At 45.5% G+C, this 62,970-nt stretch overlaps 2 protein-coding genes across 2 annotated transcripts; both read left to right on the forward strand.

Moving 5' to 3' along the window:
* Nucleotides 1–3,011: 3,011 nt before the first annotated feature.
* Nucleotides 3,012–24,261, forward strand: LOC132775591 (Golgi-associated RAB2 interactor protein 1A-like). The gene is made up of 6 exons (XM_067469424.1): nt 3,012–3,919; nt 4,129–4,301; nt 5,553–5,796; nt 12,606–12,694; nt 13,454–13,512; nt 22,558–24,261. Exons 1-6 carry the CDS (start codon nt 3,779–3,781, stop codon nt 22,821–22,823), a joined length of 972 nt encoding a protein of 323 aa, XP_067325525.1. The 5' UTR covers nt 3,012–3,778; the 3' UTR covers nt 22,824–24,261.
* Nucleotides 24,262–40,308: 16,047 nt separating this feature from the next.
* LOC132777311 (uncharacterized) lies at nt 40,309–53,043 on the forward strand. Its single transcript, XM_060779665.2, has 7 exons — nt 40,309–40,445; nt 41,658–41,743; nt 42,444–42,672; nt 46,097–46,250; nt 46,359–46,490; nt 47,874–48,000; nt 52,795–53,043. The coding sequence occupies exons 1-7, from the start codon at nt 40,309–40,311 to the stop codon at nt 52,887–52,889; spliced, it is 960 nt and encodes a 319-aa protein (XP_060635648.2). The 3' UTR covers nt 52,890–53,043.
* Nucleotides 53,044–62,970: the final 9,927 nt, after the last annotated feature.

The following is a 62,970-nucleotide window of genomic DNA, read 5'->3' on the forward strand; positions in this document are numbered from 1 at the left end:
GATACTCAGAGGCTATTTAACATTCCAGCTTTTTCATGAGGGTATTCTGGCCACCAGGGGAGCTCTCCCTTCACCGACCATTTGTGACACTGATGAAGTACTTCCTCATTCTTTGCATGCTTGCTGGAGATTTTTATGGCGTCGTAAATTAGTTAAATTAGCCTCCCTGCATAAACGGTACCTAAATTTCCTACTTGACAGATGCAACTGTCTTTCGGGCTGCAAAAGTGGTGTCACGTTGCCAGGGCTCTACCTTGTTTAGGTAGAATCATAGAATCATAGAATCAAAGAGTTGGAAGAGACCTCATGGGCCATCCAGTCCAACCCCATTCTGCCAAGAAGCAGGAATATTGCATTCAAATCACCCCTGACAGATGGCCATCCAGCCTCTGCTTCAAAGCTTCCAAAGAAGGAGCCTCCACCACACTCCGGGGCAGAGAGTTCCACTGCTGAACGGCTCTCACAGTCAGCAAGTTCTTCCTAATGTTCAGATGGAATCTCCTCTCTTGTAGTTTGAAGCCATGGCTCCATTGCGTCCTAGTCTCCAAGGAAGCAGAAAACAAGCTTGCTCCCTCCTCCCTGTGGCTTCCTCTCACATATTTATACATGGCTATCATGTCTCCTCTCAGCCTTCTCTTCTTCAGGCTAAACATGCCCAGTTCCCTAAGCCGCTCCTCATAGGGCTTGTTCTCTAGACCCTTGATCATTTTAGTCGCCCTCCTCTGGACACATTCCAGCTTGTCAATATCTCTCTTGAATTGTGGTGCCCAGAATTGGACACAATATTCCAGGTAAAGCGGTCTAACCAAAGCAGAATAGAGGGGTAGCATGACTTCCCTAGATCTAGACACTATGCTCCTATTGATGCCTGAGGCCAAAATCCCATTGGCTTTTTTTGCCGCCACATCACATTCCTGGCTCATGTTCCCCTTCCTCCCCACGAGGACTCCAAGATCTTTTTCACACGTACTGCTCTCGAGCCAGGCGTCCCCCATTCTGTATCTTTGCATTTCATTTTTTCTGCCAAAGTGGAGTATCTTGCATTTCCCCCTGTTGAACTTCATTGTGTTAGTTTTGGCCCATCATCTCTCTAATCTGTCAAGATCCCTTTGAGTCCTGCTCCTGTCCTCTGGACTATTGGCTCTCCCTCCCAATTTGGTGTCATCTGCAAACTTGATGATCCTGCCTTCTAGCCCTTCATCTAAGTCGTTAATAAAGATGTTGATCAGGACCGGGCCCAGGACGGAACCCTGCGGCACTCCACTCGTCACTTCTTTCCAGGATGAAGAGGAAGCATTAGTGAGCACTCTCTGTGTTCGTCCACTTAACCAATTCCAGATCCACCTCACCGTAGTTTTGCCTAGCCCACATTGGACTAGTTTCCTTACTGTTGATTCAACAGTAGAGATGAATCAAAACTCCCTGTTCTGTCGCTCGTTGGGCCTGTAAAGAATTTCCTTTAGAACAGGACGTGCAACCTTTGCCCAGTGGGAAGCCAGGGAGCCCAAAGAGAAGTTCTCAGAGGTTTTCCACCACAAATAGTCTTTAGATGGCTTGGGAAGTACAACAAAGTCTTTTATTAATGAACAATCAAACAGAAACTTCTCTTGTCTTCAGAAAGTTAAACAAATGATTCCAGGCTTTTATGCAACTGGTAGCTTCCTAAACTTGCCCACGAAGGACAGGCAACCGTCTTCAATAACTAATTCTTTACTTTAAAGGAAAGTCCCCTTTTTAACTTCTCCCAGGCTGACTGTAATCTAACCCTTACTGATGTGGGCTCTGCTACCGGGTCGAACTGCTTCTCAAACGCTGAGTGGACCTACCAGTAAAGGCTTAGATGTTCTCCAGCTGGAGTTCTTTGGTCTTTAGGGCTGTTTCCCTGGAAATCTTTGGAGACTCTTAAGACTGATCTCCCCCAGAAAGTCTTGGATGCTCTTAAGACTGTTTCCCCCCGGAAAGTCTTAAGGGTTGAAGCTTTTGTACAGGGGAAGCTTGCATATGTCCTGTATATTAGTTTTCCTTGCTGAGACTAACTAAAAATGGCTCCCTTCCCTTCTCAATTGCCCTGAGCAAGGGGCGGAACCAAAACTTAATGATGATGGACAGGTGACTTGCCCTATGACTGCAACCAAAGGAAGCCACCCTTCTGCAGAGTCCCCAAAACCTTAGACTGCAAGCAAACATTTAATACAAAGCAAATAAAATAGGAGCTCCTGGTACAGCCGTACCAGAACACTCCCAGTTTTATCAAACAGTTTAAAACAGCACTTACTTGCTGGCTGTTTATATAGTCCAAAATATAAAACACAAAGACGCAGCTACAGAATAAACAAAAACTGATAGCAAAAATAACTTCATAGTCAAAAGGGTCCAGTCCAGTGGTCAAATGCTGAGAGTTCAATAAACAGAGTCCAGGGATCAAGAGTCTTTACCATAGTCAAAAGCCAGTCCAAAGGTTCAAGGTTCCAGGATTCCAAGACTTCAGGAGACAGGTCAGGACACTGAGAATCCACAAACCTGGGGAAAAACCAGCAGCATCCACCACCAAAATGCAACAAATACTTTTCTCCCAAAGATCAGTCCCAAGGCTAGCTCCTTATATCCAGAAACACCCAGCGGCAACCCATCTCCTGCACACCTCCACCCTTAATTGCTTTCACTAGGCCTGGGTAACAGCGGAAAAATTTGTTTCTAAAATCGATTCGTTTTTTGGGGTTTTTTGCGTTTTGGTATTTAAAAGAATTCCGAAATTTTTTTTAAAAAAAGTTCGATATTTACGAAATTTCGTAAATGGTAAAAAAATTACAAAACAATAACGAATTGATTCGTTAATGGCGGACACGACCGCGCAATACGCTAAAAAACCTCCAAATGGGACAGGGGGAACTTCTGAAGCTTCCCTCTCCCTCTGTTGTTGACTGTTGGTGTGATATTATAATTTTTTTTCACTAATTAAACAAAAAACAACTATAAAACTTGCCCCAGACATGCGGAAATAATAACAAAACGACCTCAAACCAATAACGAAACGAATACATAACGAAATACGAAGCATTTACGAAATGAATTTAAAAATTCGTTTTGTTTTTAAGCTGCTCCAGAATGGTTTGTTATCGCTTTGTTAACAAAAAAATAACGAATTTTTAACGAATTAACGAAAGAAACCGCCCAGCCCTAGCTTTCACCCATGAAGTCTTACAGATTACTCAACTCTTTAGAACTTAGCATTAACCCTTCCATCACCAACTGCTAGGCCTACCACCACCAACCACCATCAACTGCAGAACAGGATACATGACACTCAGCCAATTATAGATCCATCTAATTGTAGCTTTGCCCAGCCCACATTGGACTAGTTTGCTTGTAAGAAGGTCATGGGGGACTTTGTCAAAGGAAGGCCTTCCTGAAATCAAGATATACTACATCCACAGCGTTCCCTGTGTCTACTAAGCTTGTAACTCTATTGAAGAGATCAGATGAGCCTGGCAGGACTTGTTTTTGAGAGATCCATGCTGACTTTGAGTGATCCCAGCCTCCTTCATGATCTGCTCCAGAATCTTTCCTGGTCAACTTGTTGTCCACCAGTGCTCTCATGACCTTTGCCCCCTCCCTGAGGAAGCTGCTGAGCTGAGTGTGACATCACAGCCCTGGCAGCTGGCCCCTGCCCCCAGGGATGTCTCTGTGATGCGTGCCGCAGCATCACCTGTGGGGCTCCAGCCAGAGAAGTGGGCTGCTTGCCTCCCTTGGTGGTCTCATATATCCTGGGGAGAAGCCAATGGCGAAAGGGGTCCTGAGCAGCATCTACGACGTGGGTGAGATGCTGGGCCTGGAGAAGGGCCCTCTGTGCCGCTTGATCCACTCCTCGGTCTACAACCTTTTCCCCAAATCAGCCGTCTTTGAGAGCAACTTTCTCCAGGTAAGGAAGCAACAGGTATGCATGGATGGTGGGGACCTATTCGTGCCCATTCCCTGCGGCCAGGTGGAAATGGAAGCTGGCCATCACTCCCTGTTTGTGGTGGTAATGCAAGGAGAGAGGGCTCCGCTTGGTCCAGGCCATGAACTGGCCGCAGTGCTCAGTGGCCATTTTGCAAAATGGAGCGAAAGGAGCCTGTTGTGTCCACACAGGTGACCAAGAAGGGGAGGTGGGTCAGCATCACCAACCTGCCCACCGTGGTGACCATGGGGCTGACCTCCACAGACCCCTCCCTCCCGCTGCCCAATGTCCTGGTGATGGCCAAGCACCGGCGGACCCCCGGCAGAAGGGAGGACCTCCGGCAGCCCACCTTGGAACTGACCAGGTAAGACTGGGGGAGGGGCAATGCAAGCGAGGGGGAGTCCATGGGGCTTCCCATCATCCTGGAAAGACGGGACTATTTGGGTGCCATGAAGGGGGTTCTGTTCTGGGCCCAGTGCTGCTCAACATCTTTATTAGTGACTTGGATGAAGGCTGAGAGGGTGTGCTGGTCAAGTTTGCAGGTGGGACCAAATTAGGAAGGAGAGCAAATGCTCCAGAGGACAGGATCAGGACCCAAAAACCACCTCAACAGACGAGAGAGCTGATGGGCCAAAACTAGCAACATAAGGATCAGGATTCACTTTCCTCTTTCCTTCCTCGCTCCCTCCTCTTCTTCCTTCCTTCATTCTCTCCTCCCTTCCTCTCTTTCCTTCCTTCCTCCGTCTTCTTCCTTCCTCCATCACTCCCTGCCTTCTTCCTTCCTTCCTTCCTTCCTTCCTTTCCTCTCCTCCCTCCCTCCCTCCCTCCCTCCCTTCCTTTCTTCCTCTTTCTTTCCTTGCTCAATTTCTTCCTTCCTTCCTTCCTTCCTTCTTTCCTTCTTTCCTTCCTTCCTTCCTTCCTTTCCTCTCCTCCCTCCCTCCCTTCCTTTCCTCCTCTTTCTTTCCCTGCTCAATTTCTTCCTTCCTTCTTTCTTTCCTTCCTTCCTTCCTTCCTTCCTTCCTTCTTTCTTTCTTTCTTTCTTTCTTTCTTTCATTCCTTCCTTTCATCCCTCCTTCCTTCTCTCTTTTCTTCTTTCCCTCCTTAATCCCTCCCTTCTGCTTCTCCTTCCTGCCTTTCCTCCTTCCCCACTCTCCTCCCTCCCTTCTCTTTTTCCTTCTTTCCCTCTTTCCTTCTCTCAATTCTTCCTTTCTTCTTTCCTCCCTTCTTCCCTTCTGCTTCTCCTTCCTTCCTTTCCTCCCTCTCCTCCCTCCTTCTCTCTTCTCCATCCCTTTTTTCTCTTCTCCTTCCCTTCCTTCTTTCCTTCCTTCCTTCCTTCCTTCCTTCCTTCCTTCCTTCCTCCCTCTTCCTTCTTTCTTATATCCTTCATTTCCTTCCTCTCCTCCCTCCCTCTCCTTCCTTCCACTTTCCTTCCTTGCTCAATTCCTTCTTTCCTTCCTTCCCTCCTTGGCTCATTTCTTCCTTCTTTCCTTCCTTACTCCCTCTCTTCTGCTTCTCCTTCCTTCCTTTCCTCCCTCCCTTCTCTTCTTTGTTCCCCTTCCTTCCTTCCTTTCTCTCTTGTTTCTTTCTTCTTCTCCTTCTTTCCTTCCTTCCTTAGGATGCTTCCCTTGCGCTACCTGCGGCTGTCTGTCCGGAATGCCCGTCAGCGCATCCTGCGCCTGCAGATGGTTTCCCGGAGCGACTTCTTCCTGCAGCTGCACCCGGACCACCCTGCCGTGGTCTTTGCCTTCTGGGCCCGGCTGGCCGACATCCTGGAGCGCGGACTCTCCATCCGCCATGGACTCATGCCCAGGCGGCCACGCAGCCGAAGCAGCAGCAGCAGCAGCTCCTCTTCCGACGAGGTACATCTCCGGGGTAAAGCAGCAGATCAGAAGCTTCTAGTATTTGGACTCCAACTCCCACCATTCTTAGCATCCTACCAGGTGTTAGGAATTGTTGGAGTTGATGTCCAAAACACCTGGAGGGAGGGCTGAAGTTTCCCCAGCAGTCGAGCCATTGAGCTTTGTTAAGCTTCCAGCAAGAGATGCGAAAAGTGGTGCCGAACTGCATTCATTCTACGCTGTCGATATGGGCTTCGTCTCTCCCCACTCCATAGGTGCGTCAGTTCTGGAACAGCTCTTCCAGGAGCTCCAATTTTGTGCTTTGCACTGAGTGTTTGTTTATAGTTGTTGTGGTTCAACAGCAACAGCATGATGGGACTGAGAGTGCAGATGAGCATGATGGAAATGAGAGTACAGATGCAGGTGTGGGCTTTCAGTTTTCTCAGTCACAATCTGTAGCTAGAGACAAGCCGCTGTTCTCACAGGAACGGGATGTAGCTGATAAGGCAGTTGGTGGGGATCAAGGTCAGGCTGCCCAGCAGGTGTTGAGACGGAGTTTATGAATTGCGGCCAAGTCTTGAGCTCATCCGTTGGTGGGAAAACTGCTTGTTAGCTGCCTGTTGGATGTTCAATGTTTTGATGTTTTACCTATAAGTAAACTGCCTTGGAGCTGGTTCTGTGTCAGTTCCAACGTTGCGAAATGGCTTGCTTGTCTTCGGCTCTGGGGCTTGGGGAAAGCCTGCTTCACGTTACCTCATGCTATTTCCTGGACTTTTACTCTGCTTCTATGCTTCAAGTCTCCTGCTTTGACTCAAAGGGATTATATTGAATTTTTACCCTGTATTACTGATCTTTCCACTGCTGATGAACTGCTTTGTTTGAAAACCTCACAATAAACTTTCTACCTCACAATTTTGGCTGGTTTATCAGAGATAGCAAGGTGAATCTTAGCCTGAGATACAACAATAGTTCTAAGTTTCAGGGACTCTGCAGATAGGTGGCTTCATTTGGCTGCATTCATAGGGCAAGCCACCTGTCAATTATCATTGGGTTCCCTGATTCCACCCCTTTTCTAGGCTTTGGAGGGAAGGGAGCCTTTTCCAGTCAGTCACAGCAAGGTTAGCCAATGTATAGGATGTGTTTACTTCCCCTGTACAAAGGCTTCAACCTTTAAGAGCTCCAGGGAAAGAACGCCAGGGAAGCATTCCCACAGCTTTAAGGGTCTCCTAAGAACTCCAGGGATTCCTTCCTTGGGAGTTTCCAGGAAGACAGCCAACTCTAAAGAACATCCATCGCCTGTCTGGTAGGTCCTTTCAGCGCTCGAGAAGCAGTTCGGCCTGGCAGAGGAGCCCACACCAGGGAGGGTTGGATTTTAGTTAGCCTTGGGAGAAGTTAAAAACGGGAATTTTCCTTTGAAGAAAGTTATTGAAGATAGTGCCTGTTCCCTGTGGACAAGTCTGAGAGAACTGATACTTCACCAAGAAAGCTTTACAATTCCTGTTGAATTCATTAATAAAAGACTTTGTTGTACCTTTTCATAGAATCATAGAATCAAAGAGTTGGAAGAGACCTCATGGGCCATCCAGTCCAATCCCATTCTGCCAAGAAGCAGGGATATTGCATTCAAATCACCCCTGACAGATGGCCATCCAGCCTCTGCTTAAAAGCTTCCAAAGAAGGAGCCTCCACCAAACTCCGGGGCAGAGAGTTCCACTGCTGAACGGCTCTCACAGTCAGGAAGTTCTTCCTCATGTTCAGATGGAATCTCCTCTCTTGTAGTTTGAAGCCATTGTTCTGCGTCCTAGTCTCCAAGAAAGCAGAAAACAAGCTTGCTCCCTCCTCCTCCCTGTGGCTTCCTCTCACATATTTATACATGGCTATCATATCTCCTCTCAGCCTTCTCTTCTTCAGGCTAAACATGCCCAGCTCCTTAAGCCGCTCCTCATAGGGCTTGTTCTCCAGACCCTTGATCATTTGAGTCGCCCTCCTCTGGACACATTCCAGCTTGTCAATATCTCTCTTGAATTGTGGTGCCCAGAATTGGACACAATATTCCAGATGTGGTCTAACCAAAGCAGAATAGAGGGGTAGCATTACTTCCTTAGATCTAGACACTCTGCTCCTCTTGATGCAGGCCAAAATCCCATTGGCTTTTTTGCCGCCACATCACATTCCTGGCTCATGTTTAACTTGTTGTCCACGAGGACTCCAAGATCTTTTTCACACGTACTGCTCTCGAGCCAGGCATTGTCCCCCATTCTGTATCTTTGCATTTCATTTTTTCTGCCAAAGTGGAGTATCTTGCATTTGTCACTGTTGAACTTCATTTTGTGAGGTTTGGCCCATCATCTCTCTAATCTGTCAAGATCGTTTTGAATTCTGCTCCTGTCCTCTGGACTATTGGCTCTCCCTCCCCATTTGGTCCCGTCTGCAAACTTGATGATCCTGCCTTCTAGCCCTTCATCTAAGTCATTAATGAAGATCCTGAACAGGACTGGGCCCAGGACAGAACCCTGCGGCACTCCACTTGTCACTTCTTTCCAAGATGAAGAGGAAGCATTAGTGAGCACTCTCTGTGTTCGTCCACTTAACCAATTACAGATCCACCTCACCGTAGTTTTGCCTCGCCCACATTGGACTAGTTTCCTTGCCAGAAGGTCATGGGGGACCTTGTCGAAGCCATCTGAAGATTCCTTCTGTAAAGGAAGCCTCTGAGAACTTTTCCTAGGGCTTTTCCTGGCTTCCCGCTGGGTAAAGGTTACACATCCTATATCTAAAGTCAACTAGCTATAGGCCCAGCGGCGACAGAACAGCGTCCACACTGTAGAACTAATGCAGCTTGATGCCACTATTATTGCTCTTGTTGGGGATCCATGGGCTGATTTGACATTATTATATCATAACCAGGACTCTCAAGCTACTGGCCAAAAGAACAAAAAGATAATAATACGTAAAGAAATTAAAATCAATTTTAATAGCCATTGAACTAAAATGGCATGCTGCATTCGCAAAGTAAATTTATAAGACAGTAAACTCTGTTGCATTAAGTTAAATTTAATGATTGTATTTTGATATGAGTATCAAATCAAGGCAGAGTTTATGAGATGGTATAAGATAGTATGAGATTCTTTTTATTATTAAATTTGCATTTAATTGATATTTCTATATGAATGTCAAGTCATGGCAGAATTTATGGGATGGTATAGTATTCAATATATAGCAACAACAACAACAACAACATAAAATTGGGTTGTTGTAGGTTTTTCCGGGTTATATGGCCATGTTCTAGAGGCATTCTCTCCTGACGTTTCGCCTGCATCTATGGCAAGCATCCTCAGAGGTATTGACTTGATATTCATATTGAAATATCCATTAAAAACAATGTTTATGTTGTCGAAAGTTTTCATGGCCGGAATCACTGGGTTGTTGTAGGTTTTTCCGGGTTATATGGCCATGTTCTAGAGGCATTTTCCCTGACATTTCGCCTGCATCTGGCAAGCATCCTCAGAGGTAGTGAGGTCTGTTGGAAGAAAATGGGTTTATATATCTGTGGAATGACCAGGGTGGGACAAAGGACTCTTGTCTGATGGAGCTAGGTGGGAATGTTTCAACTGACCACCTTAATTAGCATTTGATGGTCTGGCAGTGCCTGGGGGAATCTTTTGTTGAGAGGTGATTAGTTGTGCCTGAGGAACCAACCTGGGCACAGAATATTATTTGAGAACACAGAAATGCTGGACCACTCTCACAACCACCATGTCAGACTACACAGAGAAGCCATTGAAATACACAAGCATGTGGATAATTTCAACAAAAAGGAGGAAACCATGAAAATGAACAAAATCTGGCGACCAGTATTTAAAAAACTCTAAAATTACAACAGTAAAACAACAGAGAGTAAACAATCAGGCACATCTAATCACCTCTCAACAAAAGATTCCCCCAGGCACTGCCAAGCCATCAAATGCTAATCCAGGCGGTCAGTTGAAACATTCACCCCCAGCTCCAGCAGACAAGAGTCCTTTGTCCCATCCTGGTCATTCCACAGATATATAAACCCCCTTTCCTAGTTCCAACAGACCTCACTCCCTCTGAGGATGCTTGCCAAAGATGCAGGCGAAATGTCAGGAGAGAATGCCTCTAGAACATGGCCATATAACCCAGAAAAACCTACAACAACCCAATGATTCCGGCCATGAAAGCCTTCGACAACATAAAAATTGCTTTTAATTGATATTTCAATATGAATATCAAGTAAAGGCAGAGTTTATCGGATGGTATAGGACAGTATGGAGTATCATCATCATCATCATCTTAGTAATACTACTACTACTAATAATAATAAATTCTTATCCGCTTCTAATCAAAGTATTCGTTAGATCTGATTTGAATACTTACTCTCAAGCAACCAAAAAGTACACTTATCTGGCATCTCCCAAACCCATCAGTGCCGGTTAACTAAGAATTTACCGTATTTTGGGGTTTTGGCATTCAGGCAAGGGATTCCCAACCTGTACTTCCAAATGCATCTTTCTATGCATCCAGTTTGAACATTGGGCTTCACTGGGGCGGACTGGGGCATTTAGGGAATGGGTATAAATACGTGAGAGGAAGCCACAGGGAGGAGGAGGGAGCAAGCTTGTTTTCTGCTTCCTTGGAGACTAGGACGCAATGGAACAATGGCTTCAAACTACAAGAGAGGAGATTCCACCTGAACATGAGGAAGGACTTCCTGACTGGGAGAGCCGTTCAGCAGTGGAACTCTCTGCCCCGGAGGGAGTGTGGTGGAGGCTCCTTCTTTGGAAGCTTTTAAACAGAGGCTGGGTGGCCATCTGTCAGGGGTGATTTGAATGCAATATTCCTGCTTCTTGGCAGAATGGGGTTGGACTGGATGATGGCCCACGAGGTCTCTTCCAACTCTACATTCTATGATTCTATGCTTTTGGGACCTAGCAGTTTTCCCCAAACCTAATTTATTCAAATTTCAGTAAAAAAATAAAGAGTTTCGGCATAAACATTAGGAAGAGCTTCCTGCAAGTAAGTGCTCTTTGGCAGCGGAATAGTCTCCTTCCTGAAGGTTTCTCAGTAGAGGCTGGGTGGCTATCTGTTGGGAGGGATCGCATTGTGCCTTCCATCCTTCCTGGGAGCAAGGGATGGACTGGGTGGCCCTTGGAAGGGTTCCTTCTATTAGTGCAATTTGCTGGCCAACTTGCTTCTTATCATCCAATTAACTGTCTTCAGACACAGTTGTTTCTACTTCGGTAGCGGCTCTTATCTTTATTTACATTTCATTCATTGCAATCACACTTACTCGTTAGCGCAGTTAGATGCAAGGGAGAAGAGCCAAGCGAAAGGACAAAATGGTGTTTGCTCTAGAATCATAGAATCATAGAATCCAAGAGTTGGAAGAGACCTCCTGGGCCATCCAGTCCAACCCCATTCTGCCAAGAAGCAGGAATATTGCATTCCGATCACCCCTGACAGATGGCCATCCAGCCTCTGCTTAAAAGCCTCCAAAGAAGGAGCCTCCACCACACTCCCTCTGGGGCAGAGAGTTCCACTGCTGAACGGCTCTCACAGTCAGGAAGTTCTTCCTCATGTTCAGATGGAATCTCCTCTCTTGTAGTTTGAAGCCATTGTTCCCTTGCATCCTAGTCTCCAGGGAAGCAGAAAGGAAGCTTGCTCCCTCCTCCTCCTCCCTGTGACTTCCTCTCACATATTTACACATGGCTATCATATCTCCTCTCAGCCTTCTCTTCTTCAGGCTAAACATGCTCAGCTCCTTAAGCCGCTCCTCATAGGGCTTGTTCTCCAGACCCTTGATCTGCTCCCTCCTCCTCCCTGTGGCTTCCTCTCACATATTTACACATGGTTATCATGTCTCCTCTCAGCCTTCTCTTCTTCAGGCTAAACATGCCCAGTTCCCTAAGCCGCTCCTCATAGGGCTTGTTCTCCAGACCCTTGATCATTTGAGTCGCCCTCCTCTGGACACATTCCAGCTTGTCAATATCTCTCTTGAATTGTGGTGCCCAGAATTGGACACAATATTTCAGATGTGGTCTAACCAGAGCGGAATAGAGCATGGGGAGCATGACTTCCTTAGATCTAGACACTAGGCTCCTCTTGATGCAGGCCAAAATCCCATTGGCTTTTTTTGCCGCCACATCACATTCCTGGCTCATGTTTAACTTCCTCCCCACGAGGACTCCAAGATCTTTTTCACACGTACTGCTCTCAAGCCAGGCTTTGTCCCCCATTCTGTCTCTTTGCATTTCATTTTCCTGCCAAAGTGGAGTATCTTGCATTTGTCCCTGTTGAACTTCATTGTGTGAGTTTTGGCCCATCATCTCTCTAATCTGTCAAGATCCCTTTGAATCCTGCTCCTGTCCTCTGGACTGTTGGCTCTCCCTCCCAATTTGGTGTTGTCTGCAAACCTGATGATCCTGCCTTCTAGCCCTTCATCTAAGTCGTTAATAAAGATGTTGAACAGGACCGGGCCCAGGACGGAACCCTGCGGCACTCCACTCGTCACTTCTTTCCAAGATGAAGAGGAAGCATTGGTGAGCACTCTCTGTGTTCGTCCACTTAACCAATTACAGATCCACCATGCTCTATTGAAACCCCTCTGTTATCAGCTCATTAATTCAATGTCCAGCCTCCTAGTCCATTGCAACATTGTCCTTGTCCGTTCCACACATGTTTCATAATGCTCCACAATTTTAACTCTTTCACAGCTAGCAGCATGGACCTTTTAAACTTGTACAATATATATATATACATTGATACCTTCCAAGTCTCGGGTGCTCATGACTCCCCGCTTCCTCTCTTAGGGACTGGTGAAGAGCGTCAGCAAGAAGGTGTCGGGCCTCGTCTCCCAGATTTCGGGGAAAACGGCAAAGAAAAAGGAAATGCAGAGAAGGTAATATGAAGGAGATTGTGGTTCCATAGTCTTTTGCATCCCTATCAAGATCTTATTAATTCTATGATTCAAGGTGGGGGGGGGGGGAACCCAAAATAAAAGACACAAGGGGAACCTTTAGATACATAAAACTGACATTGTACTGGAAGTACCTAATGTTGCAAATGCAGATGGATACACAAACACAGCTCCCTATACACATGCATGTGTGCTCTCTGTGTGCAAACATTTGCGGCTTTAATTATTCTCAGAATTTCTTAATTTTTACTTAATGTTTTATTAATTTTTCCAAAAAAATATTTTTTTCTTTAATTTTATTTATTTTTTAGTATTTTCTTGTTTTTTCTCAATATGTTTGTAATATTTTTCTTACATTTTCTTATTTTCCTATTTTGGTTTCTTAATATTTTGTTTTCCTCAAAATACGTTTCTTAACTTTCTGTTAATATTTCCTTCTTCTCGTTTTTATTTTTTTCCTTAATTTTTTTCCTTTTTCTTTATATCTTTTTTATTTTGTCTTAACATTTTATTTCTTACTTTTTTGTATTTTAAAAAGTTTTTATTACATTTTCACAAAATGTAACTTCAATCCAACCAATTGAAAACATTATGTATGTGCTTGTTTGTGTTGCTTCGTTTAACCCAAATACAGACTTGTTGAAGCGAGGCCTTTCCCCTCATAGACGGCCCATGATTGCTATTAATTTGCCCCAATTAATTACTAATTAGCCCTGATTTCGTGCCCCTTTTATGTTGCAGGGCTTCCTTCCTGAAGGAGGAGAAGGAGGCAATGCGTGCTTTGTCCAGTGACCTGAGAGGTAAGTCAGCTTCTCCCTACTAGTTATTGTTCCAACTGCACTGCATCCTGTCAGATCCCCAAAATCTGGAGGAAAGTAAGAGTCATCGCCATCTTGAAGCCAGGCAAAGACCGCAATGACCCAAAAGGCTATAGACTAATCTCCCTGTTGTGGCATTTTTACAAAGTCCTGGAGAGACTTATTTTGCATAGAATTATGGAAAAAATAGACCCCTGTCTGATCCCACAGCAAGCTGGCTTCAGAAAAGGCAAAAGCTGCACATCACAAGTGCTGAACCTGACCCAGCACATAGAAGATGGCTTTGAAAAGCAGCAGATCACAGGAGCTGTCTTCATAGACCTGTCAGCAGCCTATGAGACTGTGAACCACCATTGCCTCCTCCTGAGAAAAATGTAGAATATCACCAAGGACGACCACCTCACCCGCCTCATAGGAAACCTGCTACAAAACAGGAGCTTTTTTGTTGAGTTCAAGGGCCAGAGAAGCAGATGGCGGAAACAGAAGAACGGCCTGCCTCAGGGGAGCGTGCTCGCTCCATCCATGTTCAACATCGACACAAATGACCAGCCACTGCCAGAAGGGACAGAGAGCTTCATCTATGCTGATGATCGTGCCATCACCGCTCAAGCAGGGAGCTTTGAGATAGTAGAACAGAAGCTCTCCAAAGCTCTAGGTGCTCTGACTGCCTATTACAGGGAAAAGCAGCTGATCCCTAATCCATCTAAAACACAGACCTTAAGAACAGACAAGCATCCTGAGCTCTGAGGATTGTTACCTGGGAAGGAAGGAATCCCACTGGAGCATTGCAGCACAGCCACATACCTGGGAGTCACTCTGGACCGTGCTCTGACCTACAAGAAGCACTGCCTGAACATCAAGCAAAAAGTGGGTGCCAGAAACAATATCCTACGAAAGCTGACTGGCACAACCTGGGGATCACAACCAGACACAGCGAAGACATCTGCCCTTGTGCTGTGCTACTCTGCTGCTGAGTACGCATGCCCAGTGTGGAACACATCTTACCACGCTAAAACAGTGGATGTGGCTCTTAATGAGACATGCCGCATTATCACGGGGTGCCTGCGCCCTACACCAATGGAGAAATTACACTGCGTAGCCGGTATTGCACCACCTGACATCCGCTGGGAAGGAGCAGCCAATAGTGAAAGGACCAAGGCAGAGACATCTCCAGCTCATCCCCTGTTTGGGTATCAGCCAGCACGTCAACGACTTAAATCAAGACATAGTTTTCTAAGATCTACAGAGACACTCGCTGGAACACCCCAGCAAGTGAGAGTCCAAAAGTGGCAGGCTCAAACCCAGAACTGATACCAAAGGAGAGACTCCCCCCTGGACACACAAAAGACGGGGCAACTTGGAAGGCGCTGAACAGACTGCGCTCTGGCCCCACGAGATGCAGAGCCAACCCCCAGAAATGGGGCCACAAAGTGGAATCCACGACATGCGAGTGTGGAGAGGAGCAAACCACTGACCACCTGCTGCAATGCAACCTGAGCCCTGCCACATGCACAATGGAGGACCTTCTTGAGACAACACCAGAGGCACTCCAAGGGGCCAGAGACTGGTCAAAGGGCATTTAATCAACTACCAAACTCACAAATGTTGTATTCTGTCTGTTTGTTTGCTTTGTTCTGTTAGAAATGTAATATAATTGACTGGTTGCCCTGACATGACAAAAAAAAATGGCTGGAATCACCAGGTTGTTGTAGGTTTTTTGGGCTGTATTATGGCCATGTTCTAGAAGCATTCTCTCCTGATGTTTTGCCTGCATCTATGGCAAGCCTCCCCAGAGGCCGAAAAACCTACAACAACCCATTAAAAACTGCTAAAATAATGAAAACACAACAAAGCATGTAATGATAAAGGATGGAGGAAAAGGGTGATTCTGCACCCCAAACCAGATGCTGGTTTTACAGGATGGCCTCATTGGAGTTAAAGTGGGATCAAACTGGTGTAAATTCCCAGTGTGGAGATAGAGAGGGAGGGGGGGGGTGATTTTGGATTGTTTTAACTGTCAATTTTTTTAAAGAAAAATTTAAAATTGATTGTAATGAGGAGAAATTATTAAGAATATCCTGCTTTTCTCTCGTGAAAGCGACTGTGCATTTCCCGCCACTAAGGGGAGCCAAAGTTTTCATTGCTGGAGAAGTTAAGAAATAAGAAAATCTCAATTTAACCTCCTTTTAAAATAATTAATGATTTAAAAATCTACACGCCTACCTGGCAGGGTTGTTGTGATTGTTGATTGCTAACCCACGCTGACAATCTCAGCAAACCACAATTCCCACGATTCCACAGCACGGAAATAGTGCCAAACTACAACTCTCAAGGTCCGAATAGCATTGAGCCAGGGCAGTTCCAAGCAGAGGCGGCCCTAGGTATTTATTTATTTATTTGTCGTGTCAGGACAACCAGTCAAATTATATTACATTTCTAACAGAACAAAGCAAACAAACAAACAGACAAAATAGAATCCTAGAATCCAAGAGTTGGAAGAGTCCTCCTGGGCCATCCTCCAGTCCAACCCCATTCTGCCAAGAAGCAGGAATGTTGCATTCAAAGCACCCCTGACAGATGGCCATCCAGCCTCTGTTTAAAAGCTTCCAAGGAAGGAGCCTCCACCACACTCCCTCCGGGGCAGAGAGTTCCACTGCTGAACGGCTCTCACAGTCAGGAAGTTCTTCCTCGTGTTCAGATGGAATCTCCTCTCTTGGAGTTTGAAGCCATTGTTCCCTTGCGTCCTAGTCTCCAAGGAAGCAGAAAACAAGCTTGCTCCCTCCTCCTCCCTGTGGCTTCCTCTCACATATTTATCCATGGCCTTCATCATATCTCCTCTCAGCCTTCTCTTCTTCAGGCTAAACATGCCCAGCAGCTCTTTAAGCCGCTCCTCATAGGGCTTGGTCTCCAGAACCTTGATCATTTGAGTCGCCCTCCTCTGGACACATTCCAGGTTCTCAATATCTCTCTTGAATTGTGGTGCCCAGAATTGGACACAATATTCCAGGTAAAGTGGTCTAACCAAAGCAGAATAGAGCATGGGGAGCAGGACTTCCCTAGATCTAGACACTATGCTCCTCTTGATGCAGGCCAACATCCCATTGGCTTTTTTTGCTGCCACATCACATTCCTGGCTCATGTTTAACTTGTTGTCCACGAGGATTCCAAGATCTTTTTCACACGTACTGCTCTCGAGCCTGTCCTCATCGTCCCCCATTCTGTCTCTTTGCATTTTGTTTTTTCTGCCAAAGTGGAGTATCTTGCATTTGTCCCTGTTGAACTTCATTTTGTTAGTTTTGGCCCATCATCTCTCTAATCTGTCAAGATCCCTTTGAGTCCTGCTCCTGTCCTCTGGACTATTGGCTATCCCTCCCAATTTGGTGTCGTCTGCAAACGTGATGATCATGCCTTCTAACCCTTCATCTAAGTCATTAATAAAGATGTTGAACAGGACCGGGCCCAGGACGGAACCCTGCTTCTGGCACTCCACTTGTCACTTCTTTCCAAGATGAAGAGGAAGCATTAGTGAGCACTCTCTGTGTTCGTCCACTTAACCAATTCCAGATCCACCTCACCGTAGTTTTGCCTAGCCCACATTGGATTAGTGTCCTTGCCAGAAGGTCTTGAGGGACCTTGTCAAAGAAGGTCTTCCTGAAATCCAGACACGCTCCATCCACGGCATCATTCCCCGCATCTACCCAGCTTGTAGCTCTATCGAAGAAAGAGATCAGATGAGTCTGGCATGACTTGTTTTGGATAAATCCATGTTGACTCTTAGCCATGACCGCATTTGTTTCTAAGTGTTTGCAGACCACTCCCTTAACAATCTTTAGGAAGTGGTCTTCAATTCCATCATTGGTGGAGTTCAGAATGCTCTTTGATTGTAGGTGAACTATACATCCCAGTAACTACAACTCACATATGTCAAGGTCTATTTTCCCCCAAGAGCGCCTCAAGAGCACCCCTGGGCAAGATCAACTCTACCGCGAAGGCTTACTTTGCGTAATGGTTGAGCCGCCCCTGTTTCCAAGTGCATTCATCCTCCATTGTGTCACTCTCTCTCTCTCTCGCCGAAAATAATATCTTGCTCACAATGCCATTTGTCATGAATACTTTTTAAACAAAGGTTCTTTTTATTGCATTTTCAGCGAGAGAGCAACTTTTACACAGAGAAAGAACGTAGACATACAGATTATCATAGAATCATAGAATCCTAGAATCCTAGAGTTGGAAGAGACCTCCTGGGCCATCCAGTCCAACCCCATTCTGCCAAGAAGCAGGAATATTGCATTCAAATCAACCCTGACAGATGGCCATCCAGCCTCTGCTTAAAAGCTTCCAAAGAAGGAGCCCCCACCACACTCCCTCCAGGGCAGAGAGTTCCACTGCTGAACGGCTCTCACAGTCAGGAAGTTCTTCCTAATGTTCAGATGGAATCTCCTCTCTTGTAGTTTGAAGCCATTCCTCCATTGTGTCCTAGTCTCCAGAGAAGCAGAAAACAAGCTTGCTCCCTCCTCCTCCCTGTGGCTTCCTCTCACATATTGATACATGGCTATCATATCTCCTCTCAGCCTTCTCTTCTTCAGGCTAAACATGCCCAGCTCCTTAAGCCGCTCCTCATAGGGCTTGTTCTCCAGACCCTGGATCATTTGAGTCGCCCTCCTCTGGACACATTCCAGCTTAGAGTCAATATCTCTCTTGAATTGTGGTGCCCAGAATTGGACACAGTATTCCAGATGTGGTCTAACCATGGCGGAATAGAGCATGGGGAGCATGACTTCCCTAGATCTAGACACTATACTCCTCTTGATGCAGGCCAAAATCCCATTGGCTTTTTTTGCTGCCACATCACATTCCTGGCTCATGTTCCCCTTCCTCCCCACGAGGACTCCAAGATCTTTTTCACACGTACTGCTCTCAAGCCAGGCATCGTCCCCCATTCTGTCTCTTTGCATTTCGTTTTTCCTGCCTAAGTGGAGTATCTTGCATTTGTCACTGTTGAACTTCATTTTGTTAGTTTTGGCCCATCATCTCTCTAATCTGTCAAGATCGTTTTGAATCCTGCTCCTGTCCTCTGGAGTATTGGCTATCCCTCCCAGTTTGGTGTATTGGTGTATCTAAGCTGCAATTTGGTGTATCTAAGCTGCATTGGTTAACAAACAATCAAAGGGATTCCAGCTCTACTCAGCATTCACCCGACACATACACATTCGCCCTTCACATGCCTACATCCCCATTCTTCCTCCGTCTCCTGGAGAAGAACACTTGCACTTAGGCCAGGTTGCTTCCCCATAAATCTGCCGTTTTCCAATTCTTTCCCTTTCTCTGAGAAAGAAGCAAGTGACCAGACACTGAGTTCCATCACATAGCTGCCCCTCTCCCAAATACACACAATACTTTTCCTAAATGCACTCATTTCCTTCCAATCTGAGAAGGAGGCAGACAACCAGACTTCTGCTTTCCATGCAGATCTGTCACCCTGCAAATACACCTATAATAATAATAATAATCTTTATTTATTGTCGAAGACTTTCATGGCCGGAATCACTAGGTCATTGTAGGTTTTTTCGAGTTATATGGCCATGGTCTAGAGGCATTCTCTCCTGACGTTTAGCCTGCATCTATGGCAAGCATCCTCAGAGGTAGTGAGTAGGCCTGGGTAACAACGGAAAAATTTGTTTCTAAAATCGATTCGTTTTTTGGGGTTTTTTGCGTTTCGATATTTAAAAGAATTCCGATTTTTTTAAAAAAAAGTTCGATATTTACGAAATTTTACAAAAATTACAAAACAATAACGAAACAATAACGAATCGATTCGTTAATGGCGGACGCGACTGCGCAATACGCTAAAAAACCTCCAAATGGGACAGGGGGAACTTCTGAAGCTTCCCTCTCCCTCTGTTGTTGACTGTTGGTGTGATATTATATTTTTTTTTCACTAATTAAACAAAAAACAACTATAAAACTTGCCCCAGACATACGGAAATAATAACGAAACGACCTCAAACCAATAACGAAACGAATACATAACGAAATACGAAGCATTTATGAAACGAATTGAAAAATTCGTTTCGTTTTTAAGCTGCTCCAGAATGGTTCGTTATCGCTTCGTTAACAAAAAAATAACGATTTTTTAACGAATTACAAATTAACGAAACAAAACCGCCCAGCCCTAGTAGTGAGGTCTGTTGGAACTAGGAAAGTGGGTTTATATATCTGTGGAATGACCAGGGTGGGACAAAGGACTCTTGTCTGCTGGAGCTAGGTGAGAATGTTTCAACTGACAACCTTGATTAGCATATAATGGCTGACAGTGCCTGGAGCAAACTTTTGTTGAGAGGTGATTAGATCTCCTTGTTTGTTTCCTCTCTGTTGTTGTGCTTGTAATTTTAGAGTTTTTTTAATACTGGTAGCCAGATTGTGTTCATTTTCATGGTTTCCTCCTTTCTGTTGAGATTGTCCACGTGCTTCTTGTGGATTTCAGTGGCTTCTCTGTGTAGCCAGACATGGTGGTTGTGAGAGTGGTCCAGCATTTCTGTGTTCTCAGGTTGGTTCCTCAGGTGCTGTGCTATGGCTGACTGGTTGAACTCTGGTTGATTAATTGTTGAACTCTTGGTGGGAAACAACATGTTTACATTACCAAAGATACTGGTTCTTTTAATTACGGAGGTGTTTACAAGGTTCCTTACATTAAGAAGGAAGCAAACAAGGTTTGCTTCCTGGTTGAAGCAGTCTGCAGTGCCTTTCATGTTCCTTGATGCGTGTTTGGGCAATGCTGCTGCGTTTGGTGGTCCCTCTGGAGACTTGTCCACAGCTGCATGGTACACGGTAGACTCCTGCAGAAGTGAGAGGACCCCTCTTTATTTATATCCTGCCTTTCTCCCCCATGGGGACTCAACTCTCTCCTTCCCATGGAGCAGAGCATAGCGGGTGACCGGACCAGCTGCCTGCCACACTTTTTGGAATATTAGAAGGTCTCTTATATAGCAATATTTCTTGCTGATGTTCCAATTGTCTTTGTAAATGACTGACAGGTGTTTTTCCAGACAAAACATATTGACTCCCATCAGTTCCTGGACAGATGTTGACTTTCCTTCTTTAAGTGATAATTGATTTTCCTTCTTAGGGAACCTTGTTTGCTTCATTCTTAATGTAAGGAACCTTGTAAACACCTCCATAATTAAAATAACTAGTATCTTTGGTAATGTAAACATGTTGTTTCCCACCAAGAGTTCAACAATTAATCATTTGTCTCTGGTCATTAATGTCTGCTGTTCAGCAACATTTAATTACAGTTGCACTAGTTCAGTAGTTTTGCAGGCCTTATTTCTTAGGATGGCATCTCCAGGCCCCAACCATACATCTTCCATACAATTCCATTCGAACCATGCATCATATTTCATGACAATTGTTCAAATTAATATTTCTTTCACATGCTGACTCCCATCAGTTCCTGGACAGATGTTGACATTCCTTCTTAAAGTGATAATTGATTTTCCTTCTTAAGGAGGGTTGTTTGCTTCATTCTTAATGTAAGGAATCTTGTAAACACCTCCTTACTTAAAAGAACCAGTATCTTTGGTAATGTAAACATGTTGTTTCCCACCAAGAGTTCAACAGTTAATCATTTATCTCTGGTCATTAATATCTGCTGTTAAGCAACTTTTAATTACAGTTGCATCAGTTCAGTAGTTTTTTAGGCCTTACTTCTTATGACGGCATCTCCAGGCCCAACTGTACATCTTCCATACAATTCTATTTGAACCATGCATTATATTTCATGACAATTATTCAAATTAATATTTCTTTCACATGTTGACTCCCATCAGTTGCTGGACAGATGTTGACTTTAAGTGATAATTGATTTTCCTTCTTAAGAGGGTTGTTTGCTTCCTTCTTAATGTAACAAACCTTGTAATTGCTTCCTTACATAAAAGAACCAGTGTCTTTGGTAAAGTAAACATGTTGTTTTCCACCAACAGTCCATTCAAACCATACATCATATTCCGTGATAATTGTTCCAAATTAATATTTCTTTCACATGCTGACTCCCATCAGTTCCTGGACAGATGTTGACTTTCCTTCTTTAAGTGATAATTGATTTTCCTTCTTAAGGAGCATTGTTTATTTCCTTCTTAATGTGTAACAGACCTTGTAATCGCTTCCTTACATAAAAGAACCATTGTCTTTGGTAATGTAAACATGTTGTTTTCCACCAAAAGTCCATTCAAACCATACATCATATTCCGTGATAATTGTTCCAAATTAATATTTCTTTCACATGCTGACTCCCATCAGTTCCTGGACAGATGTTGACTTTCCTTCTTTAAGTGATAATTGATTTTCCTTCTTAAGGAGCATTGTTTATTTCCTTCTTAATGTGTAACAGACCTTGTAATCGCTTCCTTACATAAAAGAACCATTGTCTTTGGTAAAGTAAACATGTTGTTTTCCACCAAAAGTCCATTCAAACCATACATCATATTCCGTGATAATTGTTCCAAATTAATATTTCTTTCACATGCTGACTCCCATCAGTTCCTGGACAGATGTTGACTTTCCTTCTTTAAGTGATAATTGATTTTCCTTCTTAAGGAGCATTGTTTATTTCCTTCTTAATGTGTAACAGACCTTGTAATCGCTTCCTTACATAAAAGAACCATTGTCTTTGGTAATGTAAACATGTTGTTTTCCACCAAAAGTCCATTCAAACCATACATCATATTTCGTGATAATTGTTCCAAATTAATATTTCTTTCACATGCTGACTCCCATCAGTTCCTGGACAGATGTTGACTTTCCTTCTTAAAGTGATAATTGATTTTCCTTCTTAAGGAACCTAGTTTGCTTCCTTCTTAATGAAAGGAACCTTGTAATTGCTTCCTTACATAAAAGAACCATTGTCTTTGGTAATGTAAACATGTTGTTTTCCACCAAAGGTCCATTCAAACCATACATCATATTTTGTGATAATTGTTCCAAATTAATATTTCTTTCTCTCCCTCCCTTCCTCTCTCTCTCTTGCAGTGCTCTTCTGTGACATGCCTCCTCCGCTGTTGTGCGCTCGGTGCAAGGGCCACCTTTCCCAGAGCCGCCTGCACAGGAGGAGCTTCAGCGAGGAGCGGGCCCCCCGAGGTCACTCGGAGCGTAGCCTCCTCCACCACCAGCCCTGGACTGACCGGCAGCGCTCCTGCGTCTGGCCACAGGAGAGCCCCGAGTGGCCCCAGCCCCCCTTTCGCCGCCCCAGCAGTTTGACCACCACCACCACCACCAGAAGGAGGAGGAGACATTAGCCCTGGCCGAGGATGGGCATGACGTGCCTGCCCGCCCGCCCACCCACATTATGCTTGCTTACAATTTGTATTTTTAATAGGTAGTCAATTGTCGTGTTTGTTATTGTAGTTGGTTAAATGTACACCTGCGGTGTGTTGTTGAAGGCTTTCATGGCTGGAATCATTGGCTTGCTGCGAGTTATTCGGGCTCACTGGCCATGTTCCAGCTGCATTCTCTCCTGACATTTCACGTGCATCTATGACAGGCATCCTCAGAGGTTTGTTGGAATGAGGCAAGTGGGGTGTATATACTTACTTACTTACTTAAGCAATCCCTTGTAGTCTGAGGATGATGGTCCTCCAAGTTCGGTGTCCTGGTGGTGGGTTCATAGGTGGCTGTGGAGCCCTATTCTTGACCTGCATCTTCTCCTGCAGTGAGGGCATTGGTTTCCAGGTGGGAGGTGGTCTCGGTCGGGGTTGGCTTGATGCGCCTTCCTCTTGGCACGTTTCCCTTTTTCACCCTCCATTCATGCCTCTTCAAATTCTGCAGCACTGCTGGTCACAGTGGACCTCCAGCTGGAGCGGTCAAGGGCCAGGGCTTCCCAGTTCTCGGTGCCTATGCCATATTTTTTAAGGCTGACTTTGAGCCCATCTTTCAATCTCTTTTCCTGTCCACCAACATTCCGTTTTCCATTCGTGAGTTCAGAGTAGAGCAACTGCTTTGGGAGACTGTGGTCGGGCATCTGGACAACGTGGCCAGTACAGTGGAGTTGATGGCGGAGGAGCATCGCTTCAGTGTTGGAGGTCTTTGCTTCTTCTTTCAGCATGCTGACATTTGTCCGCCTGTCTTCCCAAGAGATTTGTAGGATTTTCCGGAGGCAGCGCTGATGGAATTGTTCCAGGAGTTGCATGTGACGTCTGTAGACAGTCCATGTTTCGCAGGCATAGAGCAGGGTTGGGAGGGGAATAGCTTTATAAACAAGCACCTTGGGGTGTATATATATCTGTGGAATAATGTTCCGGGTGAGAGGAAGGACTTTGGTCTGTTTGAAGCAAAGAAGCAAAGAACTCCTCTCAGAAACAGGCGAATTCCAGACAGGCAACAATCAAGTGCCTGTTAACACCTCCCAAACAAAGGATGAATCCTGGCAACAACAGCCAGGCTTTGCAGCTGCAAGGCTATTCAATGCTAATCAAGCTTGCTAATTGCAACATTCACACTTGTTTAACAATGACAGTTTATTAAAGCTCCTACCAGGTCCACAAGCCAATCTGCAAGGACATACGAAGTGCCACGGTTAAGTGTATGGCTCTTAGCTGGCCCCAGGATGGACCAATCAGCACTCAGATCTCAAAGTCCTATAGATATTTCTGTATGTTTGCATTGGGTCATTTCAACTCTTAAGAGCATCTGCTTTGGGCAAAGTGAATAAATAAAGGCCATGTCCCTTTCCTTCAACTAGTTCAATCTTTGGAGGTTGACATACTGGGCCCCGAACCAGCAGTTCTTGCAGTAGCCAAAATCATTCAGCAAATAGGGCTGGGTGATTTCGTTCGTTAATTTCGTAATTCGTTATTAATTCGTTATTTTTTTGATAACGAAGCGATATTGAACCATTCAGGAGCAACTAAAAAACAAAATGAATTTTTTCAATTCGTTTCGTAATTGTTTCGAAATCGATTCGTAATTGATTCAAAATCGTTTCGTTATTATTTCCGCATGTCTGGTGCAAGTTTTAGAGTTGCTGTTTGTTTTCTCAGTGAAAAAAAAAATTATCACACCAACAGTCAACAACAGAGGGAGAGGGAAGCTTCCCATCCCATTTGGAGGTTTTTTTAGCGTATTGCGCGATCGCGCCCGCCATTAACGAATCGATTCGTAATTGTTTCGAAATCGATTCGTAATGGATTCATAATTTACGAAATTTCATAAATATCGAAATTTTTTAAAGGAAAATTTCGGAATTCTTTTAAAAATCGAAACGCAAAAACCCCCTAAAAACGAATCGAGTAGAAACAAATTTTTCCGTGGTTGCCCAGCCCTATCAGCAAATTTGGCGACCACGAAGGGACCCTCGGTGATTCAGACAGTGTCTGATTCAGCCTTACCTGGTCCAGGAATCTCTAGAGAATCCTGTTAGTCAGATATTGCTGTATTCGTTCAAAAGGCAACTCCATGCTTTACTGTGTGTATGTAAAAAATACATCTTTTTTTCTCAACATGGGGAATTACTCAAATCCACAGAAGGGTTAAGTAAGTGATGGGAGTGGCTAAGGAAGCTGTGTCATGCCCATGTGACATAAATGACAAGTTCTACATATTTATTTACAGTTTATTTACAGTATTTATATTCCGCCCTTCTCACTCCGCAGGGGACTGAGGGTGGATTACAGTGTACATATACATGGAACATTCAATGCCATAGACACACAACATATATAGACAGACACACAGAGGCTATTTAACATTCCAGCTTTTTCATGAGGATATTCTGGCCACCAGGGGAGCTGTTGCTTCACCGTCCATTTGTGACACTGATGAAGTACTTCCTCATTCTTTGCAGGCTTGCTGGCGATTTTTATGGCATCGTAAATTAGCCTCCCTGCATAAGCCCTATGAGGAGCGGCTAAAGGAGCTGGGCATGTTTAGCCTGAAGAAGAGAAGGCTGAGAGGGGATATGATAGCCATGTATAAATATGTGAGAGGAAGCCACAGAGAGGAGGGAACAAGCTTGTTTTTTGCTTCCCTGGAGACTAGGACGCAATGGGACAATGGCTTCAAACTACAAGAGAGGAGATTCCATCTGAACATGAGGAAGAACTTCCTGACTGTGAGAGCCGTTCAGCAGTGGAACTCTCTGCCCTGGAGTGTGGTGGAGGCTCCTTCTTTGGAGGCTTTTAAGTAGAGGCTGGATGGCCATTTGTCAGGGGTGATTTGAATGCAATATTCCTGCTTCTTGGCAGGGGGTTGGACTGGATGGCCCATGAGGTCTCTTCCAACTCTTTGATTCTTTGATTCTATGATTCTAAGTGGTACCTAAATTTCCTACTTGACAGATGCAACTTCCTCTTCCTCCCAATTTGGTCCCATCTGCAAACTCGAAAAGCATGCCCTCTAAACCTTCACCCAAGTCTTTATTTAAGAGCCTGAACAGGGACCAGGACCGAACCCCCAAATAGTCACTTCTTTCCAGGATGAGGAGAAGCACCCATTGGATTTGGTCGCTCAACCAATTACAGATCTACCTAAGCGTAGCTTTGCCCAGTTTGCTTGAAAGAAGGTCATGGGGGATTTTGTCAAAGGAGGGCCTTCCTGAAACCAAGATATACTACATCCACAGCATTCCCAGGATCTACCAAGCTTGTAAATCTATCAAAAAAGAGATCACATGAGTGGCATGATTTATTTATTTATTTATTTATTTATTTATTTGCATTATTTCTACCCCACTCATATCAGCCCGAAGGCGACTCAGAGTAGCAATTTGTTTTTGAGAGATCCATACTGACTTTTAGTAATCATTCTACAGGTCTGGATTAATTCGGGGGGGGGGGGGGGGGGGCGTGGCGCAATAGCACTCTGGCAGAGAAGGAGGAACAGAACTACAAATCCCAGGATCCCTTCACATGGGCCTGCAGCAGTTAATGTGGGATCACACTGCGATACCTCTATGGCAAACTGCTATGATATAGATTGACAGAGCAAATATTTGGGGAAGGTGGGGATGCATTGCTTTCTGGCTCCAAACATTGGATTACATTGCCAAATGGCCATCTCTTTCACTTCTGTGGCATTCCAGGAGTTGTAGTTTGACAAGGTCTTTCGCCGTCTCTGTCAAAGAGAGCTGGCACCCCCAGCAAACTACAACTCCCATGGCTCCAGAGCCTTGAGCCAGTGCAAGTGTTGTCAAACTGGATTAATTCTACCATGTAGATGCACTTGATACAAATGAGCCCGAGCGCAGCGGGGAGTCCCACCTTTACATTAGTGTGAGCTGCAGCAGAGAGTTCCGCAGTTCCTGGACCAAGTTTTTGGGGCCAACAGATTGAATGCGCCCCAACAGCTAGCTCAAAGACCAGGAATGCCTACAGTTTCGACTAGCCTTCCCCTTCCCTTTACTTTGTATCTTTCCCCCAATAAAGTACTTGAAACTTGCAACTTTTTCCTTTCTGCCTGCTACTTTTGTAGCCTTTCCTGACTCAAACCAAATAACCTTGCAATAAACCCTCCTTTTGGGCTCCGGAGAGCCACGAGCCCGCGGGGGGCGCCTCCAGGCGCTCCCCGGACCCCGAATCTGCGTTCGGCTGGATCGCGGATACGGAAACCACCATTTCAAACCCCTCTATCAGCGAAAACACCTAAGATGGCGGATCGCTGCCGTTCTAATTTTGTATTCTTCTGCAACTAATCCTAAGACTAACTGCCATCTCCTTTTCCTCGTTTTGGGCTCCTCCACCCGGGGAAAAAATTAGTTTTGTTTTGAGTATTTTATCTTGCAGAGAGACAGCTGATTGTCAGTCTGGCTGGATTCCCCGCTTCTCTACGGCAGTGCTCGCTCCCCATTGATTCCAGCAGCCTGGGGCCCCCGGAGGCTGCCCGAAGGAGCCCAGGAGAGGGGGGCCAAGCATGGGTTCCGGGCCCCGACAGAGAGATACTGTTTTCAAAAGGGCATTGCCCCACATTTCATTGTTGGGGAACCTTTTTCGGACTCTTTTGCCCTCACTGATTGACTTCTTGCCTTGGACTGTTTCCCTGCCACGTCTCTGGACACAAACCTCGGACCGGGTTTGTTTGGAAGAGCAAGCAGCCTCTGCCCGCTCACATCCTCACCAAGAAAACTATGATTCCAACAGGGAATGAAATATTATTTTTATTGTTTCCTTTTAATAAACTTTGCTGGGTTGGGGATGGGGATTCATTTATGAAATATATGAAGAGTATGAAGCATGATGAAATATATAGTAGAAATCTACCATATGAAATGTGCCCTGACCCTCTCCCCCACCTTTCTCCCCCTGAACTTTGCCTCAAAAGGGAATGTGACCTGAGGTTACTGCTAAGAGGAAAATCCCATTTCCTCAAAAGTAAATCCATATTTGCATCTGCATGGCCGCGGTTGATCTTATCTTGAAGCTCGTTTTCAGAGCAGACAATGGGCTGAGAGATAAGTCAACTGAAACTCCGGTAGAAGAATGATTTACTCAATTTTCGGTGTTTGTGCAGCTCCTTTGTTTACAGGGCTCCCCTGTTTGCAGAGTTTAGAGATCCAAATACCATCATCAGCCCCTTTCATATTTCCTCCAGATCTCATCAACTGACCAGGAAGCTCTTTTGTTTCTTCTGTCTGTCACCCCGCTGACAAACAAAGGCTCAGCAATCAGCTGGCGGACGCCTCCAGGGCGTCCCGCCTCCCTTAAGCTGTCAAACTGAGTCCCGCCTCCTGGCTGCTGATTGGACCATCTTCGGAGGCGCTAGGAGGGCTCCGATTGGCCCCCTGGAGGCGGCAGCGCTCGCTGGTTGGTCGAGGGGCGGGACATGCGGCCAAGCATCCTCCCAGCTGCTCCAGAGCCAGCCAATCAGGGCGAAGCCAGCTGACGGAGGGCGGGCGGGAGTTTCAAACTGATTTTCCTTTGTTCTGACTGTATAAAAATGTTGGAAAACCTCTGTGCCGTATGCTTACGGTGAAATTATTCCTTTAACGCATCTGATTGCAGCTGAATCACAATAAACGCTTCGGTCACTGGATACCTCTTCAGCCTCTGGTGAGATTAATTTTTAAAACTCTTGTGGTTTGGATTGGCTTTCGCTGGCTGCTCACCGAGGTTCAGGGACCCCATTAGCGGTCCTTTAGGATCTCCCCCTCCGGGAGAGCCACTCAAAAAGGCTCGATATCACAAAGACTTGGCCCAGGACTTTCCAGGGAGCAAGACGCTGGAAGCCATGCATGGCTAGAAATATCCTGTTTGCTGCATTTGTATTCCTGCTAGAAATGTCAGGACTTTGGAAACATTTTACAGGAGGGACACACAACCTTGTCCTGAGGCCTTTAAGTTGTAGAGCTTAGGTGGCTATCGGTCAGGAAGGCTTGGGTTGTGTCTTCCTGCCTATGAGATTGGACTAGGTGGCCTTTGGAGGTCCCTTCCAATTCTAGTAGAATATAGACGGCCTCGAAATTTGGTGGCATCTCCTTTTGTAAACAGAGACTAGTAGATAGCCATCCGTTGAGAAGGCCTGGGATGGGTTTCCCTGCACGGCTTCATGTGGTTGGACTTGGTGGCCTTTGGAGGCCCCTTCTGAGCCAGATGGAGCCTCCTTCTCCAGAGATCTGGATGACCATCTGTCGGGAGTGCTTTGATTGTTGGGCTGCATGCCCTCTGGAGGCCCCTTGTTCTGTCGTGTGCTGGGCCTGTAAAGAATTTCCTGTAAAATGAGACGTGCAACCTTTGCCCAGTGGGAAGCCAGGGGCCCCCAAAGAGAAGCTCTCAGGGATCTTCCACCACAAATGGTCTTTAGATGGCTCGTGAAGTATAACAAAGTCCTTTATTAATGAACAATCAAACAGAAACTTCTCTTGTCTTCAATGAAGTTAAACAAATACTTCCAGGCTTTTGTGCAACTGGTGGCTTCCTAATCTTGTCCACGAAGGACAGGCAATTGTCTTCAATAACTGTTTCTTTACGTTAAGGAAAATCCCTTTTTAACTTCTCCCAGGCTGACTGTAATCTAAGCCTTACTGATGTGGGCTCCGCTACCGGGTCGATCTGCATCTCGAGCACCGAGTGGACCTACCAGTAAGGCTAATAGATTCTCCAGCTGGAGTTTTGTGGTCTTCCAAACTGTTTGCCCTCTGAAATTCCTCAAGGTTTTAGAGCTGTTTCCCTGGAAATCTTTGGAGATCTTTGGATGCTCTTAAGACTGTTCTCCCCCAGAAAGTCTTAAGGGTTGAAGCTTTTGTACAGGAGAAGCTTGTACACGTCCTCTACATTAGCTTTCCTTGCTGAGACTAACTAAAAATGGCTCCCTTCCCTTCCCAATTGCCCTGAACAAGGGGCGGAACCAAAGCTTAACAATGATGGACAGGTGACTTGCCCTATGACTGCAACCAAAGGAGTCCCTATCTGCAGAGTCCCTGAAACCTTGGACTGCAAGCAAATAAATTTGGAGCTCCTGGTACAGCCGTACCAGAACACCCCTTAAAGGACCTCATGGTGCATTCACACATCAACTGCTGCCTCTGAGGCCAATGAAGCCTCCTTCTTTGGAGATCCGTATGGCCATCTTTAAGGAGGGTTTTCAATGTATCTTCTTGCCTGGCAGAAGGGGTTGGACTGGATGGCCTCTGGGGGTCTCTTCCAACTCTAAGTCTGGGCTTCTTGGGTGGAAGAGGACTGCGACTGGCTGCTTGCTCTGGAGGCCCTGTTCAAACCTTATGATGCATTTATCCCTTCACACACCAGTTGCTCTTCTGAGGCCGGTGGAGCCTCCTTCTCCAGAGGGAAGATGGACCATGGATGGTGGGACTTGCACTATTTAACTCACTTCCTTAGACACTGTGCCCCACGCCAATGACGGATCAGGACCAAACTTGGCACACAGAGGCCCAATGGCCCACTTTACAACCTGGTGAGGTTTAGGGCAGGATGGGCCATGAATGATGGAATTAGTAGTACTTTCTCCCAATTCCCTTCCCACAGAACACTGCAGCCCCTACAAATCACAGACCAGGCCCAAACTTGGCACAGAGAGTACTCATGACCCACTCTACATCCTTGTGCAGTTCTAAGGGGGGATGGACCATGGATTATGGGATTTGGAGTACTTCCACTAACTTACTAAAACCACAGCGACCACCATCCAATGACCAATAAAGGCCAAACTTGGCACACAGAGCCCCCATGACCCACTCTACATCCTGAAGCAGTTCTAAGGGGGATGGACCATGGATGATGGGATCTGCAGTACTTTCACTCACTTACTGAAACCACTGTGACCATCATCCAATGACCAATAAAGGCCAAATTTTGCACACAGAGCCCCCATGACCCACTCTACATCCTGGTACAGTCCTGGGGGGGGGGGGATGGACCATGGATGATGGGATTTGCAGTACTTTCATTCACTTACTGAAACCACTGTGACCACCATCCAATCACCAATAAAGGCCAAACTTGGCACACAGAGCCCCCATGACCCAAAAGTGTATGGCCTTTGGAGGCGCCTTCCAAACCTTATGCGGCATTCATTCATACATAAACGGCTGCCTCTGAGCCTACGGAGCCTCCTTCTTTGGAGATTGGAATGGGTTGGATTGGATGTTCTTTGAAGGCACCTTTCCCACACTACTTGAGAGTCTGGTAAGTCTCCTTCTCTGGAGGTTTTTAAGCAGAAGCTGGACGGCCGTCTGTTGGGATGGCTTTGATTGTGTTCTGTTACGCGCTGGGCCTGTAACAGGTGTACTTTTTCTATAGGACGTATACTTTAAGCCCAATGGGAAGCCAGAGGGGCTTCAAAGAGAGGTTCTCAGGGATTTCTCTGAAGTGATGGTCTTTAGAGTCTTTAATGATACAACATTAACAACAAATCTTCAATGGTTCAAGCAACACTTCAAGGCTTTCTTAGTCTAGTCCTCAATGGACTGGGACCTGACTTTGATTAACTAAACTTTCTCTGTAAGAAAAACCCTTTCTAACCTCTCCCAGGCTGCTTTCTATCTTTGCCTCATCGGTGTGGGACCTACTACCGGTTCCAAATGCGTCTGGGTATCGAGTAGACCTACCAGCCGAGGCTTGAAGATATTTCAGCTGGAGTTCCCTGGGTCTGTAATGCTGTTCTTCCTTCGAGAATTCTTCTAAACTTCAGGGCTGTTTTCCCTCTGATTGCTGTGAGGCTGAGGGGCGGTGAGCTCTCAGCCAGAGCTTTTGTGACCTTTCTCCTGGAATTTCTGCTTCTGTTTCCCCGGATGTTATTTTTCCCTGGATGGTTATTGAGAAAGGAAGCTTTTCTACGGGACGAGCTGGTCTACGTCCTATAGCTTAGCTACCTTGTGTGAGACTGCCCAAAAAAATGGCTCCTTTCCCTCCCAGAGCCCTGAACAAGGGGCGGAACCAAAGCTTAATTATGATGGACAGGAAGCCTGCCCTATGACTGCAAAACAGACAACAGAAAGAAAATGAAGTTGGAGCTCCTGGTACAGCCGTACCAGCACAGATTGTGTGTTCCTGCCTGGCAGAAAGGGGTTGGACTGGATGACCTCTGGAGGCGCCTTCCAAATCTTATGCGGCATTCATTCATTTACACAACTGAGGCCGATGGAGCCTCCTTCTTTGGAGATCTGTATGGCCATCTTTAAGGAGGGCTTTCAGTGGATCTTCTTGCCTGGCAGAAAGGGGTTGGACTGGATGGCATCTGGAGGCCCCTTTCAAATCTTATGACGCATTCATACATAAACCACTACCTCTGAGATCTGAATGGGTTGGACTGGATGTTCTTTGAGGGCTCCTTTCCCACGCTACTTGAGAGTCTGGTAAGTCTCCTTCTCTGGAAGCTGGATGGCCATCTGTTGGGAGGGCTTTGATTGGCAGAAAGGGGTTGGACTGGATGGCCTCTGAAGACTCCTTCCAAATCTTATGCGGCATTCATTCATTTACACAACTGCTGCCTCTGAGGCCGATGGAGCCTCCTTCTTTGGAGATCTGTATGACCATCTAAAGGAGGGCTTTCAGTGTATCTTCTTGCCTAGCAGAAGGAGTTGGACTGGATGTCCTCTGGAGGCCCTGTTCAAACTGTATGATGCATTTATCCATTCGCGCACCAACTGCTCCTCTGAGGCCGGTGAAGCCTCCTTCTTTGGAGATCTGTATGACCATCTTTAAGGAGGGCTTTCAGTGTATTTTCCTGCCTGGCAGAAGGGGTTGGACTGGATGTCCTCTGGGGTCCCTTCCAACTCTAAGTCTGGGCTTCTTGGGTGGAAGAGGCGTGCGACTGGCTGCTTGCTCCCGTGCTCTGGAGGAGCGCCTGCCACCCCTTGCCCCCAAGGGCCTTGCCCGGCCGCTCTCTGGTCAGCTGCCAGGCCAGCGCCCTTCCTGGAGGGTCCCGCTCCTCTCGCTCGGCTGAGCCTTAATCCCTGAGCAATGCCAGCCCGGCCTTCCTCTTGTTTGGGGAAGGAGGGGGGGGGGGGCTTAAGCCAGCCAGGAAGTGGGCAGCCCTCTTGGCCAAGACACTGCCGCCTGGCTCCACATGGAAGGGAGCCCAGAGCAGGAAGGGGCACCCAAAGGGCATCCAGCCCAACCCTCTTCTTGCCAGGAAGGAAGATAGAATCATTATCACATTATTGCCTATGATGATGATGATGATGATGATGATGATGATGATGACTATTAGAGTAGGAAGGAATCCCCAAAGGACATCCAGCCCAACCCTCTTCTGCCAGGCAGGAAGATAGAATCATTATCACATTATCGTCTGTTGTTGTTGTTGTTGTTGTTGTTGTTGTTGTTGTTACTATACTAATAGTAGGAAGGGATCCCCAAAGGGCATCCAGCCCAACCCTCTTCTTGCCAGGCAGGGAGATAGAATCATTATCACATTATTGTCTATGATGATGATGATGATGATGACTATACTCTAGGGTAGGAAGGGATCCCCAAAGGGCATCCAGCCCAACCCTCTTCTTGCCAGGAAGGAAGATAGAATCATTATCACTTTATTGTCTATGATGATGATGATGATGACGACTATACTCTTAGGGCAGGAAGGGATCCCCAAAGGACATCCAGTCCAACCCTCTTCTGCCAGGAAGGAAGATGGAATCATTATCACATTATTGTCTATGATGATGATGATGATGATGATGATGATGATGATGACGACTATACTCTTAGGGTAGGAAGGGATCCCTAAAGGACATCCAGCCCAACCCTCTTCTGCCAGGAAGGAAGATGGAATCATTATCACTTTATTGCCTATGATGATGATGATGATGATGATGATGACGACTATACTCTTAGGGTAGGAAGGGATCCCTAAAGGACATCCAGCCCAACCCTCTTCAGCCAGGCAGGAAGATAGAATCATTATCACATTATTGTGTATTGTTGTTGTTCTTTTTCTTGTTGTTGTTCTTACTATACTCTTATAGTAGAAAGGGATCCCCAAAGGACATCCAGCCCAACCCCCTTCTGGCAATGCAGGAAGACACAATCAAAGCCCTCCTGACAGATGGCCGTCCAGCTTCTGCATCATCATCATCATCATCATCATCATCATTATTTTGTTTATCTCTCCCACAGAAGACTCATGACCTCTAGAGAAGGAGACTCCACCAGACTCTCCAGCATGTTATAACCCAGGAGAGTTGGAAAGGATTCTCCAAAGGACATCCAGCCCAACCCACTTCTGCCAATGCAAGAAGACACCATCAAAGCACTCCCAACAGATGGCCATCCAACCTCTGCTTCAAGACTCTCCAGCATGTTATATCACAGTAGAATGGGAAAGGATCCCCCAAAGGCCATCCAGTCCAACCCCCTTCTGCAAGAAGACACAATGAAATCACTCGCAACAGCCTCTGCTCCAAGACCTCCAAAGCAGGAGACTTCACCAGACTCTCCAGCATGTTACATCCCTGCCGAGTGGGAAAGGGTCCCCTAAAGGACATCCATTCCAACCCCTTTCTGCCAAAGCAAGAAGCCACAATCATAAACCCTCCCAATAGATGACCACCCAGCCTATGCTTAAAAACCTCCAGACTCCACTGGATTTTGAGGATGGATCTGCATTGCCCTATATTGAAGGATCTGATCTCAAATTGTCTGCTTTGAACTTGGAGAGGTAAAGTGGGGTATCATCATCACTATCATCCTCATCCTCATCATCTGGGATATAGAGCAGCGTAGAAGGGGCCCAAAGCAGCCGTCGAAGCGCTCTTTTGCATCAGGAAGTTCATGGCATTCCCTGTGGCTTGACTCCGCGGTGTGACCTCCTTTCAAATATTTGCGCAAGGCTGTCCTGTCCTCTCCTCTCAGCCTCCTTTCCTCCAAAGTAAACAGCCCTTGGCTCCTGAAGCCGTTCCTCTTGCCGCTTGGCTTCCAAACCGTCCATCATTTCGGGGGCCTGTCTCTGGGCGCCTTCCAGCTTCTCCATGCTGCCATGCTTGAATGGCTTTGCCCAGAAACTGGACACAGGGCTCTTATTACTCCAGGTGAGGAGCTCTGACCAAAGCAGAAGAGATCCCAGAGCAAGAAATGGCTTTTACATGGATCGCTGTCTCTTGTAGCCTATAGGGCTCGATGACCCTCAATAGGATCCCATAGAAAGAAATTGTTTTCACCTGGATAACTGTCTCTTGTATCCCATGGAGTTCGATGCCCAACAATAGGATCCCATGGAAAGAAATGGTTTCCACCTGGATAACTGCCTCTTGTACTCTATGGTGCAATTCTCTACTCTTAAATGGATGGTCACTCATGCATTCCCCTCTCTGTGATGAGGTCGTAGGACTCTCCTCAGTGTAGACACTACGATCCTATGGATGCAGCCCTCCATCACATTGGCCTTTTGAGCTGCTGCATCACACTGTGGACTCATGCCAATGGCTTTCATTTCACACGGACTGTTTTCAAGGCAATGAAATGGCAGGGAGAAAATTGGAGGAAAAGAGACAAAAGAGAGTCCCTGAGGTCTGTAAAAGCACGGTTTATTCTCAGTTGGCGCCAACTGGATATGGACCCTGCTGGTATTCCAGGAAACAGGGTGATGTTCAAAAGAATTGCCTTGGTTTATCTACCCTTTAAAATAATATGCATGCATCATACAAGCATCACAATGTGCGTCACAAAATTCCACTTTTACATTGACTCCAATAGCATATTTTAACTTCAACACCTTTAACCTTCCATTAAGCATCTTTATCTAAAGAGCTACTCATTAAGGGGACCATCCTGTACCCCATAACACCAGGATGTCTACTGAGAGCAAGAACTTCCATCCATCTTAAGATAAGTTCCTCCTGAAGAAGCCTCTTGATAGCAAGGCTCATGAATCTTACGATAAGCCCTGCTTGGTACGGGTCATGATATTTGCCAGATGCCTTAGACCAGTGGTTCTCAGCCTGGGATCCCCAGATGTTGTTGGCCTACAACTCCCAGAAATCCCAGCCAGTTCACCAGCTGTTAGGATTTCTGCGAGTTGAAGGCCAAAAACACCTGGGGACCCCAGTTTGAGAGCTACTGTCTTAGACATTCCTTTCCACAGACCCTGGCCTCCCTGAGGCATCTAATTTCTAAAAGAAGAGAATATTTTCCCAAGTGAAGTGAAGTTCATGCATACATCCATATCCCTTTGTGATTTCATATATATTTTCTAATTCCTATTTCTAATATGGTTACATCCAATATATGATCAAGGGTCTGGAGAACAAGCCCTATGAGGAGCGGCTTAGGGAACTGGGCATGTTTAGCCTGAAGAAGAGAAGGCTGAGAGAAGACATGATGAGAGCCATGTATAAATATGTGAGAGGAAGCCACAGGAAGGCGGAGGGAGCAAGCTTGTTTTCTGCTTCCTTGGAGACTCGGACGCAATGGAACAATGGCTTCAAACTACAAGAGAGGAGATTCCATCTGAACATTAGGAAGAACTTCCTGACTGTGAGAGCCATTCAGCAGTGGAACTCTCTGCCCCGGAGTGTGGTGGAGGCTCCTTCTTTGGAAGCTTTGAAGCAGAGGCTGGATGGCCATCTGTCAGGGGTGATTTGAATGCAATATTCCTGCTTCTTGACAGAATGGGGTTGGACTGGATGGCCCATGAGGTCTCTTCCAACTCTTTGATTCTATGATTCTATATATTTTCTAATATATGTATTATGGGTTTCCATCATGCCTTCATCAGCAGGTGCCACTCATCCTCTACACCAGGCAGGGGGAAACTTGGGTCCTCCCGATAGGCTGTTAGGAATTGTGGGAGTTGAAGTCCAAAACACCGGGAGGGAGGGCCCAAGTTTGCCCCTGCCTGTTCTTCACAATATAGTTCTGAGATCTGAGAACTTTCCTCTCTGTAAGGGAAAGCATTCGGTGTCCCTTTGAAACAACAGCCCTGCAATATAGGCCAATGTTCCATGCCTTTTTCACCAGGAAGGAACTGCAGTCTGCAATCACTTAGGAAGGAAGGCTGTGATAACTGCAAGTCAACATGGATTCCTCAAAAAGTCATGTCAGGCTAATTTTATCTCTTTTTAAATAAGATTTACAAGTTGGGTAGATGCGGGGAATGCTATGGATGTAGTATATCTTGATTTTGGGAAGGCCTTCCTTTAACAGAGTCCTTCATGAACTTCTTGCAAGCAAACTAGTCCAATGTAGGCTAGGCAATACTTCTATTAGGTGGATCTGGCATTGGTTAAGCGACCGAACCCAAAGGGTGCTTCTCCCCAATGGTTCCTCCTCTTCATCCAGGAAAGAAGTGATGAGTAGAGTGTCATCAAGAGGATTTGGTCCTGGGTCCAGTTTTGTCCAATATCATGGCTTGGATGAAGGTTGAGAGGTCATGCTGATCAAGTTTGCAGATGGGACCTGTAGAGATGTGTTTATTATAAAGTGTTATTTATAATGTGTTTAAACTGTATTTATAATGTTTATTATAAAGTGTTATTTATAATGTGTTTAAAACTGTATTTGTGGTTTACAATTGTTGCCATGGCCTAGCTGTGAGGGATAGGTTGCCATGGTGACAAGACAAGGCAGCAGAGGAGGTGGGCGGAGCTAAAGGAGTAAAAGGTTTGAAAGTGGCAGTTAAGCTCCAGTCCGGTGGAGGAGACCCGGAGAAGAGCAGAGCCAGTTAAGGGCTCTGGGAAATAGCAGAGTCAAGAAAGGACTCTGGGGAAAGTAGTTTAGTCCGGTGGAAGAGACCCGGGGAAGAGGAGAGCCAATTAGGGCTCTGTTGTGAAGCTGTGAGAATTCAGTAGTTCCTAGAATTTGTGAATATTTCTTCAGCAAGAGAGCTGAAGGTGTTACCTTGTTAGATTGCTTAGGTTAAAAGAATCTAACAGAGGGGGTCTTCAGGATTGCCAGTAAGGAAAGACTGGTGATCAGTGGTTTGTTCCGAGTATAGGGCAAACAGTGTGGACATTCACAATAGGGAACTCTGAAGTAGTATAAGCACTTCACTAAAGAAGAAGTTTGTAGAATTGTATCATCAGAAGCATGTATCTCAAACCAGCCATTTTGTAACATCAAGCCTTGTGCCAAGTTCAAATTCTCAAAAACTGCAACAATTACGTTCTGTTAACAATAAATCTTGTTCTCTTTGTATTTCAAACCTGCTTCCTTCATTGCTTTTATGCTTGGTGCATTCCACACTACCAAACTCACCTCACAACACAACTAAAGATAAACAGAGACATAATCCAGCGTCTCTAAACATATTGGTGGCAGCTTAATTGATATTTAAAGGAAGGTTCCTCACAGAATATTGGTAGCATTAAAGAAGATTAATACTTCCTCACATAATTTTTGGTGGCATTCTAGTGAGATTAGCGCTGCTTCTTTACATTTCTGTTGACAAGCGGTGGGATTAACGCTTCTTTACAGGACCAAATTGGAAGGAAGAGATAATATTCCAGAGGACAGGATCAGGATGCAAAAACAGCCTCAACTGATGAGAGAGCTGATGGCCCAAACTAACACACTGCATCTCAACAAGGGTGCAGAACTGGAGCTCAGGTGGTTGCATGTGATCCATGGGCTGTATGTAAGATGCTACACTGAGGCAGAAAAACGAAATGCAAAGATGCAGGACGGGTGATGCCGGGCTCCACAACAAAGTTGCATGTGAGAAATATATGGGAGTCTTCACAGAGAACAAGCTGAACCCGAGCCAAGAGTGTGATGCAGCAGCTCAAAAGGCCAATGGGATTCTGGGATGCATCCAAAGAAGTTGAGTGTTTCAACTTCTTTGGATGCAGCCCAGTGCCTTTCTATTCTGCTTTGGTCAGACCTCTTCACCTGGAACCACACTGTGTCCAATTCTGGACCCTTGGGTTCAAGGGAGAGATTGACCCTAAGATGGAAGGGGCCCAGAGGAAGAGGATCAATGTCTGGAGACCATGAATGATCCCTTTGAGGAGCACCTTAAAGACCTGCCTCTGTTTAGCTTGCAGAAGAGAAGGTGGTGAGGAGACATGAGAAGAGCCATGGATAAGCGTGTCACAAGGAAGAGGGAAGGGGCTTCCTTCTTCTGCCCTAGGACTCATTGAGTTCAAATCCCAGGAAAGGAGATTCCACCTGAAGATGAAGAAGATCTTCCTGGCCATAAGAAGAGCTGTTCAGCAGTGGAACTCTCTGCCCCGGAGGGAGTGTGGTGGAGGCTCCTTCTTTGGAAGCTTTGAAGCAGAGGCTGGATGGCCATCTGTCAGGGGTGCTTTGAATGCAATGTTCCTGCTTCTTGGCAGAATGGGGTTGGACTAGATGATGGCCCATGAGGTCTCTTCCAACTCTTAAGATGAACTTCCTGGCTGTGAGAGCCGTTCAGCAGTGGAACTCACTGCCCCGGAGTGTGGTGGAGGCTCCTTCTTTGGAAGCTTTTAAACAGAGGCTGGATGGCCATCTGTCAGGGGTGATTTGAATGCAATATTCCTGCTTCTTGGCAGAATGGGGTTGGACTAGATGATGGCCCATGAGGTCTCTTCCAACTCTTAAGATGAACTTCCTGGCTGTGAGAGCCGTTCAGCAGTGGAACTCTCTGCCTCGGAGTGTGGTGGAGGCTCCTTCTTTGGAAGCTTTTAAACAGAGGCTGGATGGCCATCTGTCAGGGGTGCTTTGAATGCAATGTTCCTGCTTCTTGGCAAAATGGGGTTGGACTGGATGATGGCCCATGAGGTCTCTTCCAACTCTTAAGATGAACTTCCTGGCTGTGAGAGCCGTTCAGCAGTGGAACTCTCTGCCCCGGAGTGTGGTGGAGGCGCCTTCTTTGGAAGCTTTTAAACAGAGGCTGGATGGCCATCTGTCAGGGGGTGATTTGAATGCAATGTTCCTGCTTCTTGGCAGAATGGGGTTGGACTAGATGATGGCCCATGAGGTCTCTTCCAACTCTTAAGATGAACTTCCTGACTGTGAGAGCCGTTCAGCAGTGGAACTCTCTGCCCCGGAGTGTGGTGGAGGCTCCTTCTTTGGAAGCTTTTGAACAGAGGCTGGATGGCCATCTGCCAGGGGGTGATTTGAATGCAATATTCCTGCTTCTTGGCAGAAAGGGGTTGGCCTGGATGATGGCCCAGGAGGTCTCTTCCAACTCTTGGGTTCTAGGATTCTATGATTCTATGAGGCTGTATGGTCATCTGTCGGGGTAGTTTTGATTGTGCTTTTCTTGCATGGCAAAGAGCTGGAGTAGATGGCCAATGGGGTTCTTCCAACTGTATGAATGTATGAAAGAGGGAAGGCGCGTCCGCTTCCCTGCCCCTCCTTTGGGCACTGGTCCAGTTTGCTCCGCTTGGATGGAGTCCGGATTGCCTTTATTTGCATGAGGATTGGGGGCCTGCAGTGGTCAGCCCAGAGTCCCTCCCTCCCCATTGAGGGATATATAAAGGGACTGGGCTCCTCTGCCTACCTGCCCTCAGGTGTCACCTGCAAACGGAGAACCTTTGGACACACAGACAGGTGAGTGGCTGACCCACAGCGGTTAGTGTCCCAACTGCCCAGAAACCTGGTCACTGAAGTCAGGAGCTGGATCTACACTGTCGTATATCCAGAATCTGATCCCAGATTATTTGCTTTGAGCTGGATTATATGAATCTACACTTCCATATAATTTGGGATAATTTGGGACCAGATCCTGGGACAGAGGGCAGTGTAGAAAGGAGAGGAGATTCCATCTGAACATGAGGAAGAACTTCCTGACTGTGAGAGCCGTTCAGCAGCGGAACTCTCTGCCCCAGAGTGTGGTGGAGGCTCTTTCTTTGGAAGTTTTGAAGCAGAGGCTGGATGGCCATCTGTCAGGAGTGATTTGAATGCAATATTCCTGCTTTTTGGCAGAATGGGGTTGGACTGGATGGCCCAAGAGGTCTCTTCCAACTCTAGGATTCTAGGATTCTAGGATTCTATGATTCTATCTGATCCCAGATTATCTGCTTTGAGCTGGATTATATGAGTCTACACTTCCATATAATTTGGGATAATTTGGGACCAGATCCTGGGACAGAGGGCAGTGTAGAAAGGAGAGGAGATTCCACCTGAACATGAGGAAGAACTTCCTGACTGTGAGAGCCGTTCAGCAGTGGAACTCTCTGCCCCAGAGTGTGGTGGAGGCTCCTTCTTTGGAAGTTTTGAAGCAGAGGCTGGATGGCCATCTGTCAGGAGTTATTTGAATGCAATATTCCTGCTTTTTGGCAGAATGGGGTTGGACTGGATGGCCCAGGAGGTCTCTTCCAACTCTTTGGTTCTATGATTCTATGAAAGAGCCTCAGGATCAGATCCCAGATGATCTGCTTATCCCAGATGATCTAGTAATGTAGATTGAAGTCAGCTGGAGGGAGGGCGGAGATTTGCACCCAGAGTCAAATGGGAAAATATATCCCTTAAACTGAATTGTGGGTGAAGCTGCTGCTGGTGGTGAAAAGGTGTGTTTGCCCAACCCTTAGGAGTTTAATCCCACTATAATTCAATTGAACCCATTTGCAAAACCCTGGGATTTGTAGTTCTGGCAAAGACTAACGTGCTCTGCTAGGAAAGGTGTGCAGAGAGTCATAAAAATGTTGGGGCAGGGTTTCCTTTTCCTTCCAAGATCCCATTTCCCAGTCACCCCATTTGGGGGGCATCTCATCTCCCCCCTTTTCCTGACCCCTTCCCTTTCCTTCTTGCATCTCTTTCCAGGTCGAGAACGAAACCAGAGATGGGGCCGGGAGCCTACTTCTCTCTGGGGCTCCTCACCTGTTTGGCTTATGCCCCTTTCCTCAAAGGTGAGAGGCCTCCCTTTTGGGGAGGGGGGGATTTACCTGTGGACCCCTCAAGGGAGGGACTCCAATGTGGATTCTGACACTTCTGCAATTTTTTTTGTATATACAAAAAATTGGAAAAAAATACAATATGAAACACACTCATGGTCAACACCACCTGTGTTGCTTTAAGTTTTCCAGGCTGCATGGTCATGCTCCAGCAGCATTCTCTTCTGACATTTCACCTACATCTGTGCCTAATGGCATCTTCAGAAGTCTGCTGCAAATGAGACAAGTGGAGTGTCTGTTAAAGCAAGTGTGGATGTTGCAGTTAGCAAGCTAGGATAGCATTGAGTAGCCTTGCAGCTGCAAAGTCAATCAGTGAGGGTATCTGCATAAGGGTAGTCTGGCCTCTGTTGCCTGGAGGCATCCTCTGTTTTGTTGTTTACTCGTTCAGTCGCTTCCGACCACTGCATATTCACTAGGAATGTTAGTGAGATTGTAGAATGGATGTGGACAGAGAGATCCAAGCCATTGTGGGTTGCCTAGTGGGAAAAGAAGAAAGTATTCTAGAATAAATCTCACCAAGTTGAAGAGAAAGCCACCGAGGTTTTATTTCATTCCAGCTGGAAAGGATGACGATTGCAATAGCCTGCCAACAAAATCGACATACTCAAAGTGTTGGTTTTTAAATCTCTCACCTTTCTTTCTCCTCCCTGGCAAGCTGTCCAAGGGAGAGGTGGGCGTGGCCAAGGACAGCGCTCCATGGAGGCCTCGCCCCCAGCGACCTCCGAGCAAGGAGCACTGTGCTTGGCCACGCCCACCTCCTTCCTCTTTGCATCGGTGGCTTTGCGAGGTGGGCGTGGCTATGCCCAGCTCTTCCGCATCGCCGCTTGTCACCAGGGAGGTAGTCACGCCCACCACGCAAAGCCACCGATGCAAAGAGGAAGGAGGTAGGCGTGGGTAAGAACAGCTGTTCCTAAAGGCCACGCCCCCAGCATTTACAATTCACTGGTGGAAGTCGTAAGGAAGATGGCAGACGCGGCTTCGATATGGCAAAAACACGTCGATATCGCTTCTAAAGGTAATTATTTAACGAAATAATAACGAATTAAGAAATTAACGAACTGGATCAACCAAGCCTAATATATAGCATTCAGATTCAGAAGTTCCCATTCTCTCCCCCCCCCCCCCCCCCGCCGAGCTGGCTTTGTTATAATTGGTTGTGACATCAACAAGCCAGGAGGAGACCCAATGAGGGCTCTGGCCCTGCTTTTGACCACCCAGCCAATGAGGTGGAAGGGAGGCAGACAACAGGGAAACAATGAAGAAATGTCTAGTTGACTGGATTAAGGTGACCGGTGTTTGCCAAATGGCTGGGTGATAGCTTTAGGCTCTCAAGCCTGGCCTAGGTTATTGTTTGATTCCTTGAATATTCTTATCTAGCCCCGAGAGGACAGGTCTTTGTCACACTGTCCTGCGATATGGAGTTCATTGATGAAGTAGATGCTAGTTTCGGGAGAACAGGATGTGGCACAGCAGGGAGGCAGATGACAAATCTGTTGAGCCATGTTTTGATTGATTGGGCGATTTCAAAGTGTATGTTTTTAAAGCTGTGATCATGTGTTTGTCAAAATCCCTGGTTCCTCGTAGATGGGGAGATGTCCTTTGTGTTGGGTAATCCAGTATGTCCATAGACTCCATTGTTCTGGATGGCCTGGCTATGACCCCTCTGAGGTCTTGATAGATAGAGCCATTTACTTATTGTCCATGCAAATGGATCTCGTTGAGTCCTTTGTTAGGGGATTATCAGCCCAGAAAGTTTGGAAATTCCAAGAGCCATGAGTTGCTGGTTCATGAAAGGGTTGCTTTCCTTCATATTTTCTAATATAGACATTAGGGCTGGGCAGTTTCGTTTCGTAATTTCGTAATTCGTTAAAAATTCGTTAATTTTTTTGTTACGAAGCGATAACGAACCATTCAGGCGCATCTAAAAAACGAAACGAATTTTTCAATTCGTTTCGTAATTGCTTTGTATTCGTTTCGTATTCGTTTCGAAATTGTTTCGAAATTGTTTCGTTACTATTTCCGCATGTCTGGGGCAAGTTTTATAGCTGTTGTTAGTTTAATCAGTGAAAAAAAAATATAAATATCACACCAACAGTCAACAACAGAGAGGGAAGCTTCAGAAGTTCCCCCTGTCCCATATGGAGGTTTTTTAGCATATTGCGCGGTTGCGTCCGCCATTAACGAATCGATTCGTATTCGTTTCGTATTCGTTTCGTATTGTTTCGTAATTTTACGAAATTTCGTAAATATCGAACTTTTTAAAAGAAAAATTTCGGAATTCTTTTAAATATCGAAACGCAAAAAACCCCCAAAAAACGAATCGAGTTTAGAAACAAAATTTTCCGTGGTTGCCCAGCCCTAATAGACATACATACATATAGGGAACGAGGAACGGGACAAGGGAGCAAACACAAAGTTCATAGGAAAAGGGGGAATCATGCAGGGTCTAAGGGGAAGTCATGACAGCCCCCCAAAGTCCATAAAAGTTCATAAAGTTTAGCAAGTGTTTATAAAAGTTCCCATAAAATTCATGAAAGTTCATAAGAACTCATAATAGTTTGGGGGGGGGGGGAGAGGATGGAAGTTCAGGGAAGCACTAAGTAGTCAGAGTCCATTCATAAAAATAGGAGGAGAGATAGGTTGTTGGAAGACAGTGTTCATTATACACAGGGAGTTTTCCTGGCAAAATCCTATCAGCCTATGTCCCGCTTCATTTTGTTGTCCCAGACCATGCTTGGCTGTGATCCACATTGGAAGGTCTTAACTGGCACTCGATTGCTGTAATCCTATGGGTGTGGCCTAGAATCTGGCTCGCAGAATTTTAGAAAAAGAGCCAAGTCTCTTACTCGCATCCATCTGGTAGAAAATCCGATGCTTGCTATCTGGATTTCCCTTGCTTCCGAGTGTTGCTCTTTATTTACTGTCCTGATTTTAGAGGTGGAATGAAAAAAGGGAGCACTCCCCTCCTCCAGGAAGAGGTGGAGCCAAACAATTGAGCTGAGAAAGTGACAAGTGGAGTGCCGCAGGGTTCCGTCCTGGGCCCGGTCCTGTTCAACATCTTCATTAATGACTTAGATGAAGGGCTAGAAGGCAGGATCATCAAGTTTGCAGATGACACCAAATTGGGAGGGAGAGCCAAGACTCCAGAGGACAGGAGCAGGATTCAAAGGGATCTTGACAGATTAGAGAGATGGGCCAAAACTAACAAAATGAAGTTCAACAGTGACAAATGCAAGATACTCCACTTAGGCAGGAAAAACGAAATGCAAAGATACAGAATGGGGGACAATGCCTGGCTCGAGAGCAGTACGTGTGAAAAAGATCTTGGAGTCCTCGTGGGGAGGAAGGTGAACATGAGCCAGGAATGTGATGTGGCAGCAAAAAAAGCCAATGGGATTTTGGCATGCATCAATAGGAGCATAGTGTCTAGATCCAGGGAAGTCATGCTCCCCATGCTCTATTCCGCTTTGGTTAGACCACACCTGGAATATTGTGTCCAATTCTGGGCACCACAATTCAAGAGAGATATTGACAAGCTGGAATGTGTCCAGAGGAGGGCGACTCAAATGTTCAAGGGTCTGGAGAACAAGCCCTATGAGGAGCGGCTTGGGGAGCTGGGCATGTTTAGCCTGAAGAAGAGAAGGCTGAGAGGAGATATGACAGCCATGTACAAATATGTGAGAGGAAGCCACAGGGAGGAGGAGGGAGCAAGCTTGTTTTCTGCTTCCTTGGAGACTAGGACGTGGAACAATGGCTTCAAACTACAAGAGAGGAGATTCCATCTGAACATGAGGAAGAACTTCCTGACTGTGAGAGCCGTTCAGCAGTGGAACTCTCTGCCCCGGAGTGTGGTGGAGGCTCCTTCTTTGGAAGCTTTTAAGCAGAGGCTGGATGGCCATCTGTCAGGGGTGATTTGAATGCAATATTCCGGCTTCTTGGCAGAATGGGGTTGGACTGGATGGCCCATGAGGTCTCTTCCGACTCTTTGATTCTATGATTCTATGATTCTAGGGTAAGAATCTCAGAATTGGTGCTGAGAGATAACTTAATCAGGGGCTTTTAGAGCCAAGTCTCTTACGTCCATCTGGTAGAAAATCTGATGGTGGAATGAAAAAGGGAAGCACTCCCCTCCTCCAGGAAGAGGTGGAGCCAAACAATTTAGCTGAGAAAGCAATTCAACTGGTGCAAACAACACTGATTGACAGCTATAAATAACCAATCAATCCAACTATACATAGGCAGGGTAAAAAGGCAGGATTAAGCATGATACAACAGTTTAAATTTCGCAACTAATAGTTATACATATAGGTGGCACCACTTGCGCTGTCACACCATTCGTTTTGTAATTGCAGCTGAGACGGACCCGGAAGACTCTGCTTCCCCTTGCCCGGAAAACTGGATGCACTACAAGGACAGCTGCTACGGCTATTTCCCTGAAAAGAAGTGCTGGAAGGAGGCGGAGGTGAGTGGGAAGGTGTCTCCAGGAGGAAGGCGCTTGGGACCCCCTCCACCCCCTGCTGACACCTGGTACAGCTCAAATCTCACCTTTCCTCGCTTGCCTTTCATGTAGAAAGAATGCCAGAGCTGGGATGGCCACTTGGTCTCCATCCTGAGCAAGAGGGAATGCTGCCGAGTCCGGAAGTTCCTGTCCAAATTCCAACCTGATGGGGACATCTGGATCGGGCTCCACAACCCCAGCAAGGTACGAGGAATAACGCTCTCCTCAGTGTAGACATTGTGATCCTATGGACACAGCCTCGAATTGCACTGGCCTTTTTGTTTATTTATTTACTATCCGTCCCCTGCCACGCGTTGCCGTGGCCCACTTTGGTGGTCGTGGGGGTTCTCTGTGGGAGGTTTGGCCCAATTCTATCGTTGGTGGGGTTCAGAATGCTCTGTGATTGTAGGTGAACTACAAATCCCAGCAACTACAACTCCCAAATGTCTAGATTCTATTTTCACCAAACTCCACATTTGGGCATATTGAGTATTCGTGTAGAGTTTGGTCCAGATCCATCATTGTTTGGGTTCACAGTGCTCTCTGGATGAAGGAGAACTACAACTCCAAAACCAAAGGACACCGCCCACCAAACCCTTCCAGTATTTTCTGTTGGTCATGGGAGAACTGTGTGCCAAGTTTGGTTCAGTTCCATCGTTGGTGGGGTTCAGAATGCTCTTTGATTGTAGGTGAACTATAAATCCCAGCAACTACAACTCCCAAATGTCAAGGTCTATTTCCTCCAAACTCCATCTGTGTTCATATTTGGGCATATGGAATATTTGTGTCAAGTTTGGTCCAGACCTATCGTTTCAGTCCACAGTGGTCTCTGGATGTAGGTGAACTACAACTCCAAAACCAAAGGACACTGCCCACCAAACCCTTCCAGTATTTTCTGTTGGTCATGGGAGAACTGTGTGCCAAGTTTGGTTCAATTCCATCGTTGGTGGGGTTCAGAATGCTCTGTGATTGTAGGTGAACTATAAATCCCAGCAACTACTTTGGCCACATCATGAGGAGACAGGAAAGCCTAGAGAAGACAATTATGCTTGGGAAAGTGGAAGGCAAAAGGAAGAGGGGCCGACCAAGGGCAAGATGGATGGATGGCATCCTTGAAGTGACTGGACTGACCTTGAGGGAGCTGGGGGTGGTAATGGCCGACAGGGAGCTCTGGCGTGGGCTGGTCCATGAGGTCACGAAGAGTCGGAGACGACTGAACAAATGAACAACAACACAACTCCCAAATGTCAAGGTCTAGGGGCCACCACAGAAAAGGCCCTGTCCCTTGTCCCCACCAAACGCGATTGCGATGATGGAGAGACAATGAGCAGGGCTTCCCAGGATGATCTTAGGATCCTAGGAGGAGATACATGTGGACAAGTAAACTGTTGCGTCACACTCCAGGCTCGTGTCCAGCTTGTGTCCCAAGACCCCCTTGACCTGGACTGTTTCCAAGCCAAGTGCCCCACGTCCCATATCGGTGCCTTTCATTTCTATTGTCAAAGGGTGACACCGTACATTTCTCTCTGTTGCAATCCATTCTGTTTGTTTTGGCCCAGCTCCCTAATATTTTGGATTTTTCCCCAGTTCCCGGACCGCTCCTTCTGGGAATGGACGGATGGTCAGCTCATGGACCATACCCAGTGGAGCCCTGGTCAGCCCAACAACTATGGCAACAGCGGAGAGTACTGCGCAGAGATCTGGCGCTCCTCAGGTGGGTCCTGTAGGCAGCTAGAATTGCATACAGTCATAGATTTGGAAGAGACCCCACGGGCCATCTAGTCCAACCCCCTTCTGCCATGCAGGAAAAGCGCAATCAAAGACCTCCCGATAGATGGCCATCCAGCCTGGTTTCAAAGCATCTCGGGAAACGGAATTCAATAGTACTAAAATCAAAATTTGGTCATCTAAAATCAAGAATGGGAAGTGTTTTACTTTGCTTGATTGTGTCATGTTTAACTTATTTTTAAATCACAACTAATTACTTACTCAGAGGGAGATTTGCTTTTGTACCGTCAGGTTACAGATATCCCAGGATAGAAAAACAATATAATAGTTATTTCATTATAACTGGGATAGTTAACATGCTATGAGTACTCTTGTGTTGAAAATGTTGAGATTTTGAGTATTTAAATGTGCTTAAAATGTTTAGCATCTAAAAATATTTTTTAAAATAAAAAAACCTTAATAATAATTATAAAAACTACAAGAGAGGAGATTCCATCTGAACATGAGGAAGAACTTCCTGACTGTGAGAGCCGTTCAGCAGTGGAACTCTCTGCCCCAGAGTGTGGTGGAGGCTCCTTCTTTGGAAGCTTTTAAGCAGAGGCTGGATGGCCATCTGTCAGGGTGATTTGAATGCAATATTCCTTCTTCTTGCCAGAATGGGGTTGGACTGGATGGCCCAGGAGGTCTCTTCCAACTCTACGATTCTATGATTCTGTGATTCTATGACACTGCCTATTTATAACATAATAATAATAATAATAATAATAATAATAATAATAATAATAATCTTTATTTCTATACCGCCCTATCTCTCTGAGGGGACTCAGGGTGGTTTACAACAGAAAATTGGTAAATATTCAATGCCGGCATAACATAGCAAACGAATCAAATCATAAACAATAAAATAAACAACATCAGGTGTACTTATAGAACAACTCAAAAGTAACAAACTTAGATATTTAAATATATAAACCAAACATTTAGAACATGTTTTTACTGACTCCTACTAGCAGAACTTAGGAGATTTCAAGCCCCAGCCCAGCCCCAAACATTCCTGGGATGACTAATCTAATCATTTACCAAGCCTAAAAATCTCATCAGGCCAGAGGCATCCAAAGAAGACAACAACAACAACAACAACAACAACAACAATCTTTATTTAATACCCCGCCACCATCTCCCCAATGGGGACTCGGGGCGGCTAACATGAGGCCAAGCCCATCAGCATATTACAATAAAGTAAAACGAAAACACAATAACAACACAGTAAAATACATACAACATATGAGTACAAAAACGATAAAGCAATGACCGTACACCCCTTGACAAAATGCTTTAGAACTCCTGTGTCTAGATTGAGGTTTAGGCTTTATTAATAAACAAAGGAGAGAACATTCACATATGTTTAGACAAAAATCGGGGTGCAGCCATAGACATATTCCCAGGCATCCAAAGAAACATGAGATATATATTATATGAGCTATTATTATTATTATCATTATTATTTGTAACACAGTCAGCAGAGTGTCTGCTGTGGACTCATCTTGATGTGTTTATAATAATAATAGTAATCTTTATTTATATTCTGCTCTATCTCCCCAAAGGGACTCAGGGCGGATTCCAACCATAAAAGGCAAACATTCAATGTCGGAATCATAGATGCCTTAAAGGGCCAGACTCAAAGTTAGTTCCAAAACAGAGTTTATTGAAGCAAAGAAAAGGACACAGACACACTGAAACTCAATGCCTCTGGTTAAAACTCAAATGTAAAACGAGACCTGGTACAAAAGGTAAACAGAAGTATAATCCGGATTAACCGGATAAAAGAACCGAATCAAACACAGTACTCTGAAGTCACCCAAAGAAGGCACAGCATGCAACTGGTAAACAAAAGCAGTGAAGCCGCAGGTAGAGAAGCGTAGTCAGGTGAAGTCCAGGGTCGTAGCAAGAGAAATCCGGAATAGCAAAGTTCCAAAGTCCACAGAAGCAGCATCGTAGTCAAGCTGGTCCAAGGTCCAGGAAGGGAGAAATCCATACACACAAGAATCCAATCTGAGACAAAAGCACACACAACCAGGAACAGTAACCTGCAGATCCCAAACCAATGCCGAACACGAAACAGGAAGCGACAAGTCCAGACAGTACCCAATGCACCAATATTTACCAACACCTTGCCTTCTGCAAAGATCCCCCATTCCTGAACCCACTTTTATTACACATCATCATCATCAGATGAACTGACCACCGCCCCATGATTATCCCTTGTAGCTGCTCCCAACTCTTCACGTGAAGTTCTACACCCATCCCTCCATCTTCTCCATCTCCTGTCAAGACTTAGATCCCCCCAAGACTCAGTTGGATTCCCCAATTAGAATCATAGAATCATAGAATCAAAGAGTTGGAAGAGACCTCATGGGCCATCCAGTCCAACCTCCTGCCAAGAAGCAGGAATATTGCCAGTCTTCACTCCCTGAGAATCCCATAAATGTATCACTAGATGCTGGCTCCGCACAAACAGCTTGCACTTCCTTTACCTTAGTCCAATCCACGGTGTCATCCCCGTTTTCCCCACTCTGTGACCCATCATCCCCAGAGAATCCCTCAAATGAATAATCATCTGTAGGTATTGTAAGTATATCCCGGATCCTCTTTCTTTGCCGTTCCTCATCCGATTCCTGCTCCCGAGTAACCCTCTTTCTTCCTCTATTCCAATCCATTGTGTCTCCTTCCTCTCCTTCACTCATTGACCCTTCATCCCCAGAGAACCCCTCAAATGAGTCCTCATCTGTAGGTGCCATAAGTATATCCTGGATCCTTTTCTCTGTTATTCCTCATCAGACTCCTGCTCTCGAGTAACCCTTTCCCCCTTCTGGCACCCATACTACTGCTTGCAATGTTTACCTACCGAACCCAATTCAAGGTGCAGGTGCTTACCTACAAAGCCCTGAACGGTTTGGGACCATCCTACCTGCGTGACCACATCTCCGTCTATGAACCCACGCGCTCCACTCTGTTCATCCGGAGAGGCCCTGCTCGTGATCCCACCTGCGTCACAGGCGCGTTTGGTGGGGACGAGGGACAGGGCCTTCTCTGTGGTTGCCCCCGACTTTGGAACACCCTCCCCAAAGACATTAGACTAGCACCTACGTTGGCAGTCTTTAGGAAGAACTTGAAGACCAGGCTATTCCAATGTGCCTTCCCAGAATAGGACAACCCCAGCACTACGTCCCAGAGGCACTTTACTAGAGTTTAAGACTCTCTGCACATTGCACGTTGCCCAGAATCCCAACATACCACCTCACACACCCAGCACTTTTTAACCTATACCCATCATTGGCCCGGCCCTGGTTTTATTGCGTAATAGTGTAATGTTTTGCTATTGCTTATGTTTTTAATTTGCTTTGTACTGTATTGTTATTGTCTGTTGTTGTTGTGCTGAGGCCTTGGCCTTTGTAAGCCGCATCGAGTCCTTCGGGAGATGCTAGCGGGGTGCAAATAAAGTTTAATAACAACAATAATAATAATAATAAAATAATAATAATAACATTACTCACAGGCTCTACTACAACATTCAGTGCCCGAATACAATAACAATACATTCATACTAACAACATTTATACAACCCAACATATAATTACAAATTATAACTTAACAAACTAAAATTAAATAAAAAGCACAGCCTGTTATCCTCATGAGGGGGGAAATGCCTTGTGTTGTATTGTCTGTTATGTCAGTTCTTTGGAGTGATTACACTGTTCTGACATTTACTTGGCCAGATGAATAAAACTTCTGTTACTGCCTTCAAGCCCAAATATGTTTTTTCCTGGCTGTCAAGGTAGCATGGTGTGCTGGGCAATTGACCTGAACTGCCCCCTTGTGGTAGATAGTTGATTTTGGGAACAAAAGTGCATTAAGTCTAGAGTGTAGATTCACCCTGGGAGGGAGAGTCCATGGGGAAGAGAGGATGGAAGCATTGGAAAGAGAAGGAGGAAGAGAAGCGCCCGAGAGTGCCTGGCCTCCATCAGCAAAGGGGAAAATGATGGAGCTCACCTGGGGTCTTTTGCTTCTGGAGGAAGGTGACTCAAATGATCAAGGGTCTGGAGAACAAGCCCTATGAGGAGTGGCTTAGGGAACTGGGCATGTTCAGCCTGAGGAAGAGAAGGCTGAGAGGAGATATGATAGCCATGTATAAATATGTGAGAGGAAGCCACAGGGAGAAGGAGGAGGGAGCAAGCTTCCTTTCTGCTTCCTTGGAGACTAGGACGCAATGGAGCCATGGCTTCAAACGACAAGAGAGGAGATTCCACCTGAACATGAGGAAGAGCTTCCTGACTATGAGAGCCGTTCAGCAGTGGAACTCTCTGCCCCGGAGTGTGGTGGAGGCTCCTTCTTTGGAGGTTTTTAAGCAGGGGCTGGATGGCCATCTGTCAGGGGTGCTTTGAATGCAATATTCCTGCTTCTTGACAGAATGGGGTTGGACTGGATGATGGCCCAGGAGGTCTCTTCCAACTCTTTGATTCTAGGATTCTATGACTGTGAGAGCCGTTCAGCAGTGGAACTCTCCGCCCCGGAGTGTGGTGGAGGCTCCTTCTTTGGCAGCTTTTAAACAGAGGCTGGATGGCCATCTGTCAGGGGTGATTTGAATGCAATATTCCTGCTTCTTGGCAGAATGGGGCTGGATTGGATGATGGTCCACTAGTTCTCTTCCAACTCTTTGATTCTAGGATTCTATGATTCTCCTAAACTTTCCCCCAAATAATCCTTCTTTCTTACCATTTAGAATTTAAGAAGTGGAACGACGAAATCTGCGAACGGAAGAACAGCTTCATCTGCAAGTTCAGCTTGGAAGACACCGAAGAGGAGGACTGCCTCTGAGCTGCCCAGAAGTCCTCCAGGGGTGTCACCTCGGCTTCCCAGCAAAGAAGCTGGATGGCCATCTGTCGGGAGGGCTTGGGTGGTTCCTTCCTGCCTGGCAGGATGGGGCTGGATGACCTCTGGGAGCCCTTTCCGACTCTCTTCTTCCTTCCTTCCTTCCTTCCATCCTTCCTTTCCAATAAACTCTTTCTTTAAAGCAATCCTAAGGCTTCATCCCATTGAACGTTGTCAAGTGTTTGGAAGAGCAGCCTTACCATACGGCTCTGGCATTCTCCATTTTGAAATTAAACTCATGATTTTCCTACTTCCATCACACACTAGCAAACTATCCGTTTCGTTCAGCAGTTCTCAGTTGATTTGCCATCACATTGTCGAGAGTTGTAGACAAATCTATACACATAATAAAAGTGAAAATCTGTATGTGTGTATGTGGCATAGATGTCTGTTCACACAGACAGCCTTTGGTCTCCACAAATAGGCTATTGTTCCCAGTGCTGAGAAGACAGCAAGCCACTCTGTCAAAGGACATTGCAGGTTATAGCGAGCACATCCCAGTGTTCCTTTCTCTCTTCATTTGCATGACCCCACCCACTGCTTCTCCCTTATCCCTTTCCAACCCTTTCCTATGGCACACAGCAAACAGAGGCATTGATTTGCAACTGATCACACTGGAGACGTTTGGAGAGAAATCACCATGATTTATAGTTGTAGGGACTGGGATGCATAGTTCACCTGCAATCTAAGAGCACTCTGAACTGGACCAACAATAGACCTGGAACTCACTTGGCACACAGACCCACCATGGGCAATTGTCCATACTTGCAGAGTTTAGGGGTGATTACCCTGGGAGTTGTAGTTCACCCTTATCCAAAGAACAGTGAACCCAGCCAACAATGGATCTGGGCCAAACTTGCCACACAGAACCAACATGCCCAATTGTGCATACTGGCTGGGCTTGGGGGTGATTGCCCTGGGGATCTGGGAGTTGTAGTTCACCCTTATCTAGATATCACTGAACCCAGCTGCTGTCAGATCTGGACTAAACTTGACACACAGACCCAACATGGCCAACTTTAAGTAATGGCAGGGTTTGGGAAGGACTGACCCACGATTCTGGAAATTGTAGTTCACCCACAACCTTATGCATTTTCTAATGGGACCATTCATTTTTTTAAAAACCCAAAAAAGTAAGACTGTTTCCCCCTAAGAAGTAGCATTACACATTACCAAACTGATATTACCAAACTTCACAAAACAAACAATGCCTTTCTCAAATAACCCGGGCAGCGCCGGGTCACCAAGCTAGTGTGATAATAAAACTTGGATGGATTGCAGCCATAAAGCAATTAGCTTTATATACATTATTTATACAAACAACAACGCAGCACAGCGCAAGCACGTCTGCTCAGGCAAAGTCATCTCGGCAAGATTGCAGTCTTCTCCTTATCAGTAACGGCATGCCTATCAAATAGTTTGTTGCATCCCAGTTCAAGAAACAAGACCATAAGATGAAATCCACCACTCTGGACTGTAGGAAAAGCAATCCTTGTTTATTGATGAAAAATTGGTTACAAAAGAAAGGTAAATGCAGAGTAAAAAAGCCACAGAAAAACACAGCAGTCAATAGGATCTCTGAACTTGAGCAAAACTTCAAAAGCCACAAAACAATAACCAGGAGTCTGTTAGCCTTTTACTAACCATGAACTTGGAAACTAGAAGCCTCTGGGATTACTGGCCATGGAACACAGGAATTCTGCCAAGACCAGCCCCAGTCCCGAACGTTGCTTGACCTAAAGAAGCACCCGGCAGGGATGCTCTTAAACCAAAGAAGCTATTCTTAGAAACGCCCCTTGACTTTTCTGTTTGGGCCTCTTTCTGCTGAAGGCGCTGTGACCTTCGTACAGACTGGGAAACAAATCTATCTCTCACTATCTGTTCTCTTCGGACCTCATTATCAAGCCCAGGTGGGGAGATATCACGGCTAACTTCCAAAACATTCTCTTCTAACTGTTGGGTTTCGTTTTCATTCCCACTGACCTCTGCATCAACAACAGATTCCACACTGTCAGAGTCAGGGAGAGCTCACTCAGTTTGAAAAACTATCAGAGAATCCTGTTCACACAGATCAGGATCAGGCTGAACCCCCAAAATAGTTTTCCAATGACCAAAGTCTGATATCATCAGAAGGAAATCATTTGACCTACTGTATTGCCAAAGGCTTTCATGGCCGGAATCACTGGGTTGTTGTAGGTTTTTTTGGGCTGTATGGCCATGTTCTAGAGGCATTCTCTCCTGACATTTCACCTGCATCTATGGCAGTGTTTCTCAACCTGAGGTCAGGACCCCTGGAGGGGTCGCCAGGAGGTGCCAGGGGGGTCACTAAAGACCATCAGAAAACACAGTATTTTTTGTTGTTCATGGGGGTTCTGTGTGGGAGGTTTGGCCCAATTCTATCATTGGTGGAGTTCAGGTTGCTTTTTGATTGTAGGTGAACTATAAATCCCAGCAACTACAACTACAACAAGGCCTATTTTCCCCACACTCCACCAGTGTTCACATTTAGCATACTGAGTATTCATGCCAAGTTTGGTCCAGATCCATCATTGTTTGAGTCCATCGTGCTCTCTGTAGGTGAACTACAACTCCCAAACTCAAGGTCAATGCCCACCAAACCTTTCCAGTGTTTTCACTTGGTCGTGGGAGTTCTGTGTGCCAAGTTTGGTTCAATTCCATAATTGGTGGAGTTAATAATACTCTTTGATTGTAGGTGAACCATAAATCCCAACAACTACAACTCCCAAATTATGTTTCATAACAGGAGCCAAATCACAGTTATGAAGTAGCAAAAGAATGTTATGGTTGGGGGTCACCACAACATGAGGAACCGTATTAAGGGGTCGCGGCATTAGGAAGGTTGAGAAACACTGATCTATGGCAAGCATCCTCAGAAGGAGTGAGGTCTGTTGGAACTAGGCAAAAGGGTTTATATATCTGTGGAATGACCAGGGTGGGACAAAGGACTCTTGTCTGCTGGGGCTAGGTGTGAATGTTTCCACTGACCACCTTAATTAGTGGGTTGTTGTAGGTTTTTTCGGGCTATATAGCCATGGTCTAGAGGCATTCTCTCCTGACGTTTCGCCTGCATCTATGGCAAGCATCCTCAGAGGTTGTGAGGTCTGTTGGAAGTAGGAAAGAAGGGTTTATATATTTGTGGAATAATGACCAGGGTGGGACAAAGGACTCTTGTCTGCTGGAGCTAGGTGTGAATGTTTCAACTAACCACCTTGATTAGCATACAATGGGCTGGCTGTGCTTGGAGCAAACTTTTGTTGAGAGGTGCTTAGATGTCCCTGCCTGCTTCCTCTCTGTTGTTGTGCTGTTGCAATTTTAGAGCAAGCTATTTTAGGATACAGCATTTTATTTGAGAATACAGAAATGCTGATCCACTCTCACAACCACCAGGTCAGGCTACACAGAGAAGCCATTGTGATCCACAAGAAGCAGGTGAACAATCTCACCAGAAAGGAGGAAACCAGGAAAAGGAACACAATCTGGCTACCAGTATTTAAAAAAACTCTAAAATTGCAACAGCACAACAGCAGAGAGGAAGCAGGCCAAGAGCCCTTGGTGGTTCACTGTTTATTATTGTTCCAAACTACCGTATATTCCGGCATATAAGACGACTGGGCGTATAAGACAACCCCCAACTTTTCCAGTTAAAATATAGAGTTTGGGATATACTCGCCGTGTAAGATTATCCCTTTTCCAACGCACACCAAATAAAAATTCGAAAAGCATCAGATTTGATTTCAATATGGTAATTTTCCTATGACTGTCCCTCCTTCTCTGCCTCTCAGATCCTGCACATGCGCACCCTGCACCGCTTCACTGCAGTCTTCAGGAGTGAGATCTGAGAGGCAGAGGAGGAGGGACGGGAATAGGATACCGTAAGTTGTATCTCTGGCATTGGAAAGGGATTGGCTGGTGCCTTCTGCTGGAAGAGCACTTTGGTTTTCTCGGTGTTTAATGACAGGCCGTGCTTCTCGTACGCTTCTGCAAAGGTGTTTAGAGTGGCTTGTAGGTTTCTTCTGAATGCGCACAGATGACATTGTCATCAGCATATTGGAGTTCTATAACAGAGGTTGATGTAACCTTGGTTTTGGTTTTCAGTCTGCTGAGGTTGAATAGTTTGCCATCTGTCCGATGGATGATTTCCACTCCGGTGGGAAGCTTCCCATCAACAAGGTGAAGTATCATAGTGATGAAGAAGGAGAATTAAGTTGGGGCAATAATAACATAGAATCCTAGAATCAAAGAGTTGGAAGAGACCTCATGGGCCATCCAGTCCAACCCCATTCTGCCAAGAAGCAGGAATATTGCATTCAAAGCATCCCTGACAGATGGCCATTCATCCTCTGTTTAAAAGCTTCAAAGAAGGAGCCTCCACCACAGTCCGGGGCAGAGAGTTCCACTGCTGAACAGCTCTCACAGTCAGGAAGTTCTTCCTCATGTTCAGATGGAATCTCCTCTCTTGTAGTTTGAGGCCATTGTTCCGCATCATCATCCCTGTTTGACACCTGAATCAGGTATATAGTTCTACCAACCAATTAATCGAACCAACAGGGACACAATCTAGCTCTCTTCGTAGGTCATCCACCAAGGTGACCAAAGCTATCTCTGTTCCTAATGGAAAGGCCTGGACATCTTTGCACCTAAGAGGACAGAACATCATGCACATGGATGGATGCTGTGCATGATTGTGTCTCCAAGGCCACATTCACACTATTTTGTTTGACTCGCATAGCTTTCCTGTTAAGCACAAGGGTTGAATAGCCAAATTGTGGCCCTGACACAGAATTGATGTGCAAAGCCTTCATTATTCAATGCAACCTTGCAGGGGCAGAGCTGCGCACGTGGCTTCCCTGTGCAGACTTTTGCCATTTGGTGCAAGGACTGCATGATGCCATTGGGTGTGCAATTCTTGTGATTTTTTTCACTGTTAAAAAACACCACCAGGCCAGGGGATTTAATATTTATTGAGACAATGCCTTTCTCCCAAAATGGGGTTCAAGATGGCTTCCAATTATTATTATTTTTTAAAAAAATATTCAGTTAAAACGTTTCTGTACAAAAGTTAAAAAGGATTACATTCTGCAACAAAATTTGGAAAATGACTGCATGGAGCGCTGTTACCTTCTCACAGAAGCAGTACATATTGATCTACTCACACCTGCATGTTTTCGGACTGCTAGGTTGGCAGAAGCTGGAGCTAACAGCGGGAGCTCTGTTTCTGTTCCTGAAAGTGTCATTCCCTGTTTAATTGTGTGGCAATTGCTTGGAAAGTAGTTGTTTTACACCAGAAACTTTGTTTTTGTGCCACGAACTATGTCAATTGTGTTGGGACTCGATGATAAGATTGCAAAATATACTATAGCATGATGTTCCTCCCAGAAGGACGGACGTTTTCACAGTTTTATTAAACTGGTGGCACAGTGGGTTAAACAGCTGAGCTGCTGAACTTGCTGACCGAAAGGTTGGCGGTTCAAATCCGGGGAGCGGGGGTGAGCTCCCGCTGTTAGCTCCAGCTTCTGGCAACCTAGCAGTCCGAAAGCATGCAAGTGTGAGTAGAGCAATAGGTACTGCTTTTGTGGGAAGGTAACAGCGCTCCATGCAGTCATTCCAGCAGCCACATGACTTTGGAGGTGTCTATGGACAACGCCGGCTTTTCGGCTTAGCATCAGAGTCTCAAAGTCGGACACGACTAGACTGAATGTCAGGGGAAACCTTTGTTATGGTAAGTCCTTGCAGGACACAAGTATGTGTGTGAAGAAAAACCTCGTTAGGTTCTTGTGGGTTTTTTTGGGCTATATGGCTATGGTCTAGAGGCATTCTCTCCTGATGTTTTGCCTGCATCTATGGCAAGCATCCTCAGAGGTAGTGAGGTCTGTTGGAAATAGGACAATGGGTTTATATATCTGTGGAATGACCATGGTGGGAGAAAGGACTCTTCTCTGCTGGAGCTAGGTGTGAATGTTTCAACTGACCACCTTCATTAGCATTTGAAGGCCTGGCTGAGCCTGGGAAAATCTTTTGTTGAGAGGTGTTAAGATGTGCCTGGTTGTTTCCTCTCTGCTGTTTTTGCTGTTGCAATTTGAGAGTTTTTTAATACTGGTAGCCAGATTTTGTTCATTTTCATGGTCTCTTCCTTTCTGTTGGAATTGTCCACATGCTTCTTGTGGATTTCAATGGCTTCTCTGTGTAGCCTGACGTGGTGGTTGTTGGTGTGATCCAGCATTTCTGTGTTCACAAATAATATGCTGTGTCCAGGTTGGTTCATCAGGTGCTCGGCTATGGCTGACTTCTCTGGTTGGAGTAGTCTGCAGTGCCTTTCGTGTTCCTTGACTCATGTTTGAGCAATGCTACGTTTGGTGGTCCCTCTGGAGACTTGTCCACAGCTGCATGGTACACGGTAGACCCTCCCAGAGGAAAAGTCCTCTTGCCAGACATCAAGGGAACCACTGACCGCAGAGGGAAGCTGATGAGGAAACACAACGTACCAACTATCTCCAGACCCACCAAGAAAATCCAACCAATGCTCCGTTCAGCAAAGGACAAGAGGGATCCTCTCACCTCTGCAGGAGTCTACCGTGTACCATGCAGCTGTGGACAAGTCTCCAGAGGGACCACCAAACACAGAAATGCCCAGACACGAATCAAATTCCCTCCATGACATCCTGACTGAATCATCCTGGCTGAATCAATTCTCTCTCTGTGACATTTTAAAGGCACTGGAAGCCTTGTATGGGAACTTGTGAAGCAACAAGTTCTAATGAGGAAACTGAGAAGAGGGGGAGATGGGCAGCAAAGGTGTATAAAAGGAAGTGGTGGTGGGAAAAAGTCAGTCGTGTCTTTCTTTGCTGCGGAGATACAAGCAATATATTCATTTCAAAGCAAAACCGGATTGTGAGTGGTTATTTAATATTGCTATATAGCTCCTACAGTCTTACAGTGTGAATATGTATGTATGTATGTATGTGAGTGTATACACACACACACACATATATATGAATGAATTTTTCGGGCTGTATGGCCATGTTCTCACCTTGGGTCGATGGGATGGAAATAAGCCAATCGATCAATCAATCAATCAACGGGGATTAAAAGCCCATTCTTGCCCCAGTTTGTCACTGGGTTGCTGCGAATTTTCAGTATGTTTTCAAAATGGCAAAAATGTTCCAGCAGCATACTCTCCTGACGTTCCACCTACATTTGCGGCTCATGGCATCTTCAGAGGTTCTGTTGGCAATGAAGCAAGTGGAGTATTTGTGTGTGGGATGGAAATAAGCCAAATCAATCAATCAATCAATCAACGGGGATTGCAAGCCCATTCTTGCCCCAGTTTGTCACTGGGTTGCTGCAATTTTTAGTATGTTTTCAAAATGGCAAAAATGTCCAAGCAGCATTCTCTCCTGACATTTCACCTACATTTGTGTCTAGCGACATTTTCAGTGGTTCTGTTGGCAATGAAGCAAGTGGAGTTTTTGTGTGTGTATGTACGTATGTGTGTGTATACACACACAAACACACACACATATATATATATGAATGAATTTTTCAGGCTGTATGGCCATGTTCTCAACTTGGATCGATGGGATGGAAATAAGCCAATCGATCAAGCAATCAATGAATGGGGATTGCAAGCCCATTCTTGCCCCATTTTGTCACTGGGTTGCTGCAATTTTTAGTATGTTTTCAAAATGGCAAAAATGTCCAAGCAGCATTCTCTCCTGACATTTCACCTACATTTGTGTCTAGCGACATTTTCAGCGGTTCTGTTGGCAATGAAGCAAGTGGAGTTTTTGTGTGTGTATGTACGTATGTGTGTGTATACACACACAAACACACACATATATATATGAATGAATTTTTCGGGCTGTATGGCCATGTTCTCACCTTGGGTCGATGGGATGGAAATCAATCAATCAATCAATCAATCAATCAATCGGGATTGCAAGCCCATTCTTGCCCCAGTTTGTCACTGGGTTGCTGCAATTTTTCAGTAGGTTTTCAAAATGGCAAAAAATGTTCCAGCAGCATTCTCTCCTGACATTCCACCTACATTTGCGGCTCATGACATCTTCAGAGGTTCTGTTGGCAATGAAGCAAGTAGAGTTTTTGTGTGTGTATGTACGTATGTGTGTGTATACACACACAAACACACACATATATATATGAATGAATTTTTCGGGCTGTATAGCCATGTTCTCATCTTGGGTCGCAGCATTCTCTCCTGACATTTCACCTACATTTGTGTCTAGAGGCATTTTCAGAGGTTCTGTTGGCAATGAAGCAAGTGGAGTTTGTGTGTGTGTATGTATGTATGGGTATGTGTGTGTGAATATATACACACACACACATATATATATATGAATGAATTTTTCGGGCTGTATGGCCATGTTCTCACCTTGGGTCATTGGGATGGAAATAAACCAATCAGTCAATCAATCAATAGGGATTGCAAGCCCATTCTTGCCCCAGTTTGTTACTGGGTTGCTGTGAATTTTCAGTATGTTTTCAAAATGGCAAAAATGTTCAAGCAGCATTCTCTCCTGACATTTCACCTACATTTGTGGCTAATGGCATTTTCAGAGGTTCTGTTGGCAATGAAGCAAGTGGAGTTTGTGTCTGTTTATGTATGTATGTGTGTGTGTATATGTGTGTGTATATATATATATACACACACACACATACGTATATATGTATATATATGAATGAATTTTTTGGGCTGTATGGCCATGTTCTCACCTTGGGTCGTTGGGATGGAAATAAACCCATCAATCAATCAATCAATCAATCAATCGGGATTGCAAGCCCATTCTTGCCCCAGTTTGTCACTAGGTTGCTGTGAATTTTCAGGATGTTTTCAAAATGGCAAAAATGTTCAAGCAGCATTTTCTCCTGACATTTCACCTACATTTGTGTCTAGAGGCATTTTCAGAGGTTCTGTTGGCAATGAAGCAAGTGGAGTTTATGTGTGTGTATGTATGTATGTGTGTATACACACACACACACATATATATATTAATGATTTTTTTGGGCTGCATGGCCATGTGCTCACTTTGGGTCATTGGGATGGAAATAAGCCAATCGATCAATCAATCAATGAATGGGGATTGCAAGCCCATTCTTGCCCCAGTTTGTCACTGGGTTGCTGTGAATTTTCAGTATGTTTTCAAAATGGCAAAAATGTCCAAGCAGCATTCTCTCCTGACATTTCACCTACATTTGTGTCTAGCGACATTTTCAGCGGTTCTGTTGTCAATGAAGCAAGTGGAGTGTGTGTATATTTATTAATAATAATAAAATTATTATTATTATTATTATTATTATTATTATTATTATTATTGTATTGTCGAAGGCTTTCATGGCTGGAATCACTAGGTTCTTGTGGGTTTTTTCGGGCTATAGAGCCATGTTCTAGAGGCATTTCTCCTGACGTTTCGCCTGCATCTATGGCAAGCATCCTCAGAGGTTGAGAAGGTGATTATTATTATTATTTGTATTATTATTATTATTATTTGTATATGTATACACACATACACACCCCCACCTGTGGAATAATGCCCAGGGTGGGAGAAAGAACCCGTGTCTGTTTGAAAAAGTGTTGGCATTAGCCAGCTTGAATAGCATTGAGCAGCCACCAATGAACACCACCCAAACAGAGGGTGCCTCCAGGCAACAAGAGCCAGGCTAGTCTACTTCTATGCAGATACCCTTGCTGATGGGCTTTGCAACCTTCATGGCTACTCAATGCTTTCAAGTTTGCTAACTGCAACATTCACACTTGCTGTAAACAGACAAGGGTCCTTGCTCTCTTCTAAGTGCAGGAAGGGGTGGACTAGGTGGCCTTTAGGATCCCCTGGATCCTCCTCCATCGAGAAGACACCCTTTTGGCCCTCTTTGCAGGGCCCCAGGCCCAAGGCACTCTTCAAAGGAGGGCTTCCATCATCCACTCCTGCCTCTTGATCCACTTTCATAGAGAGGAACCCCAAAGGCCATCTAGTCCACCCGTCTACCAAAG

Source organism: Anolis sagrei, chromosome 5, assembly GCF_037176765.1.
Source record: "Anolis sagrei isolate rAnoSag1 chromosome 5, rAnoSag1.mat, whole genome shotgun sequence".
Lineage (NCBI taxonomy): Eukaryota > Metazoa > Chordata > Lepidosauria > Squamata > Dactyloidae > Anolis > Anolis sagrei.

Coding starts and splice junctions, on each gene's coding strand:
- LOC132777311 (XM_060779665.2), top strand. CDS start 40,309: ATGAGGATTGGGGGCCTGCAGTGGTCAGCCCAGAGTCCCTCCCTCCCC. Junction 40,446..41,657: donor ACCTTTGGACACACAGACAG/GTGAGTGGCTGA, acceptor ATCTCTTTCCAG/GTCGAGAACGAAACCAGAGA. Junction 46,491..47,873: donor GGCTCCACAACCCCAGCAAG/GTACGAGGAATA, acceptor ATTTTTCCCCAG/TTCCCGGACCGCTCCTTCTG.
- LOC132775591 (XM_067469424.1), top strand. CDS start 3,779: ATGGCGAAAGGGGTCCTGAGCAGCATCTACGACGTGGGTGAGATGCTG. Junction 4,302..5,552: donor CCCACCTTGGAACTGACCAG/GTAAGACTGGGG, acceptor TTCCTTCCTTAG/GATGCTTCCCTTGCGCTACC. Junction 5,797..12,605: donor GCAGCTCCTCTTCCGACGAG/GTACATCTCCGG, acceptor TTCCTCTCTTAG/GGACTGGTGAAGAGCGTCAG.